The following is a 72089-nucleotide window of genomic DNA, read 5'->3' as shown; positions in this document are numbered from 1 at the left end:
TAATTTAAGAACTATCTCAGAGAGTGAGACTGGCATTTTTTATCTTGTCTTGGACCTAGCAAGAACATCAACTCATCTGCATTTGTCTTACTCTGTATGTAAGTCTAGGGTACAGTAATTTCTCTTAGATATAGATAGGAATATAGTAAAGATTAGTTTAGATGTTTTCTGCATTTATTTGGGACTGTCCTGCAATGTTGTTTTGAAATATTTCCTGTGATTCTAGATGTTTGAAAGGCTGGCAGAGCTTTTGGTGATGGAACAAGTCCTTAGCACTTTGCCTGAGGACATGAGAATCTGGTTAGCTGATAGGCAATGCAATACTGTAGATGAGTTGTTGAAGAGGAAAGACCTATACCTAGCAAGCAGGGTATCACTGCATAAGAAAGGGACACCTGCTGCTGCTTCTAGGTCTAAGGGAACCCATTGTGGGCAGCCCAGACAGCCCCAACAGAGTCTGCCAGTAGCAGGGGAAGCCATTAGTCCAGGAAACTGTCCAGGGCCAAGGGTTAAATGCTTGAAATGCAACCAGTGGGGCCATGTAGCATATATAAGTCCATGGAGGTAAGGTGGGGAACAAAAGGTGGGAGAGCCAGTAAGTGGGAATGACAAAATGCCAAGAGTAGGTTGTCTCAAGGCAACAAGGTACAAAACTACCACAAGAGGTTATGTCCTATCTTAGTGAATGGGAAAGAGGCCATTGATAAGAGAGACACAGCCTCTGATCTAACCATTGTGAAGCCTGCAGTGGTTACATAGGAGTACTACTTGCTTGGGTTGGGCAGTCTACTGTCTCCAGTCAGAGCTTTAGGAAGGACCCAATTTCAAACACCTTTGGCTAGGGTTCACCTTGACTGGGAAGGTGGAAAAAGAAGCCAGCAAGTAGGTGTGTTTGAGGATATCCCTGCAAATGTCATGATAGGGAATGATTTTGATAATGCAGTACTGTGTGTGCATGCAGTTACACACAGTCAGGCTTGGAGAGAAGCATGTGGGTCTGGTAGCCTGGGGGAGACCTAGACAGACTGCACACTTGCAGTTAGGACTGGTGAGGTGCTTACATCAGGGAGGGAGCTACCCCATAGCAGTGAGACTGAATGTGAGCCACAGCTGCTTGTGGGTACTGATGTTCCCTTGGACAGAGTGACTGCAAGGGCAGAGGTGAGTAGTAGTAGTACCCAGGCTGACAGTGAGGCACTGCTGTCAGAGAATACCAGACTTCCTGTGGAAGGTGAGCTGGGAAGGGTTACTAAGAGAGAGTTGAGACATGCTCAGCTCTCAGACCCTACATTACAAGGCTTGAGGGAGGTAGCTAGTGAGACACCTGATTCTTAAGGGAAGGGGGAATCTGTATACTGGGATAAAGGGTTACTGTATAGAGAGTAGACCACTGAGGGAGGGCTAGAGAGTGAGAGAATACAGCAGTTGGTAGTGCCCAGAGCCTACCATCTGGCACTTCTAGCCATAGCCCATGATATTCCATTTGCAGGTCATATGGGCATAAAATGTACAAAGAGACATATTATGCAGAACTTTTATTGGCCTGAGATTTCCAGAAATGTAATGGTACTGCAGGACCTCTGAGCAGTGCCAAAAGGTAGGCAAGGCAGGAGACAAAGAGAAAGCTCCTTTGATGCTTTTGCCTATGATTGAGGAGCCATTTCAGAGGGTAGCTATGGATAGTGTGGGCCTCTGAGTACCCCAAGTTCCACAGGTAAAAAGTATATCCTAGTGGTAGTAGATTATTCTACCAGATACCCTGAGGCAGTGGCTCTGTCCTTCATTGAGACAGAAAAGGTAGAAAATGCTTTGTTAGAGATTTTCAGCAGGGTAGGTTTCCAAAAAGAAATACTGACTGACAGAGATGCCAATTTCATGTCAGACCTGCTGGCTTGTCTGTGGAAGTACTGTGAGGTGAAGCCACCTAAAGACCACCCCTACCATCCCCAGCCTAATAGTCTTGTTGAGAGGTTAAACTCTACACTCAAGACAATGCTACAGGCATTTGCAGACCAGTTCAAGAGGGAGTGGGACAACTATTTGCCCCATCTGTTGTTTGCTTACAGAGAGGTGCCCCAGGAATCCACAGGTTTTCACCCTTTCAGTTGTTGTATGGGCATAGGGTGAGGGGACCTCTAGATTTAATTTGAGAAGAGTGGGAGGGTAAGTGTGAATCCCACAAGGTGATTGTTGTGGTGTACATTCTAAATCTCAGGATAAGGCTCAGGGAACTCATTGGGCTTGGTCCAAGAGACCCTAGCAGATGCCCAACAGCAGAAAAAGGTCTGGTGTGACAGGAATGCTCAAGCTAGAGAGTATGCTGTAGGGCAGCAGCTAATGGTTCTCATTCCTGTCAGATACAACAAGCTGCAGACAGCTTGGGAGGGACCCTACAAGGTGGTAAGGAAGGTCAGTGATGTTAACTACATGGTAGAACTGCTAGGCAGGAGGCATGGGCATAAACTGTACCATGTTAACATGATGAAGCCTTACCATGATACGGAGTCCCTTGCGCTAAGTATTTTCAGTACAAGTCAGGAGGAGTCAGAGGAGGATCTACAGCTACAGGAAGCCAGGAAAAAAATCCAAAATTTCTATGATGGAGCCCAGGGTTGCAGGCATATGATAGGACAGTGCAGCACAGTACTAGGGTCAGCAATGCCAAGGCAGCTGGAATCTCAAGACAGGGAATGGGGTAAGGTATTCCTAGACAGGCTCAACCCTCTCAAGCAATGTTTCTCAAGGGTCACTGGAAAAACTAGGTTGAGTTTTCAGGGAGAGGAGAAATGTGATACCAGGGAAATACTACAAGTCCAGCCATCTGGAATTTTGTAAATAAGTATATGTCACTTGAAAATATTAATATGATTTATGGAAATGTGACACTGCCAGCCCAGCTATCTGACATTTTGTAAATAATCATATGTCATTTGTGAATAGTAATATGAGTCATATGCTTGTCTTACAAATGTAAAAGAACTATATGTTATGTGTATATTAAACTACTGGTGCAGAAGTGTGTGTTGAACTGTATGTTATGTACTGAGCTTCAAGAATGTGTCCACAGTGTACCCTACTGGAAAATAACAGAAATGTATATAAACTATACCTGTACAAATGTATGTTTTATGTGATGCCCCTGTACTAGCCCAGTAATCAAGGAGCCTCAGTCCTCACCAATAGCATCAGTGAGGGATGTACACATTGGGACGATGACAAGTACACACACACAGTAAAGTACAATTTCCCTTAAGAGCACACAGAAATCACGGTCAGTCTGGGGCTGGTTTCTGCCTCTTTGTCCAGATCCCCAATAAAACTCCCTACTGACACAGCTATAGGGTTGAGATCTCAGCTGAGTAGCCAAGCCAAAACCTACAGCACCCTCTCTGTCCAACCAGTGCTTCATGTCCCTGCCCAAGTATCACACACTCACACACACACACACACACACACACACACACACACACACACACACACACACACACACACACACACACACACACACACACTTTGAGATTTGATTTATACACAAACACATACCTGGGAAAGGCTGGCACAGGTTTACTAGCTATGCCCCCTTCTGCCCAGACTATAAGGTAGTACTAGTTGCCACCCACCACTACTTATCAACTACTTTTAAGGCCCTTACCAAATGGTGCCCAGTCCTACTGTGTAATGTTACTATTAATCCAAATGGTAAATGTGACCAAGACTTTCAAGGCTATTTAGGAGTGGCCTGTACAGTGTCACCAAATACATATGCAAGTACACTAAGAGCTTAAATATCTCTAAACAAACCAGCCACAATTAAAATGTTTAAATATATTTAATAATAAATAAAAGAACAAGACAATACTCAAACAACACAGTGACTACAGAGTTTAGAATCACAGGAAATATTGTAAAACAACATTGCAGGACAGTCTCGAATAAGTACAAAAAACATCTAAACTAATATTTACTATATTCCTATCTATATCTAAGAGAAATTACTGTACCCTAGACCCATTTACACAGCAAGGCAAATGCAGATGAGTGGATGTTCTTGCTAGGTCCAAGGCAAGATACAAAATGCCAGTCTCACTCTCTGACATAGTTCTTAAATTAGTAATACACATTATATCTGGGTTAGCCTGGATGACATAATTCTTTGTCACCTGCCTTCAGTTCCAAGGCTAACAGAAACTAACATAATTTTTAACATCTCTGTGTGAGAAGTACATATCTCTCAGATGTTTGCAGAACATGGAAGTTATAAAATAAACACTTTTACATTTGAAACTTAGTAATTATTTCATTTTCAAGACAATAGGAAAACCTCTAGCTCTAGACATTGTGTCTGCTTACTGAGATTTAACACAATCGTAAAACACTTTACTTTTCAACTTATTTTCTTGAAGTTTTGCAAGTTAACTCTGTATGTTCCAGCTTCTACTATTAAAACATACATTTGCACAAGTATATAGTTTATATACAGTTCTGTTCTTTTCCTGTAGGGTACACTGTGGACACATTCTTGAAGCTCAGTACATAACATACAGTTCAACACACACTTTTTGTACCAGTAGTTTAATATACACATATATAGTTCAATTACATTTGTAAGACAAGCATATGAATCATAATACTATTCACAAATGACGTGATTATTTACAGAATTCCAGATAGCTGGACTGGCAGTATTTCCCTGGTGTTACAGTGTCACATACATGCTCCACCCCAGATAAGATTTCCCTTCCTGCATAACCAAAATTGTACACTCCTGGGCTGCATATATGATGTCTGCTTCTGAAGTAACCCTTGTACATGGATGACTGGTCTTACAAGGAAGATGCTGCAAGCTACTTCCTCACTGCAGAGGGATGTGCATCTGTCATAAGAGATACAACTGGATTTCATTCATCCCAAGGAGGGGAAGAGAATGTGGGAGGAATGTAGTGGACAAAAAATTCACACAGTTGGTAAACAGTATTTTTACAAGATAGCCGCACCTTTCCCCATTGTGAATGCTTTGCCCTCACATCCCTGATCTCTGGGTATATTAACTCTGAGATCACACAACTTGGAGAAAAGGAAAAGCTAAGAAAACAGCTCACCTTCTTCTATTTATTCCAAGTCACTTGGCTGGTCTTAGAAACAGTCTTCAATTACTTGTGTGACAAAGCAGCAGTTGATACACTGAAGAGGTGACTATGTAAGAATTTGCATCAACAAACATACACAACACTTCAAATGTCAAGAAAACATCGCTTGATAAATAGCATTTCTGCAAGAATAAATGCACGTGTGTGTGTGCGTGTGTGTGTGTGTGTGTGTGTGTGTGTGTGTGTGTGTGTGTGTGTGTGTGTGATGTATATGGGACCTATAACTGAGCATTATATTTGCCAAATGTAGTAGAAGAAATTACTAAAACTGGTTAATTGACAATGAGTGCTGTTGATTTTAACAGTATTAATAAAAGTATTTTTGCAAGGAGGGCAACCCCCTCTGTATCCTTGCACCCCTATATCTCTAATAGATAACATCGGGGGAAAGAGAAGACTTACTTAACCCCACGGTTCCTTGATGTCAGTGAAATAACTGCCTATTTTTCAAGAAAATATCAGTGAAAAAAGATCAACTGTTCCCATTTTGCTCATACACAGTGCAATGTTCACTATGTATCCCATGTATATGTATTATAACTGTACAGTATTGAAGCTGTGTTCATGATTATACAAGGACTGCAGAGTGAAATTCCTCATGAATATAATTAATGAAGTCAACTAGGGTTGTATTTGTTTCATTGCTGTGCCAAAAACCTTGGAGAGAATTAAATATTATACTAATATTTTGGAGATAATCAGGTATCTGGTGATGCATACATTTTTTGCAAGATTTTTTGACAGAGAACAACAATAAGATTATGGTTTGTTAGATGTTAAGGGAGTTGGAGCTACCGTTGTGCAAGGGTACTAGTGATTGTCTCCAAGAGTGATGCGATCTTCATAAATTTTGATGCAATGTTGTCTATTGCCAAGGAGACAGATTTGGGTTTAATGATTAGTTTGCATGCTAATGAGATTAAGTACTGTTTGAATTGTGAAACACGGGTAATTGTTAGGAGGGACAGAGGACTTACACGAATTAGTGTGTATTGTAATGAGAAATGATTACCAAGAGTAGAAGCTGGTCAGCTGAGATTCAGAATCATTTTGGATCGTTTATCTGTTCTTCCTATTTGTTAAAACGTGTTTTTTTACTTAATAAAACTGCATTTTGTTTGTTTTATTTTTCTCACAGCAAGGATCATCTTGAAGTTGTTAGCCAAGTTTTACAGTATGTTTCCCATTGGTGGTCTCTTTCAGACATTATTTTTTTTTTATATCAAGACTAATAAAAGGCAGAGCATAGGCGTCTATGTGTTTCTTCCATACGGATCAATTCCCAACAGCCTGGGTCAAAGAAGGATGCTAAACAGGCAGTAAAATGACATGCATAGTCTTTATTTCTTCCCAATGTAAATTTCAAAACAAACAGGGAAATGTAGATTTATGGGTTAACATACATTCAAGATTAACTCCACAATATAAAATTAACTGGTAATAATGATAATGTTCAAACAATTTGATAAATCTCTTTTCTTTAAGAACAGAAATAATAAGAACATTTTATTCAAACATAACAGAAAGTGTGCCATTAAAGTATTTACCATTTAGTTTCTAAATATAAAAGATCATTTTGCACATCTCTGTCTAAAAGCTCTCTTTTAAGATACCAGTGTACATGCATTTAAAATAATGTTCTTTACCATATATAGCAATATATTTTGAAATGCATTGTATTCTTTTAATATGATAAAGTTTCATTATCTGTATAGTATATCTTGTTAGATACTGGTGCAGATCCATCTATGTGGACACAACTAAATGAAGTCTGGCAAGAAAGAATTCCAGAAACTCTGTTTTCATATTAAATATTATCATTATTGGACAACCTCAGTTTCATGTAACTGAGTGCCTGGGGTACCTCATGGGTACTACTTTTTTTTTTTTTTTTTTTAGTAAAGACAAGAAAAACAGGCTATAATAATCCCATTCACTCACACTCTTTGATGTAAGGTTCATTTAAAAGTAAAAGGAATGTACCTCAAATCTCCTAGCAAGATTCAAACATCTGGAATAAACTTCCCTGCATTTTTAGCAATGCAACTCCCTTTAAACATAACCTAGATGACTGAATGGGTATCCACAAATTTACTCTGGGATTGACTGCTATGGCCTTACCGCAGAAAGGGGATGTAGGCTGACAGATGGTGTAGGCAAAGTCAGAATGTTCATGAAACTCCGTGGCTGTGGAATCTATGAATCATGACTTAGTAATTTGCACCATAACCGTTTCAGTCAGGTTAAAAGACAGAATGAAGCTCTAATATGTCACTTACAGAATTGCTCAGCCAAAAGCAGATGAACCTTCACAGCTTAAATCTAAACTTGCCCTGCCTGGTGTACACATTTGAAATTTTGAAAGAAATATATTCATAGAGCTGACTCTCCTGTTTCTTACATTTTGTCATTGTATGTTACCTTGTGTCACGCTGGTAGTGTATCCATTCAGCAGGATTTTCCATGTCACAGGGTGCAAATATTTTGTTCTCCCTGTATCTCCAGTCCCAAAATGTTTCCAATCATATAGCTTGGTTATGTGCCACTGTTTGTTCCTTTCAGATATTTAGGCTCAGAGTTCCTGTGTTGCTTTTGACAAAATACACTGTTATGTATTTATTTTAGGTAAATATGTTATATGGTCAGTTATTGCACAAAATGATATCTCAAAACTGTGAAAAATACTTTAAGAAACTTGACACAAATTGCAACTGCTAACTCCTTAAATCGAGTTGTTTCATCTGATGCAGTTTCAGAGAGGTGTGGCACTGGGAAAACTTTGAATGCCTTTGTCACATTTTTACCACAACTTTTACATAGATTCCTTAAAAATCAAGTGAGATACGTTATGAATCATAAATTATGTTTTTTTTTAAATAATATATATTATACCTTCAAAATAAAAATGAAAAGCTGTTCATCAAGTCCAGTGTTAGTTGCTGTTAAACATCTATAAGCTTTTATACTACACATAAGGCTTTATGTCAAATAAAAATAACTGTCTACCATTTTAAACGTATCTCTCATTCAGATCATTTGAAGTAGGTACGGCTAAACACATAGAAGAACCACAAACCGCAATACTAGAACATAAAATCAACACACACAGTTAAAAACGTAACAACTATAATTACATATGTGACACTTACATATAATTATTTCACAAAAACTTAATAAACCCATTCAGGCAACTACTTGCATATGCACAGTATTCACCAACTCTAAATTTATCTGGTGGTTTAGCCTTCAAACATGATTTAATTACGGAAAGTTAGCCCCAAATTCATGTGAGTATGTGACTAACACTGTTGTTTGCTTTCTAGCACTAAGATGCCTTTCCTGTTTCCACCCATTTTAGGTTTATAATCTGTATGCAACACTAAAATATAATGAAAAAGAAAAAAAATGGGTCCCTTTCAGAGTGCATGAATCTTGAGGTGTGCTGCAGTCCGTACATTCCCTTTCCTTTTAATTTCCCCTGTATGGGTGATGGTCCATTGACACAGGAAGTAGGTACCTGCAGGTGACATTGGTTTGACAATGAGCTAAAGGATTAGGCAGGAAGAGGGTCACATCAAGTAGCCACCAGCCCACATAATCATCCTGGGAGGGGAGGGAGTGCCAGTCTTTGCACGGTTGACCCCATGTAGAAGCCAGGGGTACTGCAGTCTATAGGCCCTCTTGCAGTACTGTAGACTGTAGCAGCCATACAGGATTATGTACACATTGGAGCTCCCAATGGACATCAGTATCACCTGAATGTATGGCCCAGATGAAAGAGATAAGCTTATACCCTTCAAAGCTACCATTCATGAGTGATGTTCTTCATCGCCACCACCTAATTCCCAAAGAGTTACTCCTAAAAGTGAGTAATTATGGGGGAGACAGATCATAGAGACAGATGGCTGGTGATGGGCCTGGTGAAGGGGTGAGCCTAAGGAAAAAACAGTGTAAAAATACAGACATTCAGTCTTCCCATATACATATGTAGAACAGCATAGAATATTAGCATCAGGCTATGTATGCCACAGAGACAATATGAAAAGTGAAAAAAATATTAAATTATATTTTCCAGTTCTGGGATGACGTTTCTTTGCTAATCCATAGGCTATTCATAGGCTATTTACATTTTTACATTTCCCTTTCTATTTTTTATACTGTCTTCTACAGGACCCTCTGAATTCTTATTTTTTATACTCTGTGTTATAACTATCTTTGTTGCCTGTGATGATTTCATTTTATTTTTAAATATATATCAGTTATCATTAATAATGTCTCATAGTTGCTGGAGCTATAATATTAAATAAATCCATTATTGGGGTGTTTTTTCTCTTAAAATGTAACATTATCAGTAGAAACTAATTTAACAGATGATATTATTATACAATATATAATATAACAGATGGTATTATATTACATATGAAAATAAAAATTTATGTAAATGCTGCCAGAACCCTCTGACCCTCACCTCTCCCCAGACGTTGTGACTACTTCTGTGCTGCTTCTTCTCCCTCATCAGTGTTTTGCCCTCTGTAAATCAATACTGCATCACAGCTTCTGGCAGTAAATACCAAATCTCTGCCACTCTTGTTGTGTAGTAACATTACCTGATGCTAATCTTAAACCTTCCCTTCTATTTGCCACCCACACTATTGCTTTACACCTGTCCTTTTTCTTTGATTTCATGCCAAAAATATACCACTTGCGAGATATATATTATTTCCCTTCCGTTCTATTCTCGCTATCTACCTTCCCACTACTCTAAGTCTCATATAAGGGAACATGGCCTCTGACATTTCTTCTTAATGTTTCCATAAACTTCTGTTACATATTCTAATGAGTACAGTATTTTAATTCTGGTCATGCCTGTGTAGTGAAAAGATGTATGTAGTTCTGGAGATCATATAAGGAAACATCCATCCCGGGTTTGGCACCTATGTCTCTAATGGATGGCAGGAAGCCTGTACGTTTCATCTCCCCAGCTCCTGCTTACATTTACCAAGGGTACCAGAATTTGTCAGAGATTTGGGATGCATGGCAAGGCTTAAAAAGACCTGAGTGGTCATTAGCCTAGTACACAGCTATGAACCTATGAAAACAGCAATAGCACTTCTAGACAGCATGCAAAGAAAGGCAGCCAAAGTAATTATTTAGATGAGGAGGGAGTTAATCTCTAAATAGGTACTTTTGAATCTGGAATTGTATGCAGTAGAGGAACGTAGGGAGAGATGGAACATGATATGGGTGCACAGAATGACAGGAGGGCATAGTGAGGAGGTGGAATTAAAATGAAAGAAGAATATATTGAAGAAGAATAAAGGAATATGACTGCCAGAACAAAGGAACCAGATTTTAAACTCAACATGAATAATTTATACTGTATAATGAAAGTGATGGATAAGTGATTTTGCCGTACAGTGAAGAGGCATGGGAAAGCAGTGGTGACATTCAGAAGGGATTAGGAAAGTGGGAAAGGGAAAAGGAGGTGCAGTGTGCTAGCTGTAACAAATGGGCAGGCACAGTAGACTTCAGTCTTCCTCTAGGTCTGTCATATGTCTGAAAGATGGGATTTTAATCTACAGAGTTTAAGCTCATAACAATACACTCAGCAATTGTAGGCCTTCACCACTGCCCTGGAATAGATGTCTGCTTTGTCCCATCACTGCATAAGCAAGGTATAGAATGAATCTGTTGAACATTTGCACCTCAGTGACATGGCATGTGGTCATCAGTCTTGGATATCACACTGGATGTGCCCCACTGTGTTGCCTGGGACACCACATTGGACACACCCTACTATGATGCCTTGGGCTCCAGACTAGATGTGCCACACTATGCTGCATGGACACCACACTGGACATGCCCTGCTATGCTGTCTGGGATACCACACTGGATGTGCCCCACTATGCTGCCTGGGGCACCATACTGTACATGCCCACTATGCTGCCTCAGACACCACACTGGATTTGCCCTGCTATGCTGTCTGGGCCACAACACTGGATGTGCCGGGCTATGTTGCCTGGGCCCACACTGGATGTGCCCTGCTATGCTGCCTGGGACACCACACTGGATGTGTTCTGCTATGTTTTCTCTGCTCTTCTTTCTGAAAGCTGCCTTTGTAATCTCCTCTATTTTTTGTTACACGGTGGAGCATCAGTCATCCAGCCTGTAGATCTGCATTCATGAATTACACTCAAAATCAATGTATTAAATACTGATGCTGACACATTCCAGATAATATACTTAATTTGCTTTACTGCCTACCTTTGTATTTGAATTTGAATTTTAAAAGTTTATTCAGCTATCTCTACTTTTCTTTTCCAGTTTCTTTCATTCCTATCCCCTTCCCAAAGTTCTGCATTTATAGTTATACTAAATTATACCATGCATACATTTTCTGTGCAATTTCTTTCAAGAAATATATAGCTTGCACACTACTTTTTATGTATACCAGAATGCATTTCTTTCCTCTGTCTGCCGCTGAATTCTAATACTGTCCTTATAGCCCTTTTCTGCCTTCTACTACAAAAATGAATGTTATCTATTTATGCATGTGTGTTTAATGTCTAATCTTTTTTCAGCAATAGTCTTAATATTCGTATATCCCTTTGTTTCACTTTTAAAGCAGTCAGTGAAGATTAAATATGAGTAAACTCAAGCGGCACCCTGGTCCTCATAGATTCTAGGATGCCTGCACTCTGAACAGCAGGTTGAGCAGGTTGATGAGAGCTCTCCCAGCATGAAAAAGAAAAAGAAAAGAGTTGTAAAAAACGAATTAAAGCTAACCAATCAGATGTCAGCAAAGAACAAATCTGAGAAAATGTAAGAGAAAATCAACTATTAAAGGAGAAAAAACTCCGGTGGGGTAGAGTCTTGCAGCTGTTCAGCAAAATTCAGTTTGGAATTCAGCTTTGATACAGGAGATGGCTTCCAGTTATTTAGAGGAAAAATAAATCGAAGGATTTAGGCAGACTCACAAATAGGTGTTTCTTTACAATCTTCTCAAAGCATTTCATGATGTTTGAGGTTAAAGCGACCTGTCTGAAGTCACTGAGGCAGGTAGGGTTAGGTTTCTTTAGAAGGACAATACCTGTTTCCTTGAAATGTGAGAGAACTTTCTCCATAGCAAGGGATGAGTTGAAGATGTCTGTCAGTGCCAGACATAACTGATCAGCTCATTCATTCAACACCTTGCCAGGTATGTTATCTGGTCCAGCAGCCTTCCTAGGATTCACCTTCTTAAGCTGGAGTCTCACCTCCATTACACCACCATCTACATTAAAAGAACCCAGAGTAAACTTGATGGTGGCCAATAGCAAAGAAAATGCCCAAACCACCTTTGGTTAGGATTCAATATTTTCAACAAAAAGAACAGGTCCGTACTAATACAAATGAACAGTTGAAAGCTTTTGTCGGGTTGTAACAAAAAGACTTCATCATAACAAGAAATCATAAAAGCATTGCAGTTTAAGTAGCCCTCCTGCTCTGCATCACATGACAAAAAATAGTCAACCATAATAAGTAAAAATTCAAAAACCTTAATATTAATTACATACTCAATTTGAGGTTTAAAATAAAAAAACATAGTCATATAAATTCTAAAAAATGAATGTGTATGTGTATGTATATATAGACATATATCCTTACTACCTAAAAATTCTTGTAGGATTAAACTACTAGAGAAAGCAATTTTAAAACACTCATGATAGATAAATTCTCATTAAGACCAGGGTGAACACAGTCATTTAGCCTAATCTGACATTTAAGTTCTCTAAATTCTATGATGTCATTCCATGGGCCAACATTGTCCTACTGCAATGGGAAAAGAAATTTGTGTTTACGTTTTCTAACACACTACCTTGGGATTTTTACATACATTACCCTGATGATGTGTTTCTGATATGACACAAGTTATTAGAAGTGTTGGTTGCTTTTAGTGACTATTTATGCAGTACTACATCCTTTCTTACTTTTACTTTTAATGTTAATGCACTTGACATAACATATTTGGATGTACATATTTACAAGGATATCAGTGGTAGGAGGCTGATTAGTAACATTCATAGAAAACCAACTTATTCTAACAGCCTCCTACACTATGACGGTAGTCCCCCAGGACACCAAAAAAAGAGGGGTAATAAAGGGACAATTTGTATGCCTATCTAGGATAGTTACTGAGGAAGATACTTTTGATTGTGAGATAAAAGATTTAAAAGATAGATTTATATTAGGTGGTTATCCTTTGAATCTAGTGCAAAACATATTGTTGAAGTTAGGCAGAAAAGAAAGGATGGTTATTACCCCCCTAGTCTTAAAACTAATGAAGATTTAGGTGAACTTTTACACCTGAGGGATAGAAGAGGTGATCATAGTAACTTCTCTGCTTCCTGTATTATGACCTTTACAAATAACAGTGTTCAAATTATGGACATTATAAAGAAAAATTGGAACTTGTTTTCCTGTTTTGAGGGCTTAACAGATATTTTTGGAAATATCCCTAAGGTTGTTTATAGAAAAGGGTGGTCGTTTAAACAGATATTAGAAAGGAACACCACTCAGACAGGAACCCGACCCAGAGGAAGAATGGCACTTTTAAATGTGGTTCTTGTAACCTGTGTAAGTACCTTATGAAGAAGAAGGGTGTCAAAGTCAAGGCATGTGGTTAAGAACCAACTTGTTCTGTAATTGTAACACAGGGGGTATTCTTTATTTGGCCCACTGTACACAATGTAACTGCTACTATGTGAGGAAAACCAAAAGGAAGTTTAAAGAATGAATTTAGGAGCATATGCTTGAGGTTAGAAAACAGAACACTAACAATGCACTAGAGAGGCATATTTCAGTTTTTCCCAGTCACTCCTTTGAATTTATGGGTCTGGACATAGTAGCTAAAGATGTAAGAGGTGGCCCATGGAATGACATCATAGAATTTAGAGAACTTAAATGTCAGATTAGGCTAAATACCTGTGTTCACCCTGGTCTTAATGAGAATTTATCTATCATGAGTGTTTTAAAGTTGCTTTATCTAGTAGTTTAATCCTACAAGAATTTTTAGGTAGTAAGGCTATATGTCTATATATACATACACATACACGTATTCATGTTTTAGTATTTATATATTTTTTATTGTAAACCTCAAACTGAGTATGCAATTAATATCAATGTTTTTGAATTTTTACTTATTATGGTTGGCTGTTTTTTATCATGTGATGTAGAGCAGGAGGGCTACTTAAACTGTAATGGTTTTGTGAGTTAATGTTCTGAAGTCTTTTTGTTAGAACCTGATGAAAGCTCTCAGCTGTTCATTTGGATTAAAACTATATTCCACAACATTACTTTTTGTTTCTTGTTCCACTGCTGCATTTTGGTTTTGACACTTTTTTGGTTTTAAGTTTGGATAGGTTCTTACTAATCAGTGGAGACTGGGTATTAAACTAAAAAGTGACCAAAGTCGAGTGCATAAAGAGTGATTACTCTACACTAACACAGCAGTGAAGCAACCAGTTATGCCAGTGATTAAAAATGGAAACAACTTAATATTAAATTCAAACATATGTGTCTAGCCACATCTAAGGTTTTCTACCCTGTGACAGTCAATTTCTACTGGGAAGCTAACATGGCATTAGAAAAACTACAGAAGGTCCAGGAGGAATGAGTGACACTACAAGGGGAAAGGGATGCAACCATCCCGGACACAAGCAGAGAGACAGTGGACTAGACCTCCTATTAAAACCTTTTCTGTTTTTTCCAACAAAAAATGCTAGATAAACAGAAAAGGATGAAAAAATAAATTCATACATACATACATACATTTGGAAATAAGTGCTGTACAGGAGACTATTTTCTGAGGAGGGGGACTAAGGTAGAACATGAAGTGGTGTTGGCTAAGGGATGTTTTATTGAACTTCAGCATAGGTTTTGAATTTCTTTCTTACTGTCATGAGGTAGCCAGCAAACTCCACAAAACAGTGTACTTACAGGCAAATAAAAACAGTAAAATGACGCACAGATGTCACAGTGAATAGTTTCAATCCTGTTTTACTGCTTTCGTTTCAAGTTTTGTTTTTATTATCATGATGTAGTTTAAGATAATTATGTTGACTGCTATAACCCTCGTAATTTAGCAGCACAGAAAACAAACTAATTTAGGAATATTGCAAGTATATTGCCATCATTTTACATATATTTTTTGCCATTGTCATTTGGAAGCGGCCAATGGAGATAGTATGATTGTAACTGACAAAGTCAAGGTTGGACAAAGCAGTAGATGAATTCAACAACAGCAAGGGAGGGAAAGTAAGAAGACAGCATCTCCCAAGACACAGAAATTAGTAGGGGTTTGTGTTAGGGAAGGACAAACAAGTTCAGGGTTTTACACATGATATAGCAAGCCTAGGGTTTTATCAACAAATAAGCACACACCTAGGCTTTTTGTTTGTATCAGGTATAAACTGCACTGCAGTCTCAAATAATTGAAATGATGCTTATAACATAACTAGCTCTAGGACTGAGCAAATATTATACTGTTCATGGTTTTGAAATTCACTCAGGCAAAGGCGTGCCAGTTGAGGAAACACTGGGTGCACTTTTACAAATAACGTGCTCTGTCATAAGAAGTCAGGTAAACACACCTGCTTGACTGGAAGCAATGTCGGGCAACCTCTTGCAACAAGTAGCTGTTTCTTAGAAGGAGCATATTAATTAGTATGATCACAGCAGTGAGGTGACTACTTAGCATATATCATCTTGCTTACCACACAGCAAAAACAAGGACTGTGCAGTCTAAAACTCTAGGAAATTTAAACGTCAGTCAAGGTAATGGGAATGACAAAGGTTTCATTTTATATAGGCATGAATGGCTATTATGACAGGAATAAAAACAGTGGTTTATCTCATGAGGGAGAGAGCTCTCATGTAAGCTTTAAAGAAACTTAAGTCAGGTTCTCTCAGACTGTGAGGTACTTTGTGAGGTACTTTTGTGGCCTCTCCAGCTGTTGTAGGTGTCTGGTCAGGTACATGCCAAACGGGGCATTATAGTCGATGATTGGTCCAATGAGGGATGATGACTGCTTTCTTCCTGGGTGCAAAACTGTTGCTGTAGGTCAGAGGATAGAGCATCAGACTTTAGATTTGAGTGACCAGGGTTGTAACCTGGTTTATACTTTTAAAAGTGAAATAGTATAGTGGTTAGACCTTTCAATTAGCATGCAGTACGTAGTCTGATTTCCCAGTCATCTTAAGGTGTTGGGCCTATGTTCAAATCACTTAAACCCTCCCCTCCTTAACTTCTAAAGATAAACAACAAACTATATACAAAAGTGATTTAACACATATCCTATTAAATGTTGAGCCTTACATAGCTCGCGTATCCTTTATAAGTTGAGCCTTACATAGCTCATGCTAGGCAGTACTGCTTACAATGCCAGTAAAGAACAACACAAGCAATCAAGATGGGCTTCTAGTAAAAGACTAACAACAAAGGCATAACTTGATGAACAATTGTTTGGGAATGCTGTGAGTTAGCTCTGACTACATTAGATTTCTGTCATAGGAAAAATAAACTTTAAAAATGATCAATACACGGTAGGTTCAGGTTAAGGCACTTTAATCCTTCTGCAAGGAGACAAAAACGTGTTAATACAGAGTTTGTCTAACTAATATCAGGAAGTACATTCATCTTTATACACTTTCTAACAAGACATTGCCTACCAAGCTGACGTAACAGATCACAAGTTTTAACATCATCATTTCATAGCAGCTGTTTGTTTATGATTTTCTGCTTGCACTATCAATTTTATGAAAAAACTTCCTAAGAAAAACAATGTGGCCTTGGTGACCACCAGTTAGATACAGCTTCCCACTATGTTATGTTACCATTCAAGGTACTATAGCTAATTTGAGCACAAAGCAAGTACAGATTCTTCAAGCAGTCTTTTGTTTCATGTATCTCTTCTTTTCCGCAGCTGTGCATGTTCTCATAACATGAACAGAGCTGATTGTTCATATTCAATCATATTATAGAAAACAGTATTGTTCTATTCATACACTATTCATACATTTTCCTGACCGAGCAGATAATCACCTGCTTCTCAGTACATTTCCAAAAGGCATAAACATGAATTTTGCTGTGCTAGTAAATACTAGGTCAGGGTGCATCTTGCAGTTTCAGAAAGCATACTGTGGTTTGAAAAATCATCTTATAATTTCATATAGAATTAAGCTTGTACATAAAATAGAATGAAAATGTGTTAACCCTTTTAGCTTCTAATAAACATTAGACATATACAAAATGAATATTTTTCTGACATTTCCCCCGTTAATACTTTTTATTCTATTTTCAAAAGCTTAAACAGTTTGCTTCTTCTCCTAACCTTTTCAATTCCAGATTTGCAGTTAAGAGAGTCATTTAGTTTAGACTTATGAAAGCATTTCAGTTTTCAACAACTCTTCAATTTCAGTACTTTGATACAAAGTCTCAGAAACTGATATGTCTATAAAATCTTTGATTAACTTTTTCATGCAGGAAATACCCCAACAAATGCATGCTCCTAATAGGAGTAATCCCACACAAATGGCAATCAGGATTTTCATTAGGATGGAACCCTCACCCCCCCCAAACAAATTCTGGAAAAAGTCCATCAGAGGGTTTGGGCCTGGTTTGGTCATGGGTGACACTTGCTGGATCACCTCAAGATGGTCGTTTATCTCATGCTGGTTGTCAGGATATATCAACACAGCATTTCTTTGATTAAAGTGCATGTACCACCTCTCACCACTAGGGTGAAGTCAAGAGCCATGCGATTTTGAAGCACCACAGTTCTCATAGCATTTAGTTCATCAGTCACTAATTCGAGAGCAGAAAAAGTTGCATTGCTCATAACTTTGAGAAGTTTGGACAGTTTTCTCAGCTCCCAAATCGATTTCACTGTGCCATATGCAGGGGCTATGCTTGCCCATGATATAATAGTGTCACTCAAGTCCATATGTGTCAGTTTATCTTTGTTTTTCACGGAGTTATGGTTTCTCCACCCTGCTTCGATTTGTCCCACTGGATTCTCGGGTCTCTTGATTGGACTTCTAGGTTTACTGCTGACCTTTCTGATGTTTCAAATTTTCCCCTGAGGCAAAGCTGCAGTGTGTCGTATGGCCAGAACCAGGTAACCCAAAAAACAACTGCTTGACCAATTCTCAGGTAGCCATTTGTATGCCTTTTTCCCACAAACAAAATAACAATTCTCTACTTTAGTATTGATATATGCTCACCCTGCATGAAACATTTTCTTGTCAATAATAGAAAGTTGCTTAAAAAGAACAGGATTATGCTGTATTTCACTAACAGTCTTTTTCATTATCTCAAGCTATGAGTCATAGTTTGCATCACAGATAGTTTCTGCCTTATTGGCCTTAATATAACATTTATAAGAAACAGTCACATTGCAATTGCTCCAACCCACCTGAATAGTGTCATTTTTATAAAAACATACAATTCCTTTTTGTGTAACAGGTAGGTACAATGCTATTTTGTCTTGTGATTTCACAGGTGTAGTATCAAAAATCAAGTTTTCCCAGGTCTCATTGACCCCTAGGGGGACAGCAGTCATTAATAATCCCCTGTATGCTGTCGGTATAGCTGTGCAAATCCAGCAGTTTGAAACATTAAAAGTCTCAGCATACACATATTTAATTGCTTGCTAAGTGTTAAAGTTTGGATGCCAGTCTATGAGTAATGCATCACGTTTGTTCAGTTCAACTTGTGTGGCTGGAAAAAGGAAAGGCCACAGCAAAAAGATCATTGTTATCAGTATAGCTAACAGGATGATCATTCAATTTTTCTGAGGTTGTTCTGCATCCCCGTTTACTCTATACCTGGTCATTTTGTTCTCATGGTATAACAGTAACAAGCTTTTTGTCCATTTCAAAGTTCTTAACCAATTTACAGTGTGTCAGATGAATCCAGGATGCTCGTTCTGCAATCTTGACTGCAGTAGGTGTTGACAGTAGCACTTGGTACGGTCCTTCTCACTTTGGAGAACTCCAATTCCTTTTCTTCACGACCTTCATCCAGACCCATGTGCCTGGGACTACTGCTGCTTCCAATGGTCTGGCTTGTTCTTTATCTGAAACAGAATTTAACTGCAGAAGTTTGTTATTCAAAAATCGCCTCATATACTCTGCAAGTGAACTGTCAGCCTCCTGGTCTCCAGGCATGAGAGGTTTCCACTGAGGTGTATAATATGCCCTCCCAAACAGTATTTCAAAAGGAGTTAACCCTTTTACATTTGGAACAGTTCTCATACTCAACAGTGTCAGAGGCAGACAGTGCACCCAGTTCTTTTGTGTCTCACTAATCAATTTCCTAAGCTTATTTTTCAGAACTCCATTATGCCTCTCTACTAATCCTGCAGATTGGGGGTGGTATGCACAATGGTTTTTCAGAGAAATCCCAAAATAACGGCTCAATTGTTGTATGGTTTGATTTACAAAGTGTGTGCCATTGTCACTATAAATCTTTTCCGGTATGCCAAATCTAGGAATAATTTCTTTAACGAGGACTTTTGCAACAGTAGCTGCATCTGGATTTTTAGTCGGAAAGGCTTCCATCCATTTGGAAAACATATTTATAATGACAAGACATTACTTTTTATTTTTACATTTGTTTAGCTCTATAAAATCCATACAGATAGTATGGAACGGATATGGTGGTGTAGGGAAACTCCCTTGCTTAGGCTTCAGTGCCCCCTGTGCATGATGCTTGTTACAATCATTGCATGCTGCACAAAAATTTTTTGTGTAGTTTGTAAATCCATACGTTGTAAACACTCGATTCACTAACTGTACCATCCCCCCTGTTGAGACATGGCACTGCCCATGGCTCAACAAAGCTGCATATCTAAACAAGTTAGATGGTAAAATTGGTTTTCTTTCTTTGGAGATGTACAGCCCTTTCTCAAGAATTGCTCCTCGTTTTATCCATTTTTGTTTTTCTACATTTGTAGTAAGTGTCTGCATTGTTTTTAACATTTCTAAATCTAAAATCTCAGATGGTTGTAATTCATCACTCAAAAGAAATACTTCTGAAGCTGAAGCTGCTTGCTTTGCAGCTGTATCAGCTCTCGCATTACCTTTTGAAATCCTATCCTGTTGTTTGGTATGAGCTACGCATTTACAAATAGCTACTTTCTGAGGTAACTGAATAGATTCTAACAAATCTAAAATAAATTGCGCATGATTAATTGGTTTTCCAGTAGATGTTATCATTCCTCTATTTTTCCACTGCTGCGCAAAAACATGTACAGTAGAAAAAGCGTACTGGCTGTCAGTAAAAATATTCACACGTTTATCCTTTGCCAAGGTACATGTCCTTGTTAAAGCAATCAATTCTGCTGCTTGTGCAGATAAGTTGTGTGGTAAAGACTTTGCTTCTAAAATCTCAGTATCAGAAACTGCTGCATACCCCACTAGATTCTGTCCTGTAAGACCCCTCCTACACGAGCCGTCCACATAGTATGTCACCTCGGCATCATCCAAGGGAACATCTGTGAGATCTTTTCTAGGCAGTGTCTTTTGCTCAATCTCCTGCAGACAGCAGTGTGGCTTGCCATCTGCAGGGGTTGGGAGCAAGGTTGACGGATTCAAAGTTGTGCATCGTTCAATTGTCATATGAGGTTGGCTCAACAGTATAGTCATACAGGAAAGATATCTAGCAGGAGAAAGATATGCTACTTTTTCTTGCAGTAAAATAATCGCGACTGCATGAAGCACTCTCAATGTGAGAGGGTGGAATAACACTACTGAGGCTGAAGCCTGCACTGCCATTGCAGCTGTGACTACTGCTTGTACACAGTGGGACAAGGATCGTGTCACTGGGACTAGCTGTGATGAATAGTAAGCTATGGGGCATTGTTTGTCCCCATGTTGCTGTGTCAACACTGATGTCATATAACCCTGCTTACAATCTACAGTTTGGAAAAATCATTTATGATAGTTCGGTAATCCTAAAACTAATGAGGATGCTATCAGTTGTTTTAATTTGCAGAAAGCTGATTCTGCTTCTGGTGTCCATTGTAATAAATCTTGTGCTGCCATAGGCTTCTTGAATATCAAGTTGGTCAGTGGAGCAGATTCCAAGGCATAGTTTGGAATCCAACTCCGACAAAAATTAGTCGTACCTCGGAAGGACATCATTTCCTTCTTGGTAGTTGGTTTGGGTGCTTTTAATATTGCTGTTTTTCTGTCTTCATCTAATATTCTGCCTTCTTTGGATATTACATATCCCAGGTATTTAACCTGTTTTTTCCAAAGTTGCAGTTTGTTTTTGTTTACTTTGTGTCCTTGAGTGGCTAGAAATTGTAGTAATGCTATGGTATCTTCTCTGCATTCTTGCTGGGTGGGGGCTGCTAGTAGGATGTCATCTACATAAAGTAAAATCTGGCTGCCTTTCGGTGGGATAAATCCCGCCAGGTTACTTGCCATTTCCTGTGCGAATATTGTTGGACTCTCACAATATCCCTGTGGTAGTCGCGTGTATGTATACCTTTTCCCCTGAAATGTAAATGCAAACCAATGTTGGCTGTCAGGGTATATCGGTATTGAGAAAAATGCATTGCTAATATCTACCACAGAAAAGTACTTCTGTTGAGGTTTCAAATCATTTAATAAGGTGTGTGGATCTGGCACCATAGGTGCTCTAGGTATAACTGCGTCATTTACAGCTTGTAAATCTTGGACCATACGCCATTCTCCATTTACTTTCCTAACAGGAAATAAAGGTGTATTACATGGTGAATCGGGAGATTCTATCAATACTCCTTCCTTAAGTAAGGCTGCTATTATAGGTTTGATTCCTACTTCTGCATCCTTTCTTAAGGGATACTGTCTCTTTTGAGGTCTAAATGCTGACTTTGGCATGATAGTGACTGGTCCTGCTGTACGAATAAGTCCTACATCTGATTTCCCTCTTGACCAGAGAGTCTCTGGTATGTCTCATAAGGCTTTTTCCTCTTCCTCAGGTAAGAGTGCTACTCAGCTGTCCTCACTTGCCTGCATGTGCACAGCTGGGTGTGGCTGTGTTATCCAATTCAACTTCTGCTTTTGTACTCCCTGTTCTGAAAGTTCTAATTCTGTCTGTTTTTCCCACCTTGTGACTTTTTCTCCTAGGTCTGCCCACTTCACATTCTTATCTTTAGTTAAACTAACATGTGGTAATCGATTAGATTTGTAAAGGGCTAGGAATTCCTGGGGCAATGAACAGCTAACTACACTGTTTCCTTCTGTGTCCCATTACAGATTACGTAATACTAATCTGTTAGCATGGTTTCTAAACAGTTCTTGCTCATATTCTTTATCAGGTCCTGGTTTGCTACAGTAATATAGAGTACAATGCAACAAATGCTGTTTATCAGTGTCAAGGGAGGGGGATTTACTGATGGCTACATTCATCAGTTCTTCGGTTACTGACCCTGGACCAGTCGTAACCAAGTCCTGGCTGTACCAATAAAATGTTTCACCCTCCAGTCGCACCACAAAAGTATCCATTTGTCGCTGTGCTTCCATACCCTGCATAGTTGGAACTACTGCTATGCCAAATATCTGCATAAGGTCTCTGCCCAAAAGATTTACTGGGCATTTTGCAGAAACAACAATTTTGCTTTTCTGGGTCATCCCTGAAACAGGGTCAGTTATTGCTATGTTGTGGGAGAGTGGCTCTCGATACAGCTGTCCATTAGCTGCTTTCACTAATATGTAATCAAGTGATTCTGAACTTTCTGGTAGTTTGGAAGGATGTATCAGGGTCCGTGAAGCCCCTGAGTCACACAGGAATTTAACTTCCCTCCCCTCTACCAGAAGTGTAACTTCCGGTTTTGTGTCTGCTAAGTAGAGCTCTAGGCTCAATAATGCCAAGTCTAAAATTTCATTTTCTTCACCATCAGTGATTTCTTGTACTTCCTCTATTTCTTCTATCACATTCTCTACTCCTTCTATCACATTTGTATTTGTCTTTTCTTGATTATTCCCTTCTAGTGATTCTTGACTATCATATAGTCAGTCCTCACCCTCCTTGTCTTCCGTGGTTACCTTTTTATTTTGCCTGCAATCCCTTGCTAAATGTCCCTTTTTTCCGCATTTAAAACATTCACCCCTTTTCTTTATCTCTTCAAACTCCTCTGATCGTTTATCAGATTGTTTGTTTCCCTGGGCATTTTTCTTACCCTTCTTCCCGGTCTGTACTACAAAAACTTTTGATCCGTCTTCTACTGCAAATACTTGAGTTTTCTTTTTCTTTTTGCTATTAAAATGCCTTTCGGCATGTCTTGCATATTCAAGTAATGACTGTAATCTACACATATGATGATCTACCATGTGCTTTGTAATAAAGCTGCTAATGGGTGCAATACTGCCTTTCAAAAATGCATTCTTTAATTGCTGTTCATATGGGGAATCATGTGTTTGGTCTTTAGGTACCTGCATTCCACAATGGTTATTAAAACACTCTAATAATCTGGCATAATAACTATCAACAGTTTCACCTTCTTGTTGGATGCATTGATTAATGCAAGTCCAGTCAGCCCTAGGCTTCCATTTCTCAGAGATTCGGTCTGTCAGACCTTTCACTCTGTTATCCAGTTCTGCATTACTATGTGGGAGTGGCTTATGTTCTGCGTCACGGGGATTCCAGTTGCCACTGATCATGTGCCAATCTGGACCTACGATTTGTCTGACTACTTTCTCTACTTCTTCTCCATTTAAATGGTAACTTAACCTCATGCCCTGTAAGTCTTCTAAGAATTTTCTAAAATTAACTTTTGGATGGGGAATTCCCTCTGTGGCTTTCCGGATGTCTTCCGGTGTCCACGGTCTATATACTAAAAGAGTTGGGTCCTGTCCTGCCTGTCCTGCCTGTGGATTTGGTACTTCTATGAGTGGACATATCTCTTCTTCACTCATAGCTTGTGAATTTTTATTTATTTCATACAATTCAATATCCCCTCTTAAGTTGCGTGTTAGAGACCTAGTCTCGACAGGATCTCTGACAAACGGTTTTGATTTCGCAGGGACAGCTGGATATAGCAGAGGTGGATCAGCTTGTCCACTCGCTTCATATTCTGGTAAGGGAAGCGGAGGGGGCGGAGGGGCCGATGCTATTACCAAGTTATTGTCTTCTTTATCTAAAAACATTGCTTTTGAATTTTTATTCTTTTGTTCCCTGCGGTTTGCTTCCTCAAGCCACCTGTGTGCCTGAGGAACTCCCAATTGACGTTGCTTTTTTACCTGTCCTTTTGCGTCTGTTTTAAGTTGTTTGACAAGTTTGATAAGTGAAGGTTAATCTAATTTGCCATCAAATTTGTATTTATTAACCCATTTTGTATAGTGCCTAACTTTGTTGGCATGCTGTAATTGCATATATTTTGCGTCTTCAGTTAAAGGCGGATCTCGGGAACTTTTTGTGCACTTATTTCCCATATTGTCTTAACTTAGTTAGAAATTGTTACATAACCCTTTTTATCACGTGGTACCACGATTTTCTCTTTTTCACAGTTTATCAAGAATAACTGCCTACCTATCCTGTTTCCCTGATCTATGACAAGACAGCAATCTTTTTTGTCCCTGATTTATATAAAATCTCCCTGACAAAAACAAATACTGTAATAAGTCCCTGATCTGAAACAAAGAAAAGGTAAAATCCTCCTTACCTGAGCCTCCATGATTGATCGTCTCACCGGAACTGTTGACTCGTCCTCCAATCACAGATCAGAAACAGTGGCTGGCTTCTTTTGAACGACAATTCAGTCGGAGGTCTTTCAGAGCAGAAGAACCAATGTGGCCTCTTCCCCGTACGGTTTCATGCCACCAGGCCCATCTGACCCGAGCTACAGCAAGAGTTTTCCGGTCCAAAGGACCAATCTGTCATAGAAAAAATAAACTTTAAAAATGATGAATACACGGTAGGTTCAGGTTAAGGCACTTTAATCTTGCAGCAAGGAGACAAAAACGTGCTAATACAGAGTTTGTCTAACTAAAATCAGGAAGTGCGTTCATCTTTATACACTTTCTAACAAGACATTGCCTACCAAGCTGACGTAACAGATCACAAGTTTTAACATCATCATTTCATAGCAGCTGTTTGTTTATGATTTTCTGATTGCACTATCAATTTTATGAAAAACTTCCTAAGAAAAACAACGTGGCCTTGGTGACCACTGGTTAGATACAGCTTCCCACTATGTTATGTTACCATTCAAGATACTATAGCTAATTTGAGCACAAAGCAAGTACTGATTCTTAAAGCAGTCTTTTGTTTCATGTATCTCTTCTTTTCCGCAGCTGTGCATGTTCTCATAACACGAACAGAGCTGATTGATCATATTCAATCATATTATAGAAAACAGTATTGTTCTATTCATACAGTATTCATACATTTTCCTGACCTAGCAGATAATCACCTGCTTCTCAGTACATTTCCAAAAGGCATAAACATGAATTTTGCTGTGCTAGCAAATACTAGGTCAGGGTGCATCTTGCAGTTTCAGAAAGCATACTATGGTTTGAAAAATCATCTTATAATTTCATATAGAATTAAGCTTGTACATAAAATAGAATGAAAATGTGTTAACCCTTTTAGCTTCTAATAAGCATTAGACATAGGTTCATAGGTTCATAGGTTCATACTAGGCTATCTGCCCTAGGGCATTTATAAGCCTAGCCAGAATGTGTTTGGCTTTCGCCACCCATTTTAAATTTATTTTACTATGCCCTTTTTCGAGGTTAGTATACTATGCCTCTATCTAACAGTGACACAGAAGTGATACCCGGGGTAAACCTACGATCTCCCATCCACTCATCAAGATTCCTCTTGAAGAGAGTCAATGAGGGACTCTGCCTAACCTGGACTGGGATTTTATTCCAGAGTGAAGGGAGCCTCTGGGTTATTAATCTGTCCCTCCAGCATGTCCTATTTATTTCAGTGCTGAGATTCAAGTCTCTCGAGCCGCGGCTTTCGATGGGATTTGGATTTTCTGAGGTGCAGCATGTCCATTAATTCCGGTTGGACATGGCTTTATCGTCAGGCACAGATCTCCTCTGAACAGGCGGTATGCCACTGAGTAGAGCTGGAGTTTCTTTAACCGGGCAGCATATGGCATCTGTTTGAGCCCTTTGATCCTCTTGGTGAGGTACTTTTGGGGTCTTTCCAGTTGCTGCAGGTGTCTGGTAAGGTACATCCCAAAAGGGGCATTGTACTCAATTATGGGCCTGATGAGGGATGAGTAAAGAGGCACGATGACCTCCCCTGATCTAGATGTGAATCCCTTCATGATTAGGTGGGCTATATAAAATGTTTTTCTAACCACTTTGGCCACGTGGTTGTCAAATGAGAGATTGCTATACAAAATGAATATTTTTCTGACAATTTTGTATTATGAACTGTTAATGGGCTCATGGGTAAGAAGAAAAAAGATCAGGTTAAAGGTTTTTTAGTAAAATCTAAGGTCCAGATTATACTACTCCAGGATACACATTTAACACACCAGGAGTATGAGGGTTTTATCAGATCTGTTAAGAGAGAGGCCTACTATTCTGAGTTGAATGGTGAAAGAAAACAAGAGGTGCTTATATTAACCCAAGTGATAAGGGCCTGAAAGCAAAACAGTAAAACAAAGAGCGAGGAGCTTTTTCCTCATTAGACGACTTTGGCAAGGAACATGAGCGACAATTGCATCAATATACTTTCCCCCCTCAAAAATTCAAGACATTAAGCAAGTCATGAGGGGAATAGTTATCTTCCAAAAGAGACTGATGATAATTATGGGAGACTGGAATTTAATTGGAGATCAGAAAGATGCCACAGGAGGATCTAGCAGATAGGTGCTTCCCAAGGAGGGGACATTTTTAGAAAAGCTGCATGCAGAAATTTGGCCTCCGGGATATAGCCAATAAATATGCCCAATATAACACTTGAAAGAGAATAGATGGAGGGTGCATAACTAAAGAACATGTGCACTGAATTGCTGTCTGTGACATTTGTCCAGTACTTCTATCAGATCATGCCCCATTGCAAATTAGCCTTAATAGACACCCCAGGATATACTGCAAGAGGCACTGGCATTTCCAGACCTATTTTATTAAGAAAGACCTCTTTAAAGTATAGATAGAGAAGGTACTTATGGAGAAAATAGCCCAGGCAGATCAACCAGAAGAGAGAGGTTTAGGTTGTGATGATTGCAAAATCTGAATTGAATTCTGGTCAGGAAAACAGTAGATAAAATTTAGGGAAAGATCTCTATGCAAAAAAGAGAAGCTCAACAGCAATTAAAAACTCTACAAAAGCAACAGATTGGGATGTATTAGAGTGAGTATCTGAAGTTCAGACTTCAACTTCAAACCTTGACTCAAAGCACTTTTACTATACTTGGTATTCTACAGACTGCTAAGAGGTGACCTGTGAGTGTAATACAAGACATCCTCTGACCCAGTACTGATGGATTTACTGCAAATCAGCAAGTCCAATGACATCAAAAATACTCAAGTCCAGGGATCTAAATCTCTTCTGCAACATCAACAAAACAGTTTGGAGAAACAGGTGTATCTTGCAGAGGGTACCACTTTATGAAACAGACTCCCCCATCCATATTAAACAAAGTTCATCCCTGTTCATATTCAAAAGCAACTTAGATCTATGGATAGGAAACAGAAAATTTACCCCATGACTGCTCCCTGTCCTACTAATGGACAGAGGCAGCTCCTAAATGCTTTATCCCATGCATGAGTCCCTTCAAATTATCTATGGTATGACCATAGTTATTCTCATTAGTGGTAATATATAACTATCAACCATGGGGCAGGTTAATTTGTGCACAAAAAAGGGAAATGGGGGGAGGTAAAGTACTGCATTCATGATATGAAGCAATAATGGTGATTTTATCTAAATACAGTACATATGGGACAGTTCTGGGTTGTTATACACTGATTTGAAGTTTAAACCATGACAATAAAATGTTCATGACAATCACAATAATCATGGCAAATAAGATGACAAGAATACCATGAGGTCCGATAGATGTAAATCAGTGTGATTTCATAAAAGGAATGCAGACATTTGACAGCATTCATAAGATATCAATGATATGAAAAGATGCTGAATATAATACGTGCAGTTTGATGTTAATTGGTTTGAATTGCCAAATACGCATTCAACAGGTTAAGTTAGAAATTTCTGGAATAAACTCTGAGGGCATTCAACTTTAACATTTATATAGGAGTTTTTCGTGAATAAAATGCAGATGCACAGTGTTTAGTACTTTCTCTCTGACTTGAGACACCAGATAAGGCTGCCCGGTTTTGCACTCTCCTTTTTGCTTTATATCTGGAGCCACTGTCAGAGAATTTAAGAGGCTTTGTTATGATGTGTTATGAGTGGGAACAGTTTTGCGAAACAATATCTCTCTTTGCTGATGACGTTATTCTCTACATTACCAACCCTGAGCGGGATCCGGACAAAATTGGGAAAGTTGTAAAAGTCCAGTAGATTGAAAGGCTATAAAATTAATGACATAAAAACAAAAACTATTATTCCTCTTGTATATGAATGGGGGGGGGTGTGGAATAATGATTAAGGTGCTTACCTCACAAAAACAGTGTACTGGGTTTGATCATAGGATCTTAGAAAGTTACTAGACTAATGGCCTTAGGGGCCTTACAAGTCAAAAGTTTATACCCAAAAAGAAACCTCAGTCAGCAGAAGAAAACTGAATGGACTTGCAATGGAAGCTACCTAGTAATTACCTGTGAACCTACGAACCTATGAATTAGTCTTTCATCATGGTACATATTTTTGCCTGGGGAGTGAGTCACAGACATAACAGAATAAACGGATCACCAGGGGACATAAGATTGAGCTTACCCCATTACCATCCCTGAGTGTTCATGCAGAGATTTTACAACAGTGCATTACCCTAGCCTCAGCTTACCAGGTATCCATTTCTTCAGAAAGTGAATGACAGGACTTGGGAGGGATATTGCAGAGACCCACCACCATGTTGAGTGCAGAAAAAGCGATAGTGTGTCAACCAAATTAATCAGATGCTCCTGACTGTCACACCTGCAATACGCACACACACACACACACACACACACACACACACACACACACACACACACACACACACACACACACACACACACACACACACACACACTCATACAGATAAATAAAGAAATCCACTGTCTTCACATAACACTTTTCTATTCCTTTATTTTTCCACCAAGTCCACCATTGATGACAGTAGCGTTTTCACATAAATCCATGACTACCTGGCTTTCCCCACTGCAAGAATTTGCAAGTATCCCTTGTTCCATGGCCATATTTTACCTAGTATTTTTTTATTTTATTTTGAAATACACCATTCTTCTCTACTCATTGGGTCTCCAGCTTCCACAACTAGTGCATTATTATAATTAGGATTTTTTTCTAATGTACCAAAGTATAGTACAGCCAGCATTGTATAATAAATAAAAACGTACAGTGATTGCCTTGTCATGTGACTGAGCTGGTTCCCTCCCTGGTAGTTTAGCTTATAGTGGAAAAACATTTTCTCTGGAAGGTCTGCCACTGCAACACCAGGACATTAACATGCTCGTTCATATTAGTCAGATATGAGATTTTATTTTTAGTTTTTGCTTGATACTTGGATGCTAACCCTCACACTGCTGTGTCTTCATTCATTCATTTCTAAAACCTGCTTTATCTTGTTCATAGTTATGGAGAAATGGAGCGCCAGAGCCTATCCGGCAAATGATTGATGGAAATAACGGATCAGATCCTTGATGGAACATCATTCAATCTCAAAGGTATATGCACACTCACAGAGACAATTTTGAGGAATGCTGTCTGCCTGCATATCTTTGGTATCTAGAAGGAAACCAAGGTCTCTTCGACAACCGACACAGGCACAGGGAGAAAATACAGAGACCATGCATAAGGCACCCCAGCTGGGAATCAAACTGGAAAACCCAGTGCTGTAACCATTACACCACTGTGACATGCAGTGCTGTGTTTTTTTTTTTTGTAGCCTTATTACTTCTCAGCATTTGATGTGCAGTATACATGCCTTGTGGGAAATGGGCACATTTGTTTCAACTTTCATAATTCCACTCAGATAAACTTTTGGCATCACTGCCACAGCAAGTCATTTGTTGTGTCTCCCAGTTTCCACCAGCTGGTAGTTAAGCACGAACTGTACCCAAGCCAGAAGAACAACTGTTCAGTCCTGTGCCTCAGATCAGATCATCCTTGATCAAGGAAGCCTGAACCAAAGAATTAATCCAAAGTACTCCTAGTTATGCTATTCTTGAAACATGGGATGTATGAGTTAAATAAGCACTGATTTGTTCACGAGGATTTAGTGGATTTCTTTAGTGGAATCCCTTTGTAGTTTTCTTATCTCAGCTTCAATTTGTCGACATCATACAACTACAGGGGTAAGAATGTTTTTCTCTTCCCCAAAAGGTTGAATGACCTCAAAACCTAATATACTTATATAATAATATAATAATAATAATATTGGGGAAGTATGTGCTTGTGATGTTCTCACATGGGAGGTATAAAGTTAGCCTGACGCCAGCAAAATTAATTTTGTTTGTGTTGGTTGTTAAGCTACGTATTCGCTATAGTAACTTCAGTTAGTTACTATGACTACCATAGATGATTATGGGCTCTGTGATCCTCCTAGTCATAAACAAAATGTAGGCTAGCCACTCAAACAAACAAGCATATTTTCCTCGCTGGGAGCCTTACATTGTATTTGAATCCATCACTCTCTAGAGTTTCCCTATTTTGCTCAACTTCCTTCTCTTTACCCTGGATATCTCGTAGTCTACTCTTAGAAGACAGAGATTCACAAGAACAGCAGCTCGTCTTCTCTTTGTCAACTTTTTAATTTTGTTTGTGGGTCTATCATTATCTCCCTTTTCCTGTATCCTGTAACAATTTGTATATGTCCACATCCTCCGTTCTGTAGCTTCATCACACTTTCCTTCTTGCCATCACAATCCTTAACTTGTACACTCCTTCCCATCTCCCATTTTCCACGTATTTCCTCAATATCTTGAACCCAGGCAGCACCATATTTGTGTTTTCCTCCTATCACCTTTATTTCCATAAGTGATACAGTGTCATTCCCTCCATTAATCCATTAATGAACAGTGCATGCAGATAGCAAATTTATTTTATCCGCTTCTGAAAATTTACAACACTAACATTCACACACTCATCTTTCTTCCTCCTTCTGATGTCCCACATTTTTATTAATTCACCTTCCTTCTCCTTCAATGATAGTTTGCTTTTCTTTCTCAATATTTAGTTTAAAGGACCTGAGTTTTAATACATATTTCTAGTTTTCCTTTCAGCAGTGTTTTATCTTCCAAACCTTGATGCAGGTGATAATAGAGTATAACCCTGAGCGCCTTTTTTCTCCATCCAACCTCTGTCATGATGAGGCCTTACTTTCCATACTTACCCTTAAAAAAACACTGGAAGGTTTTAGTCTTTCTTAAACTTAACTGCCTTTGACTCTGTCAGAATCTCACAGAATACAATCTAGCTTGCAGTTTCCACTACAAATCCCCCCAAACACCTATATCCTCTGTGTTACTTCATGTCCAGTGTTCCTTGTGAAGTACCTCAGTACCACATGCACAGTCATGTCTGGGATCTTCATCCACGTAATTGCTACTATAGTGGGCACTGAAACATTTTATTTATGGGTCAACCTTGATATTATCTCTAGCTTCACCAAATGCCTCTATCCTGTCCCTTAGAACCTCCTGTACCGACACTCCACCTGGACTATCACATCTCCTTCAGCAAAACCCTGACTGACCGTATTCTCCTTAAATTTCTTCTCTCCAAAATTTCTTCGGCATGACACAAACATCATAACATATAACACAATACATACAAAAAAACCCCACAAAGCACCACAAAATGTAACACAAAACACAACACATGCAAAATTCCCCACAAAACACCACAGAATGCAGTATAAAACACAAAATCATATCATAGGCTGCAATATAGAAAATAGCTATTAAACTATTTGCCTAATCATTTGCATCTACAGTTAGTTAGTTCCCATAGCACCTGCCCTTAATCTACGGATTTCCATAGCTCTTCATATTATGTATGACATTTCATCTTAAAGACCTTCTCCTTTTCCACATCTAAAATATTCTTATGAGGTGAATTCTATGGATTTACAACATTTTCACCTTGACATCTTCCTTAACACTTTGTGTCAGACTCTCTTTGTCCTTCTCTGTAAAAAAACGGCACTTCCATTAAATGCAAGGCATTCATATTGCATTAGCCATCTACCTTATTTCTTCTATTTAAAAATATTTAGTTTAATATGTATTTATGTATAAAAAGCGCTTCCCACCCATATTCAGCTTAGTTACTCTGCTCGGACCCTCTGTGGTGATTGTCTGCTTTACTGCAAATGATTTCCAAAACTGTACACTGATGGTCCATAAGATGACACACTCACATTATTCCCCTATAAGGAGTTTTTAGGGAGATAGTTAAAAGACCCTACTTGTCTTGGTTATTGCTTTAACACAATGATATTCACAAGTAAATGCTGGAATAATCAAGTCGCACAACTACTTTTTTGTGTTAAATCTAAATTTTCTCTTTTAATCTATCCCAGCTGTTATAATTTCCAGATCCCAAGGTATTTCACTTGCACGTCTGATGGTTAAAACTTTGTTTCTATCTTAGGGGGTAACTTTAATTTCTTAAAGTTTCTTTGCAGACAGAATTTTCTATACAAAACCATTGAACCTCCTTTCAAACTACCCACAAGCAATGAAATCAAATTATCTTCACTTTTAGGTTTACAATGTAAGTAAGTATGAAATAACATTGCTTCAAAAGTGAATCTTGAAAAAACTACTCAACACCTTCCTTTATCTGGTAATTTTCTCTAGCATCGTACACTTGATGACTGTCCTTCAGATGTTTCTTTATATAGCTCACCATTCTCACACTGACCTGTGTACCTACCATCTTAGCCAAACTGACTGAATTTTTAAAGTTTAAAATATGTCAGCTATTGTTGCATTCCTGTTATCTCCTTATTAATATTGTCTTAAAAATTATGTATTTTCAAGTTCCACCTCCACTAAACATGTGCTTTCATCTTACAAATTACTGTCTTTTAGAAAGTCCACATTTAAAAAAAAAACTCTGTCCATAATTGTATAAACAACCAGTGTAAGTCTCCCAGAATTATTCTAATAGTGAGGTCCCATTTTATTCCAGTTTATAAATGTATTTGTTTATTTATTTTATTTGACATCTGTTAACCAGGAGTATCCGATTGAGCAAAAGCCCTTTTTCAGCGGAGGCCCTGGGAGAAAAGCTCTACAAAATAGGTAATAACAGATAAACAATAACAAAGAGCACATATAAGTGAATATAAGTCAAACAGTAATAAGTCTTATGTACATTTATCAGTAAGAAGTCATTAAGGAAATGATGGGACCATAAAATTATTAAACAATCTTTGTCACAGAGCAGTTGCTTGAGACAGTGGATCAGTTATTATTGACAAGTTATAGAATAACAAATTAGTGTGAAAACTGTAGTGGAACAGTTAGCAATACAGAGTTATTTAAAAGTTTCATAGTAGAGAGCATCAAACAGTAAAACAATTGTCAATATACAGTCTCAGTGTAGTGAAGCACAGAGTGACAGAGATTAGCTAGGAGATACAGTTACAAGTCAAGCTATTGAGCAGATGTTCTTTGAAAGCTTTTTTTTAATTAATGTGTAGTTTTTATTTTTTTCTGATGGCAAGGGGGATCTTGTTCCAGTTTAGGTCAAGGGAGTAACTATATAGGTTTTGGACAAAGTTTTTTTTTTTTGTGCTTGAATAGATGGCATTTGCATCCATCTGGACTTTTGGTATGATATGTATCATAATGGATGAAATGAACAACTGTACTGCAGGTTCTAATCTCACTTATACTGACTGCAAATTATGCTGGCATTGAACTGTCCATCTTATCCATTTTTAAACTCCTAAGCTCTCCTGCCCCAAACTCTGCCTCCACCCTGTCCATTAGGACAGGGATGCCTCATGCCACTAAACTGACATGCAGAGATGCAGAGATAAAGGCACCTGGGGACCTTCCCCCCATGGCTTGGAACAATGAAGGGTTTCTTCCTTTGCCTAAACACCCTGATAGCAGTTAAGCAACACTGTGCATGGAAGTGACTTGCAAATGCTTCTCTGTGGGAGCATGTCAGGTTACTGCATCTCGACTGTTCTGCCTCAGGTGTCTGCTTTATCAGTGTTAGAAATTTGGGCAAAACTTGATATAATGGGGGGACAGAGGGCCAAAAATAGGGACAGGTTTTAAATGCTGCTCTTATAAACTTAGAAAGTTACTAGAATAACAGGTTTGTGTTAAGATACATTTTCTGAAGGATTTGAATTCTGAAACTCAAATGTATATAATTTTTTGGTGACTTCAATCCTTAGATCATCCCAGTGATTTGACAGAAAAACAGAAATTTTATGAGGAACAGACCACAAATATGAGGCAAAAATCTGGACGTTCTGCAAAAATCTGGACAGTTGTGAGGTATGTAGCAATTGTAACCTACTACTCTACTCCCCAAGATGAGCAAGCAAGCCATTACCCACTCAATGTAATTTTTTCCTTAAATGTGACATGTTAAAAGAGATCTGTACTATGAGCTACATACTGAGCAAAAATATTCATGTTTGTATGCACATTTGTATTTCAACATGTTAACCAGAATCTACATGGACCATTTTCAGACCAGTCCAGCATATAAACAAAAGCAAAGAGAACAGTAACAACATAACACACTGAAGTTAACACAATAATCCTATCTACTTAATTTAGGTAAGAAAGTAACCAAAAGTTTGTTAGATTTAAAGATGGCAGTAAGTCTCAGAACAAAAGATGGGATAAGTTTTAATGTACTTTGGCTTGGAGAGTAAGGACTCTCAGATTTTGGGTTCCATGACTGAAAAGGTGTGATCAGTACAAAACAACGTATTTGGGGGGGGGGGCTATCCAGAGGAAGGTAGCGATAACAGATTATATCTTGCGGATGGGGCTTTTAGAGGACCACGTCCTTAATGCTCTCTCTAAAGCTTAGAACACTGCATCAATGGGCCCCAACAATACACCAGAATGCCTTCTAAATAGCATGAAACATGACCTATCAGGCCCTCTGGAGTTGCTATTTAACTGTAGCCTCCAAACAGGCTTTGTGCCTCATGAATGGAGAACAGCAACAGCCATCCCTCTGCACAAAGGTGGGCCATTTACAGACCCTGGAAACTGCAGACCCATAAGTCTCACTAGTCTCATATGTAAAGCCATAGAAATAATTATTATGGACATGATCAGTAATGACATAGGAAACCTCCAGACACTGGACCCAATCCAGTTTGGTTTCATCAAGGGCAGGTCATGCTTATTTAACCTGGTGGACTTCTTTAAGAAGGTAATCAAAGAAATGGATGAGGGTAAACTGACGGTAAAATGGTTCACACTCTGTGCATTGACCTGGCCAAGGCATTTGATACAATACCCCATATGGGCATTGCTGACAAACCATTAAGTCACCTGGTGGATAGCTAACTGGCTCACAGACAGGACCCAGGAAGTTAGAATTGGAGAGTTCACCTCTACAAAGAGGCCAGTCCCTCAGAGATCAGTCAAGAAACTTCTCTGAAATCAAAGCCAGTGACCTCTGGCTGACTACATTTGCAGATGACTGCAGATTAGGAGCTGTCATTGAATCACCTACCAACGCCAATGTTCTGTAGGAAGGGCTGACAGACAAACGACTGGTGTCAGAGCCATGCACTAAAACTAAATGCCAAGAAATCCATAATAGTTTCCTTTGGTCATCCACCCCAGGTAACTATCATATTGACAACACACCCCTAAGAGCTGACCCAGTAGTCAAGACTTGGGGACAGACACAGACAGTAATCTAGCCTTTGATCATTGTGTGTCTATAGTGGTGAGGAAATCATTCTTCTGCAACCTATAAACAAAGGTGTGGCATCTAGGTCCAAGGAAGTCATTGTTCCACTGTATTCGGCATTCATCAGACCTATCATTGAGTACATTGTCCCCTTTAGTATGTACCTAACCAGGCATATCCAGCAGTTGGAGTGTCCACACAAGTTCCTCACTTAAAGAATACAAGGCATAAGTTGCATAACCTATGCAGATCGCCTCAAGGCCCTTCCATGTATTCTGTCTCCTACAAGCTGTTGAGGGGAGATCTACGCCTGTCATACAAGGCATTATCAGACCTCACTCTGATGGTCCTCCTGCATAACAGCAAAACCAACAGCACCAAAATTACCCATTCTAAAGACTTAAACCTTGCCTGTGATATAAACAGAGTGACACATATGTATCCCAGAGACTACCCCTTATCTGGAACAGGCTCCATATCCATGTGAAGCAGAGTTCCTCCTTAACCCAATTCAAGTGTGACTTGGACAGTTGGATGGGCAACAAGAAATTCATTTGGCACCTATGTCTCTAATGGACACAGGCAACCTGTAAATGGTTCATCTCCTAGACCCTTGCTTGTAAATGTCTCACCTCCTAAGCACCTACTTACACTTATCAAGGGTACCGGTACTTGTCAGAGATTTGAGATCTATGGCTAGGATTAAAAAGGCCCTTGGGGTTGTTAGCTTAGTAAAGAACTATGAACCTATGAACCTATATTCAAATTGTCTTTTCAAAATGCCTTCACCTGTAATGTTTTTAATTTCTGATAAAATAAAGAAGAAAATTATCTGGCCTAGAAAGTAGTTTTAGAGGTTTTGGCTTCGGCTATGCAGAAGTGGTATTAGAAGTTTAACTGAGTATCAAGTTGGTTACCAAGGTAGCAAAACTCGTTGTAAGAGTTCAGAGGTGAAATTGACATCATGGAGGATTTGCCAGTTTGAGGGAAGGTCTTTATTTACTTATTTTTTTTAAGTTTGTGAAGGCGATTTGTTGACTTAAGCCTGCTAGAGAGAAGATTTAGATAATTTTCTAGTTCAGATTTAATAGCAGATGTAGATAACCTAGATGTATAGGTTGCTGTATCATCAGCATAAAATATGATAGAGTGGGAGATGAGGTTAGAGGGAAGCTTGTTTATGAAGACAAAAAGGTAAGGGGAATAATACAGAATCCTTAGGTACTCCTTTCAATAGATGACCAAATATGGAAGTAGAGGAGCATGTTATAACTTCAAAAGTTCCTTGTGAAAGGAAGTTGTGAAAGCAATTTAGGGCCTTGGAGCAAAGTCCATACCAGTTAAAGAATATAGGAGAAGATTATGGTTAAAAAGATAAAAGGCCTTAGTAAGAACTATAAATATATTACCTGCTGAGTGTCCTTGGTCCATGTGGGTTAAGATGTCATCTGTGAAGGTATATAAAGTAGTCATGGTAATACAGCAAGAACAAAAAACAAGATGGTTAAAAAAATGCTGGTTTCTGGGTAGCATGGAGTATTTTTGCAGGTATGTAGATAATTGGTTGTAAATTCATTTCTGAGCTATTTGCTTTATGTAGAAGCATGGAAATAGGCTTTAAGTCCTGAGATGAGGAATCTGGCCATATCTGTCTCTAGTTTTAAATAGGTCTTTATGTTCCTTTGTAACCTAGGGTTTTCAGTTTGCTTTGTACAATCTGGAGGTTGTTGGAAGTATTTTTGTTTCAGGAAATAAAGTTTTTCTGTAAGAAGTGAGGTAGCTACAGAGGGGGTCTGAACATAGAAGGATAACAGGTAAATCAGTTAAATATAAGTCTTGTTGTAGAGCTACAATGTTTTGTGTTGATAATATAAAATGTGACACATCTAGATGGTAATTTAGAGAGGAGAATCTTGAAAGTAAAAGCTATTTAGTGAGTGATCATTGAAAGATGGTGGAAGTATTTTAATTGATGATATTTTGTTAGGGCTGCTGGTATTAACAAGACCAGGTAATGTGTGCTTGTTAGTTTTGAAGCTGGGTCTGGTGAGACTTACAAGAACCTTCATGATATCCTGCTTAATAAGAAAGAAGTTGGTATTCTTGTGGACAGTCTCTAGGAAGTTGATGTTGAAATCACCTAGAATAAGTAAGTTATTTTATGGTTGGGCAGCTTACCAAAGTTGTAAGATAAGTTTTCTTTTTTTAAATTTGTCAGAGCAGGGGGGTGGTGGTTAGTAGGCAACTGCTAGAACAAGAGAAAAAGTAGTTTTGGATGAAAATTTTTATAATGATCCAGTTGGGTCAGGGTCAACTAGCTTGTAAAATGGCTTGTGTGTGTGTGTGTGTGTGTGTGTGTGTGTGTGTGTGTGTGTGTGTGTGTGTGTGTGTGTGTGTGTGTGTGTGTGTATGTGTGTGTGTGTGTGTGTGTGTGTGTGTGTGTGTGTGTGTATATATATATATATATATATATATATATATATATATATATATATAAATACATGGGTCTAGGACACATGCTCGACTAGCATATGTCCAAATCATAAAACATCGAACACACATACACGAAAGCGCTTAACATTGAAAAGCGCTTCCGTGTATGTGTAGTTCAAAAAAAAAATCTGCGTTTCTGCAGAGGGGCTTCGCCCCCCTGCACCCCCCACCCTCCCTACTTTATTATTCTCACTCCGAGATCATACTACAGTGGGGAAAAGGGAATTTTCCCTTACCCGCACTGTAGCCTGATCTACGAAACAGGCACACATACACTGAAGCGCTTGTCAGTGTTAAGCTCTTTCGTGTATGTGTGTTCGATGTTTTGTGATTCGGACATATGCTATAGATATATATATATATATATATATATATATATATATATATATATATATATATTTTTTTTTTTTTTTTTTTTTTTAATGCAGGATGAGGGTGCAGCAAAGTATTTTACCTAAACGGGTATTAAATTCATAAGAGTATCCTGGGAAGTGGTGATTAAGATTTGGTGTTTCATCTTGAACCCATCTTTCAGTGATAGCAATGATGTCGGGAGAAGGAGTAAACAGGAAGGCATGCATTTTCTCAAGTTTGTTGTTTGAGGTTGCCAGCATTAGCTATGGCAAAGTGTAGCTAGTTGTGGAGCATATGCACAAAATTGCAGCAGGTGTGGTCTGCTTAGCTAGCGCTTATAAGTAAGGAATGCATGCCCTATATGGCATACAAACAACTATGATTGTATCCCTAAAAGATGAGACCTGAGCCTGCAAAAGGAGAAAGGCAGGGCATAATCACTGTTACAGATGGAAAGTTCCAAGATTTACCTGCTGGTTACAATGTAATCACTGTTACAGATGGAAAGTTCCAAGATTTACCTGCTGGTTACAACACAATCACTGTCACAGATGGAAAGTTCCAAGATTTACCTGCTGGTTACAAAAGCATCCCTCATGTTTCTGAGGGTGCTGGAAGAAAACTAGTTCCTATAAATCAAAATCTTTCCCGAATCAAGTATTTAGCTTTCATTTGTAGAACTTGGGTATTAGTGCCGGGGATATAAATACTGCTTGAAGTATAACTGGCTTTATGTGCCAGCAAAAAACGCACTTGCTTAGGGCTTCCTACTTTTGAGGAATTCCAACCAGAACACAATACCTCAATTTTTTTCACTCAACAGGCAACAGATTAAAAATAACTAATAAGATAGGAATACAGTAAACTCTCAGTTAACCGGCATCCATGGGGATTGGTAGATGCCAGATAACTTTACTTTCTGGTTGCTTGAGAGTTACTATGTACCCTATACTATCAGTTTGGTTTGACTTGTTCTCAAGTAGGGGAGAGAGGGAATTTATTACTATCTTCCTTTTTAGAAGTCTAAAACTCTAAAAAGATAAGGTATGTTTCTACTGGGGGTTGGGGGGGGGGGAGGTGACAGGAAGTGCAATACATGAAAATTGTACTGTATTTCTTCAATTTTTTTTCTGGTTGCTTGAGGGCCTTGGTTGCTTGAATTCCAGTTAATTGAGAGTTTACTGTATCTAGGCTATAGTTAACACCGTGTTTACTTCCTTCCAGATATGAGACACATCTGTACTGAAAATAAAATAATAACTCGACTAGTTGGCATAATGGCAGTTACATAGGTAGAGAGTTAGCCATGAAGAAGAATTGCATGACATTAAGCAACATTGATCCGTCCAGTCTTGCTGGGGTCCCAATTCCCCAGTAGTCCTGCTGAATGTCCCCAAAACTCTAAAACTGGTCTATATTCCTGTGAACTATCACAAAACAACTCTACAAGTTGCAGTATTACCTTTGTTTCACCCAAGTCACCTCATTTCCATATCTTTGTTGTTGAATATGCATTTGCTGAGATGGTCCTAGAACTAAATTTCTACCTGACAAACATCAGTTACCTTGAAATTTACTTTTAAGAAATATCAGCAGTTTTATTCTTATGTCTATTTCTCAATTTTGAGTTCATTGTAAGAACATTTCTTCCTAGATTTCATATTGAATGGCCATAGTTTACTGGGATTTAACATTAAATGAGCATGTCAGAGAAGTGCAGAACATTCATTTTTTTAAAGGTTCATAGGTTTATACTATACTAGTGACCATCAGACTCTTTACAAGCCTAGCAATGCAACCCAACCCAGTTTTGTCCCACAGTTCCTTGGACTCCTAAATGGTGGGTTATATTAGCAAATATGTAAGGGTTGTGTGTGTATGTTGGTGGGGGTTGTTAGTTGGGGATTAATTAACTTACTGTCATCTTTTGTCTATAAAAGACATGGGAGCCAGACCAGGGATGAATTTATGACTTCCCACCCAGGGATCAAGGTTTATTTTGAATAGGGTCAAGGATGAACTCGGCTTCACATAGCTGGGGAGCTTATCCCATAGTGTGGAGATACTTTGAGACTCATATTGGCCCCACCAGTAGGATCTATTTAAATTGCAGACAAAGTTCATGTCTTTGGATCTAGTGTTTTTGGGGTTGTTTGTCTTGTGGGTGTGCAAGAGATCCATCAAAGCTGGATCTGAGGATGCTTTATATTTCTCCTTCTTTTTTTTTTTTTTTTTGGAAAAAAATTAGAATATATATCCAGTTCCATGCAATAACTGCGATGGTGGTGCTGCGGTAGCGTTGCCGCTTCACAGTTAGACGTTGCCCGTTCGATTCTCAGAGCGTCTTCTGTGTGTCGACATGCATAAATGGGCGTTCCTTCGTTGAAGGTTGTACGTTAGGCCCGGCAAGCCAGCACGTAAAAATCTACTGCCAATCATTAGCGGACCGGAGTTCCGCTGTGGCGACCCCTAAACGGGAAAAGCCGAAAGACACAATCCAGTTCCATGCAATAAGATACAGAATCCCTCTGTGGTCACAAAAAAGGAAAAAAAAATCTCATTTCATTCTAGTTCCGTAGTTATCTATTTCAGAATTATTTTCTTATACATGAAGGACAAAATTGCAACATTCAAAGTGACCCTGACATCTTCATCTACTGATATCTTATTTGTTATAAAATATTCACAAACCTTATATGATTTCATCAACATCAACTCGTATTTCCCATTTTTTTTTTATATCAGACCAGGGTGTTATGTCAACTGTCACATCTCTCAAGTCAGATCCACTCTCCTCCCTTTCTCAATAGTCATGTCTGACTGTCACAGGCCTCTCACAGAATCTGTCCATCTCTTAACAGGATGTCCCGATGTCATCTTGCCTTTTTCCTTTTCCCCCCAAAAAATCTTCTTTATCAAAAGATTTAGCATCTTTAATAAGTAACCCAAGACAGCATATATTATCTCAACAGCTGAGAAACTTCTAGATTCACTGCCAGTACAGCAGAAGGAGCAATGATGGGAAAAACACAGAACCATCTTGAAATGCAAGCTGAATTTTTTAATATAAGAAAATAGTTGGTTCAGTAGTACATATTTTTAATATTTAGATCTTTATATATTGAACCAAATATTCTAAAGGAAAGTATTTAGGTCAAGGGTTGACAAAGCTTTTCTAGACTCAAGTATTTAATTATATTCAAAAGTCCCATTTGCTATTAAAACTGCATTTATAAATGCTAGACAATGCAGATCAGTGCACTGCCTGCAGTTTGTGTGTAAATTGCTGTTTTGCTACATTTATTTGTTGCTTTGGTAGGTGTCTCCTCCTGCACCCCTTGATTTATCCATCTCTGGTAGATGTGGTATCACATATGGGGACCTGTTGGGTGTTTTTCTGCACAGTATACTGGCATTTCCTGTTTCTTTTTTTCATTGGCTGTTGAATTTTATATTTCAAAGACAGAAAATAAGATCATAATAATATCAGATTATTATTGTTTTAATGGGCTGGTGTTCTGGAAGTTAGATAACTTCTTGTAGGCAAGTAAAAAGGGTTGTATTTTGCTGGGAGGGTATAATTAGACTGTTTGCTAGAAGTAAGTAAAAAAGATGAGTGTTTGGAGTGCACAGTAGTATTGTCTATAGTATAAAAATAAATTAACTGAAGTCAGTTATTACAGACAAAGGATGTATGTACATGTTCTTCCCTGTACAGCCTTTGTCCATAATTCACAACAGTTACGGAAGCAAAAAGTTGCGTTACGTTGCAGTGATGCCATGTAAATTAGCATTCAACTTAAAATAAATCATTAGAATTGCAACCCTATTTTAAGAAAGATGTTACTTTACCTGCCTCCCCTGAATTTATAAGAGTTTGTTGTTGTTGTTGTTGTTTTTTTTTGTTTGTTTTTTGACAGAGAGTTGATAGTATCCCTAAAGTAAGAAAATGAGGATAAACTGGAATCAGTTGTTCAAATATTGATGAGATTTGCAGGTGTCTGGGTTGGGAGACATTGCCTAAGAGGTTTGCACTATTTCAAATTCTTGTTCATAGATTCATAGGTGTATACTAGGCTAATGGTCCTGGAACCTTTACGAGCCTAGCTCAAAAAAACTGCCCAGGCACCATGCCAACCGATGTAAGTTCACAGTGCCCCTATCCAGTAGGGCAACTGGAATGATCCCTGGAGTTAACCTTCTGTTACCCATCCACTCATAAAGATTTCTCCTGAAGAGGGCCAGTGAGGTGCTCTGCTTGGTATGAATGGAAACTTATTCCAGAGTATGGGTAGACTTTGGGAGATGAACCTGTCCCTCCAGCATGTTCTGTTAAGTGTGGTAATGAGGTTGTGATCTGCGGAGTGTGTGGCATGGGGGGGATTAGGACTTCTTTAGGTGTACCATTTCAAGTAGGACTGGGTCAGACATGTAAGTCAAGTAGAGATCACCTCTAAGTAGACTCCCTACCCTACAATGGTTCAACAGCTATCTCTCCAATAGGCAGAAATCCACCAAACGGCAACAATCTTACTCTCCCTTCCTCAGTACTTCCACAGGGGTACCCCAAGGCTCCATACTTGGTCCTCTCTTATTTAGAATCTTTATTAACAACTTTCACACCACTCTTCCACAATGCTCAGTAATCCAGTATGCTGATGACTCTGCAATAATATGCACTGCAAATTCCAGCTCTGAACTCCAGCAAATTACCCAGAATGCCCTCACATCTACTGAATCATGGATGCTTAACAATCATCTTGCCCTAAATCCAAAAAAAACTAAACTAGTAATTTTTACTCCTAGGAAAACCACTCCATTTGATAAAAAACTCCGCACTATACAAGCCCAAGACAATACCACTATAGATGTTGTCCCACACACTAAATTACTAGGCATTATTATAGGTGAAAACCTTAACTTTGACCTACACATAAACAGCAACATCAAAAAAACACACCAAGAGCTTGATATGCTCTACAGGCACCAACACTTTCTTAGTCTCTCTACTAGACAAACCCTTGCAACTACCTATTTATTACCCACTCTCCTTTATGGTGCCCCTCTCCTCACCAATATCCAAAATTCTACAAAATCCAAACTTGCTATGTGTTACAACAGAATAGCAAAATTTGCCACCAAGACCAAATTCTCATCCCACCACTGTAAGTCACTGAAACAATTAGGGTGGCTGGAACTCCCCCACCATCTCTCATTCACCCAACTAACTACTGTGCACAAAATAATCTATCGACCCACAAACTGTCCTGCTCTCTCAACTCTACTTGCCAAATACCATCCCAGCAGGCATCTAAGATCTGAAAATCATCTACTTCTAAAAGTAGATAAGCCCACCTTACCTGCTGGTCAACTCCTCTATTCCTTCACTGTTGCCAAACTATGGAACTCACTTCTGCCTTCTATAAGAAACACAGGCAGCACCACCACCTTCAAACAAATACTGAAAAATCATCTCAACCCTTCCTGGCTATGTTCCTGCTCTATAACCTAACCTCTTCACTTTCCTTATATGATTACTAAACTCCTATGTCTTTTGCTAATAGTGAGTGTTGATACTTTCTCCATATTTATTTTTATCTTCACTTGTTGATACTGGTACAATAATACTGATTAATATATCTCTGTTTATACCACTTTGATTGAATTTATTGAATTCTGCTTTAATGTATATTTTCTGTATATATTACTGTAATCAAACAAACTAGATTCCTGCTTGTATGTATATATTCTGTATATGTTACTATATTTACCATCTGTAACACTGTTTCTACTTTTGTACTAATTAATGTTTACATTTTTCTGTATCTCGTTGGAGCTTTTCTCCCCAGGCCTCCACTGAAAATGGGCTCCTTTAGGCCCAGTGGACTTTCCCGGTAAACAAATGCAATAAATAAATAAATAAGAGACTGAGAACAGCTGACGTTTCTTGAGTCTGTCCATGTAGGATGTGTTTAAGGTCTAGGATCCTTTTTGTCAGGTACTTTTGTGGCCTCTCTAACTGTTGTAGGTGTCTTTTCAGGTACATGCCAAATGGGGCGTTATATTTGAAGATTGCTCTAATGAGGGATGAGTAGAGAGGGATGATGACCTCTTTCTTCCTGGATGTGAAACCTTTGGTTATAAGATGTGCCACGTAGAAGGACTTTCTGACCACAGTGGCAATGTGGTGGTCGAAGGTGAGGTGGCTATTGACCAGGGTGCCCAGATCTCTTATGGCCCCTTCAGTGTTCAGTGGGCTCTCATCAATGCGGTAATTCATGGGAACTGAGTTTTTTCCAAAGGCGATGAAAACGCATTTTTTGGCTTTAAGCTTCAGGCCATGGTTCTGACACCAGTCATTGGCCTTAGAGAGGCCCTTTTGTAGGATGTCTGCATCCTTTGGGGAGTTGATAATGACTAGCTTGCAGTCATCACCGAACTTGGTCAGCCAGAGTCCTTCTGTGTTTGCATGGACTTCTGAGAAGTAGAAGCCAAACAGGAGAGGGCCCAGAACTGAGCCCTGTGGGACTCTACTCATAATTGGTTGACAGTCTGATTTGGAATCTGCAACTTTCCCTCTGTGGGTCCTGTCTGTGAGCCAGTTTGCAACCCACCTAGTGATGTAAGGATTGATGCCTAGTTTGGTGAGTTTATCAATGATACGTGAGTGGGGAATGGTATCAAAGTCTTTGGCCAGGTCAAGGTAGGCTGTATGCACTGCCTTACCCTCATCCACAGCCATGGTGAGTGCCTCGAAGAAGTCAACCAGGTTCAGCAGGCAGGATCTCCCCTTGACAAAGCCAAACTGTGTGGGGTCAAGAGTTTGGAGATTGCCTATATCTTTGTTAAGCAGGTCCATGATGATGTGCTCCATAGCTTTGCATACCAGACTTGTCAGACTAATGGCGCGATAGTTCCCAGGGTCTGTAGTTGCTCCCCCTTTATGGAGCGGAATGACTGAAGCAGTGCAACATTCATTTGGGACATAGCCTGAGGTAAGGCTGTGATTGAACAGGGCACACAGATGTGGTGCCAGTTCATTTTGTAGCTCATGTAGGACACAGCCAGGGATATTATCAGGTCCCATGGATGCTGTATTCTTCGCTTTGGACAATGCAGCTTTTATCTGTGCCGTAGAAATGGTGGGTACTAGGCTTTCTTCTGATATTGTGATAGGGCCCTTGGGGGGGGTAAAGTTGGCACTGAATCTGTCGGCCAGTATGTAGGCTATATCTGTTGGCTCAGTATAGGAGGCGCCATTGTGCAATAACAGAGCAAATCTGGGTATTGTCTTTGAGGTTTTTGATATAGCTATAGAAGGCTTTGTGGATGCTTTTGGTGTCAGTTGGAATTCTGACTTCATAGCTGGCTTTAGAGGATTTGATAAGGGATCACAGCTTTTTGTTGAGACTGATAAGGGAGGTTTTCCAGTCTTGTGACATCATTTTTTTCTGCAACAGTTTCCTCCTTCTGTTGTAGAGTTTATTGATGGCTGGGGACCACCAGATTGGCTTCCTTTTTTTGGAGGAGAGTGTCTTAGTTCTATTTGGTATGGCAATATGCTCATTATATGCTTTATTTACAATTGTTTGTATATCACTGCACTGTAACATTTTTCAGCCAGAACAACCCAAGTCAGTAATGTCCTTTAAAAGTGATTTTGCTGACTGGCATTCATTGTGCAACTGGGAGCTGGTTATTGTGGCACTGAAAATCCCCTCACAGTGTAATTTTGCTGCGAGATGAACATCTATGTAGCTTACTTTTAAGCAGGAAATGAATGAACAAGCATAGAATCTGCCTAGTTCCAACCTCACCACCACGAGTGTTGAGAAAAAAATAAAAACAGAGAAAACTAGTAGTCTTAAAACTTTGTTGATGAGCTCAGTCACAATAATTCCCAAAAATCATGAAAACCAGGTAGTGTTCCAAAGCTCCAAGCCTTTATTCATCACAGACAAGCGATCCTCACTAACAAAAATCAGAAACATTTCACAATGTTAGACATACAAGCTTTTACACTTAGAATTAGGTGTGGAAAACTGTGTATTCTTTTATTTTAAACCAGCCTATTCAAGGCAAATAATATAAAAGAACTGTAAAAATGTACCATTCTGTGTTTAAAATGATTGTTTCTTGGGTGGTTTGTGTGACTCGCTGGATTTGGGTGCTTGTCTTGTGCAATTGAAAGTTTGTTTTTGCTGCCAAATGCATAGTTATATAGGTTTTGTGTATCACCTAGACAAGCGATAGTTAAGAAGCACAAAAGTTATCCTTGGAGAACTTGTCTGAAGGACTTATCCTTTGCAGTAATTAAAACTGTTGTTTATTTTGTTTTCTGCAACATTCCAGTTGTTTAGTGTAATTCGACAAGCAGGCATTTGTTACTTGGAGTCTGATAAATGCTGGCACTGTAAAGATGAGCGTCATACTGATTTAGGCCTTCTATTTCTGCTTTTCAGTAGGGCGGCACCTCCAATGCAGGGCATTTTGCTGATCTCATGGTGTTTGCTGATGTGAAGTTGAACAATGTCCTCTAACAAAGGCTAACTGAGAAGGAATGGAGAGTATTTAGGGTGTGGTCTCTCAATGTCCTTTCTGTAGGTGAACAATTCATCATGAAAATCCCCTCCAAAGGGCAGACTCAAAGTGCACAATGGTCAAATCTGCAATCCATTGAGTCCATTCCCAACTGCATGCATGTCCATCCTATTGACAGGTTGCTTTTGATGAATGGGTCATTGACAGGACAGACTGTGGGAAAAGGACCTCACCCAGTATAATGAAAAGCGGGAGGCTTTATATTTCTTACAGAAGTGAAAAGTAGAAACACAATAAGTCATTTGTCAGATGACCATTACAGTGTTAACTGACTGGAATACGTACAGGGATTCTGATGTTATGCATCTTGACTTATTACCTGGAAGATAACACAGGATAAGTGTTGCTTCTTAAAGCTGTATTTATAAAACAAAAGCATTTATCCATAATGCTAATAAACATAGAGCAGAATCTGTGAGAGTTAATTCTGTGATTTATGATATTATTAGTGAAATGATGCCAAATGTCCTTCACCAGAAGGACTTTTAAAGGACATCTCTTCAAGGCACAGAAATTTTATGTCCTGATAAGAAAAAAATATGTGAGCTGATAAGCTTGTCTGATACACAGTTGCCTCCAGAAGCACTGAATTAGCTGATTGCGTAAATAAATATTTGGTAATAAAAGTGGCAGAGTTTGATGCACACGAGAGTGCAGATGTGTCAGACTGTGTGATGAGCAGTGTTAATAACAGCAGTGGAGAGACAGCTAAATATAACTGAAGATCTGCTGGGCTTGATACCTCTGAAAGGGATTACAACAGAACTTGACAGACTGGACTACCATGGAACAACCTTGCATTTATGGCTAAGAATGGTGCTACATCCATGTGTTCAGTAAAAGTCACTGTGGCTTAAATACTCAAAAAACAGAAAACAGAAAGTCTCAATATACAAGCAAGCTTAACTAGTGTAGACTGAACTTTGCACCTGTTAGTTCTTGTGTACTAAAAGTCTACAGATGAAGTAATTAATAGATGTAGTTGTTAAAACTGTCAGTGTTGAATGTGCTTGAGCCCTGAGTTGCAAACTACAAGCAGTTTAATTCTTTCTTAGTAAGTCCTGACAGAATATGGCAAACTCCTGTTACAATCAAATTAGGTTGTTTAGTCAAGGTTTTCTTCTGAAGCAGTTTTTTATTGATCATCATCATCATCATCATCATCTTCTTTCGGCTGTTCCCGTTAGGGGTTGCCACAGCAGATCATCTGTTTCCATTTCTTCCTGTCCTCTGCATCATGCTCTTTCACACCAACCACCTGCATGTCCTCTCTCACCACATCCATAAACCTCATCTTAGGCCTTCCTCTTTTCCTCTTACCTGGCAGCTCCATCCTTAGCATCCTTTTCCCAATATACCCAGCATCCCTCCTCAGCACATGTCCAAACCAACGCAATCTCACCTCTCTTGCTTTGTCTCCAAACTGTCCAACCTGAGCTGACCCTCTGATATACTGATACCTAATCCTGTCCATCCTAGTCACACCCAGTGCAAATCTTAACATCTTTAACTCTGCCACATCTAGCTGTGACTCCTGCCTTTTCGACAATGCTACCGTCTCCAACCCATATAACATAGCTGGTCTCACTACCCTCTTGTAGACCTTCCCTTTCACTCTTATTGGTACCTGTCTGTCACAAATCACTCCTGACACTCTTCTCCACCCATTCCACCCTGCCTGTACTCTCTTCTTCACCTCTCTTCTACACTCACCATTACTCTGAACTGTTGATCCCAAGTACTTAAACTCATCCACCTTTACCAACTCTACTCCCTACATCCTCATCATTCCTGTACCCTCCCTCTCATTTACACACATATATTCTGTTTTAGCCCTGCTGGCCTTCATTCCTCTCTTTTCTAAAGCATATCTCCACCTCCCCAGGGTCTCCTCAACCTGATCCCTACTCTCACTACATATCACAATGTCATCTGCAAACATCATAGTCCACGGGGCCTCCTGTCTAATCTCATATGTCAACCTGCCCATCACCACTGCAAATAAGAATGCATCATAAAAATGAAACACATGCAGATTCCTCAGGCTATGGGTTATACTTTTACCTACAACCTTGCCTTTAAACAAATCTTACTGAACACCTGAATACAGTGAACCTGAAGCTTCAAGGTGCAAAAAAAAAAGATAACACAGATGTATGACTGTAATAAGATATTCAAATGAAGCTCACTTTGTGGAATAAAAAGCTAAATGCTGGTGGCTTGGTATACTTTACATGTCTGAAATCCTTAAAAAACATTAAAGCTAACTCTTTGAAAGAAAATGCTGATATAAAGTTGGACTTGCAAAAGCTATTTAATTCACAATTCTAAACAAACCAAGCAGAAACTTTGCAGTGTGTAGGGTGAGAAGTTCACTCCTTAAAATATGTTATGCACCTAGTTCACTAACAAAATTGAAACTTTAAAATATGTACTACAAAATAATAAAATAGTAGGTAGTCCACAGCTGAGTTAAAAATGGAATATTCTTTATTGAAACAATGTTTCATTAGACACATATGTGCCGAACCAGAGGCAGCCCAGCAGCAATGACTGGTTTAGTGAATTTCTCAAGGACACGCAATAGATAAATACGGACTGAGAGAATCAAACTACGTACCACAGACAGGAAGTACAGTTCATAGCCTACGTACCACAGACAGGAAGTACAGTTCATAGCCTTAACCTACTGTGTGAGCTGCCATTTCACAAAATGCCAGTCCTGAACAGCCCTATTTCTGTGTGGCCATTCTGAATGACAACAGAAGCACACAAAGATGGTTTTCTCATCATTTTCTCTGAATCCTGTTTGCCCCCTTTACCTACCAGCCATTACATTTCCCCCATTAGACATGAGAATATTTGTTGCCCCATACTTAGCATCTGCAACACAGAGGTAAAAGCAAACTGGAAGGTCACAATCTGTACAAGTAAGAAGGCAATTTGAACTTTCCCTGGTATCCTGGCAATAAGGGCTTTTTCATTTTATTTTATATGATTTTTTTTAGAGCAAATCTTTATTATTTACCCAATTTTTATTTTTTTACATAGTCTGGAATCCTTGCATGGTGTATTTGTTATTTCGGCATGGATTGTTGATACAACCATTTTGTCATTATATGTTTATATAATACTAATGGATTACCACATGACAGATAACCAGTGCTTACATTTAACTTTTAATAACTTGACATTGTTAAGCATGGAAATCCAAATATCACAATTCACTAGTCTCTCTTCTCTTAATCCCAGGTTTGATTTAGAGTTACACCTTAAACAAAAACACTTAAATACACGTTAACTATTTACAGTATAATATGAGGTCAGAAATTAACTAGTGACCATATTGGTTTCTTTTTACTATATTATAAATTATAACAATTGGATCAGTAACTTCACAACTTGTATTGCAGTCTACTTTATTAAATAGATATACATCTTAGGTACTTTATTCCATGTCAGACTCCTCCTTCTCCATTACAGAATCTCATACAGCACATTTTTACTTTGGAGTTCTGTTAATGATTTCTAATTTTATTTATTTTTATTTATTTTACATTTGTTTACCAGGAATATCCGACTGGGCTTTTGGCCCATTTTCAGCAGAGTCCCGGGGAGAAAAGCTCCACTACATATATCAGTTATTACAAGACAAATACAACGTAAAAAAAAACAAATAGCAATACCATTGTAAGAGAATTACAGTGAAAATCAGATGTAACAAACAAATATAACAATGTAATTGTAAGAAAATGATGGTGAAAGTAAATCAGTGTAAATATTTAATAATTGTGGCATAGACAGTTTGGTGCACAGCAGGGAAACTGATTGGAAGTAGTTGGGCAGCGTGCCATTTAGTGAACCATTTTGGAGCAACAGAGTGTAGCATTTGCTTAGCATAATATGGATAGTAACTGTTGGGCTGTACTCAAATAGTGTAATATGAAGTAGGTTGTTGAGATTGGGTCTCTCTGGTATAAAAAAAATAGATGGAGTTGTTGGAAGGAAGTAAAAGGATTTAGAAATAGAGGTAGATGGGTTGTTAAGGATAAGGCAGGACTACTTGCTAAGGGTATAGAGGGGTAGTCTGTTTATCCAGGTTTGGTACAGGAGCAGAGCCAGGTGTTGGTTAAGTGTTCCCTAAATTGTTGTTTGAATACGGCTGTATTGGAGGTGTTGTATATGTTCTGAGACATGGAATTCCAGGATGTAGATATTTTGTTGGCGTATAGGGAATCACCATAGCTATTGTTGGATTTATTTACTTTCAGAAGAGTTTGTTGGAGGATGTTAGTGATTGACAGTTAGTGTGGGGCTGAATTAAGTCCATGAGAGCTGGGCAGTTGTTTGGGGTGGTGGAGGGTGGAATGTGCTAGAGTGAGTTGGTTAAGGGTTAGTAGATTGGGGAGTGCCAACCATTTTAGTTGCTGTAGGACTGTACAGTGGTGGTTTTTAGAGGGTAAGTTGTAGGCAAATCTGGCTATTTTATTATAGCAGGTCCCCAGTTTGTTTAAGTCTGTTTTTCTTAGATTTGTCAGTATTGGTGAGGCATATAAGAGGACTGAGGGTAGGAGAGTTCTAGAGATGGATTGTCTCATACTATCTGTTAGGTAGGGCTTAATTCTATAGAGTAAATCTAACTTGATATGGACTTTTTTGTAGCTACTGTCAAATTTAAGATTGTTGTCAATTGTAACTCCAAGGAGTTTAGTGGATTCAACTGGTTCATTTCTTGTTTTGTTTCATGAGTAGATGGTGAAGGGTAGATGGTGATCATTTTTTTTTCTTGCTACTGGTGAAGAGCATGAGTTTTGTTTTTTTTTTGAAGAAAAAAAATTTAGTTTGAGAGAGGTATTTTTTTCAACAAGGGAAGGATTTTTTTTTTTTTTGCAGGAGTTCTGGTAGAGAGGGGGCAGATCAGATGAGGGAGGAGTCATCTGCATATTGAACTATGGATGCTTGTTGCATTGCTGTGCAGAGATTACTTGTGAATATGGTAAATAGTTATGGACCTAGGACTGAGCCTTGAGGTATACCCACTGAGATGGGTAGTAGGGAAGAGAGTTCTTGTTGCCACTTTACTGCCTGTTGACAATTGGATAGGCAGCTGGTAAACCAGGAGATGGTGGATGGAGATAGGTTTAGGGAGGCTAGCTTGTTGAGAAGTTTTTGATGGGAGACTGTGCCAAAAGGCTTTCACACATCTAGAAAAATAGAAATAGACAAAATGGCCACTGTTTCTGTGCTGGTTCATGGAATTGGTAAAACTGATCAAATGTTGTTGTGCTATGTTTTGGTCAGAAAACATGCTGGGGCGAGGTTGTTGGTTAGGAGATAATCAAGTAATTGTGTATGTATGCATTTTTCAAGAATCTTAGCTATGGGCGGGAGGATAGCGATAGGCCTATAGTTTGTAAATTCAGAACAGATGCACCTTTATGTAGAGGGATGATGTAGAAGACGTTCCGGAGTTTGGCTATGTATTGTTCTGTTATGGTCTGGTTAATTAGGAGTTCTAATCTAATAGTTCTCACTTCCATATTTTATCTTATGTAATCATAATTTTCACTTCTCTTATTGATGGTTTGTCTTTAGTTTTCCAGTTTTCAATTTTCTATTTACAACTCTCTTAGCCTCTATCAACACTAAAGATAGCAAAGCTTTTTCCAATTTGCTACATGTTATTCTACACCAAGTGGGAAAAAAACATCTCTGTACTAAGGATAAATTATCTTTTAGCTATAACACTTAACATATTATTCAAGTTATTTTTGTACTGAAGCAACTCTGTATGTTCCCAAAAATATATGCTGCCAAGAACCTCTTTCTAAACCATCACATTGCCAATAGATGCCACTTGTCTATGAGGACATTTTTTTGAAGTCTCATACAGGTTTAAAAATACTTGCACAAACACCTGCATGCAAAAATTCTAAATGTTCTCAATTTAGTTGCATATCTAGGGATGGGATATATTTCCCTCCACTGATCATCTGTAATATCTTTATTTAATCATTTACTACACGCTGTTTTTATCTTTATACTGTATTGTCTTCTTAAATCCAATATTGTCTTATATGATTTATGTATTATTCTCTTCCAGTCTGCTATTTCTCTTCTAGCCTCAACTATAAAATCTACAATTTGTGGTTTACCAAAATTACTATCCACCTTACTCATATATTTTTGAACTCTAACATTAATCCTGTGAATGTAAGTTGATTTGAATTCAATAACCCAAACGTTTGTCTAGCTTCATCCCATTTTATTATCTCATTTCCTTTTATGAGCTATTCCAAAATATTGACTCTTTGTTTTCCAAATGTTCATTACATTTTCTTCTGTATGTTTCTTATGTAGTATCACCTATTGGTGTCGTCCTATTTTTCCATGATCTTTCTTTAAAAAAATACTTGTACAATAATTTTATGCATATAAAGCTGTAACAAATGTTCTTTATATTCATTTCTTGTATTTGCCCAAATGCTCATGTGTGATCCTGTTATTACATTAATGGACAATATGCTTCTCATGAGCTTCTATCTGGACATATATCCCGAGTTCTGAATAAAATATAATGCATAGCCTTATAGTATGACTCTGCATTGGAAAATTCCAAACTACCCCGTTCCTTTGTCAGTATTACTTTTTCATTTCCACTTCAACCAAATCGAATCAAATTCAAAAATGTGTCATTTTGTCTTAAACACACAAAAAAAGAATAGTTCTGCACCAAATCATGCACAGTGAGACATAATGTATTACTATAGCCTTTGATTTTGCTTCATTTACTTTGTATCCTGTCAAAATATTTCAGTTTATCAAATATCGTTTCTATATCACGTTTAAGACTGGTAATATATGATATTATGTTGTCTGCAAACATGGCTTCTTCTTTCATTAGTATTTTCTCAGTGTATATCCAATTATATTTGATAGTCTTATGTCCCTGGCTAATGACTCTAAATATATGGCAAAGATTAGTGGTGAAAGTCGACACCCTTGCCTAGGTCCTTCTGTAAGGTTAAATGTTTTAGACAGCTCACTACTACACTTCACCCAGGCTTGAACTCATCTACAGGTGTTAAATATTAATGCTCTCCCGTGTTTGTGGGAGCTCTACAGATGTTAAATATTAATGCTCTCCATGTTTGTAGGAGCTCTACAGATGTTAAATATTAATACTCTCCATGTTTGTGGGAGCTCTACAGATGTTAAATATTAATGCTCTCCATGTTTGTGGGAGCTCTACAGATGTTAAATATTAATGCTCTCCTGTGTTTGTGGGAGCTCTACAGATGCTAAATGTTAATGCTCTCCATGTTTGTAGGAGCTCTACAGATGTTAAATATTAATGCTCTCCATGTTTGTGGGAGCTCTACAGATTTTAAATATTAATGCTCTCCATGTTTGTGGGAGCTCTACAGTTGTTAAATATTAATGCTCTCCATGTTTGTAGGAGCTCTACAGATGTTAAATATTAATGCTCTCCATGTTTTGTGGGAGCTCTACAGTTGTTAAATATTAATGCTCTCCCATGTTTGTGGGAGCTCTACAGATGTTAAATATTAATGCTCTCCATGTTTGTGGGAGCTCTACAGATGTTAAATATTAATGCTCTCCCATGTTTGTGGGAGTTCTACAGATGTTAAATATTAATGCTCTCCATGTTTGTGGGAGCTCTACAGATGTTAAATATTAATGCTCTCCTGTGTTTGTGGGAGCTCTACAGATGTTAAATGTTAATACTCTCCATGTTTGTAGGAGCTCTACAGATGTTAAATATTAATGCTCTCCATGTTTTGTGGGAGCTCTACAGATGTTAAATATTAATGTTCTCCATGTTTGTGGGAGCTCTACAGATGTTAAATATTAATGCTCTCCATGTTTGTGGGAGCTCTACAGATGTTAAATATTAATGCTGTCCATGTTTGTGGGAGCTCTACAGATGTTAAATATTAATGCTGTCCATGTTTGTGAGAGCTCTACAGATGTTAAATATCAAATGCTCTCCATGTTTGTGGGAGCTCCACAGATGTTTAATATTAATACTCTCCCTGTTTGTAGGAGCTCTACAGATGTTGAATATTAATGCTTTTCATGTTTGTGGAAACCCAAATGCCTCAAAAGTTTTCTTTGTTATTGTCCAGTGCATCCTTTTTGAATCCTAAGGTTTGTAGTCATGATTCAGAATCAAATATGTCTGTATGTCCTTGGATCAAGAAGTTCTTTCTCCTCCTTTGGTATAACTACTACTACTACTTCTTCTTAAGTCAAGGGCACATCCTCACCCAAAAACTAGTGTTAAACAATACTATCTAGACTTTTATTGTCTTCTTTTTCCAGATTTCAGTACCAGGGTTTTCTCTGTATGCTGGTTTCTCATTTCTTGTTTAATTTCAGATTATTTTATTTTTGATGTTAATGCTCCTCTTTTTATCAGTACCAGGGTTTTCTCTGTATTCTGGTTTTTCATTGCTTGTTTTAATTTCAGATTATTTTATTTTTGATATTATTGCTCCTCTTTTTATTAGTACCAGGGTTTTCTATGTATGCTGGTTTCTCATTGCTTGTTTAATTTCAGTTTCCTTTATTTTTGATGTTAATGCTCCTCTTTTTATCAGTACCAGGGTTTTCTCTGTATTCTGGTTTCTCATTGCTTCTTTAATTTCAGTTTCCTTTATTTTTGATGTTAATACTCATCTTTCTACTTCTTTTAACTGAGGAAGTTGCAGTTGTCTGAATTGTGTTCCAATTTTCTGTGTGTTGCTGTCATCTTCTACATTGTGCCCATATAGTATATGTAATAATCTACCATTGCAGTCATAGTTTCATAGTTGAGTACTAGGCTAACAACCCAAGAGAGCCTTTTTAAGCCTAACCATGCTTACCTAGGTGAGAATCAAAACTTGTACTTTGTTTCAGTGAGGTAAACACCTTAACCATTAAGCTAAACTTGATCCCTGTCATACTTTTTCCTGGGTCCATTTCTCTGCCATTCTCATAATTACTGATCTTAGTTGTCATCCTTTCTTTCTTGGGTTGCCTCACATGTTGAGCCAACAATTTGGTTGCTCTGGGGTTATAGTCAAAAAACAGTTGTCTAGGTTAATATTTTCTAGGTACTCTTGCATGGGCATTTAGCTTATTTCAATTATTCTTCAGTCTGTTGAATTCCATGTATCATTGTTCAGTTTTATATATCCCTTACTTTTTTAAGCCATCTAGATATCTACTGTGACTATTATTCCTTATCTCATTTGCTCTCATTGTGTCCACATTTCTAATCTTCAGTTTACTGCAAGCTGCTTACTGTTTAGGTTAAAATCTAATAGGCCTACCTAATTATTAAATGGCTATGGATTCCTTTTTCAAAAAAATTTACTGTAAAATGTCATTTTTGTCACAATAGACTTTTCCTTGCTTAGAAACTTAATTTGTAAATGTGCATGATCTGACAATATTACTGGATATGTTTTATAGTTCAGACCATGTTGTATTCTTGTGATAAGTGACATCACTCTAATCTTGTTCAAGAACCACATTTCACTGAAGAAAATGTGTTTATTCCACTTCTCCATGTCTTATTTTCATAACTTCAGAAAGCCCAAAATACTTAAATATATTTCACTATGTGTCTACCCTCAGCCAGTATTCTATGATATCTTGCTTCTCAGGAGTCATCTCTTTTATTTTGCATAGTGTTCCAATTTCCAGATAACAAAATACTCCCTTGATGAAAGGCTATAACATCTGCCATAATATTCTTTATATCCTGTCTCACTGCTCACAATGGAATATATATACACTGCAATCATCATATTTATACCGTACTGCCAACAACCTCTCACCACTATTAATCTCTGTCTGTCCTTCATTTGTTCTTTAATTTTTATTCCAATACCCTTTTTAATTTCTATTAAGACCTATTGCTTCCAGTCTCCTCCTACTGCAGCAAAAAAAAAAAAAAAAAAAAACTCCTTCCCACTTTTCTTTACAATGATTTTATGTTCTTTATGATTCAGGTCTTTTCCTGTTCATAGGTTGGTACTAGACCCGAGGACCTATATAAGCCTAGCCATAACAATTCCCTGGCTATTTCTTCCCACAGTATTTACTTCCCTGGACCCTTGTCTAGCAGGGATAAACAGTCTCTGCAAGTCTCGAACCCAGGACCCTGCACACCACAGACAAAGTGATTTACCTCTAAGCCATGTCAGACATTAACATATAGAGATGTGTACACCTATATGTATATGTTGCAGTACATTTTCCAGTGCAGCAACTGCTCTGACACAATCCTGCACTATGCTCTAACACAAGGATGTGCAGCACCAGGTAGGATTAGCTCCACAGTCATGCTGAATGCTAATGAGGCAGTCCGGGGGGAGCATATACTAATTAACCATGGGATCTCTCTCCTGAAACCACCTCCAGGAGGGCATCTGTATGCTGAGTGATTCAAGAAATCACTTGGCACTGTAGGTCATCATGGCCATTCCAGCCCTGTCATGTTCATAGGCTCATAGGTGTTTACTAGGCTAACAACCACAAGGGCCTTTTTAAGCCTAGCCATGCATCCCAAATCTCTGACAAGTTCTAGTATCCTTGATAAGTGTAAGCAGAGGCTTGGGAGATGAAACATTTATAACCAGGGACCTGGAAGATGAATCATTTACAGGTTGCTTGTGTCCATTAGGGACACAGGTGCCAAACCAGGGATGAATTCCCTGCTCCCCATCCAGTTGTCCAAGTTACACCTGAACTGGGTTAGAGAGGAACTCTATTTCACATGGATAGGGAGCCTGTTCTAGAGACTGAGTAGTCTCTAGGGCACATACCTGTCTCTTTAGCAGGTCCTATTTATATCACAGGCAAGGTTTAAGACTTTAGAATAGGTAATTCTGGTGCTGTTTGTTTTGCAGATATGCAGGAGGTCCATCAGACTGGGGTCTGACAATGCCCTGTATACCAGGTGTAGATCTCCCCTTAACAGCCCATAGGAGACAGAATACAGGGACAGGGCCTTGAGGTGGCCTGCATAGGACATGTTACATATGCCTTGTAGTCTTTTAGTGCGGAAACTCTGTGGACATTCCATTTGTTGTACATACCTAGTTAAGTACATACTAAAGGGGGCACTGTACTCAATGACAGGTCTGATGAATGCTGAATAAAGTGGATCAATGACTTCCTTGGACCTAGATGCCATAATTTTGTTTTTAAGTTGCACACCATAGAATGATTTCCTCACTACTGTAGACACATGATGGTCAAAGGTTAGATTACTGTCTATATGTGTCCCCAGGTCCCTGACTACTGGGTTATCTCTAAGGGGTGTGTTGTCAACATGATAGTTACCAGGAGTTAATGATTTCCCAATAGATACTATTATGCATTTCTTGTCATTTAGTTTCAGTCCATGGCTCTGACACCAGTTATTTGTCTGTGTCATCTCTTCCTGGAGAACTTATGTGTCGGTGTGCGATTCAATGACAGTTCCTAATTTGCAATCATTTGCAAATTTAGTCAGCCAGAGACCACTGACATTGGCCTTGACTTTAGAGAAGTAAATGCCAAAAATGAGCGGTCCAAGTACCGATCCCTGAGGGACTCTGCTTGTGACTGGCCTCTTTCTAGAGGTGGACTCTCTAATTCTAACTTCCTGGGTCCTGTCTGTGAGCCAGTTGGCTATTCACCAGGTGACATATGTGTTTCTACCTAACCTCTTTAGTTTGTCAACAATGCCTGAGTGGGGTGTTGTGTGAAATGCCTTGGCCAGGTCAAGGTAGGCAGTGTGAACCATTTTGCTTTCATCCATTGCTTTGGAGACTTTCTCAAAGAAGTCCACCAGGATGAGTAGGCATGACCTGTCCTTGATGATACCAAAGTGGGTTGGGACCAGTGACTGGAGGTTTACTATATCATTATTGATCATTTCCATGATAATTCTTTCCATGGCTTTGCATATAAGACTAGTGAGATGTATTGCTCTGTAGATTGCCCACCTTTGTACAGAGGGATGACTGTTGCTTTTTCCATTCATAATGCACAAAGCGTGTATGGAGGCTACAGTTAAATAGTAATTCTAGAAGGCCTGATAGGTCATGTTCCATGCTATTCAGAAGGCATCCTTGGATCTTCTCTGGGACCACTGATGCAGTGTTATTGGTCTTACAGAGAACATTAAAGACCTGTTCACTAGTGATAGCAGGGGGAGTTATATTTGATGGTATTTCCTAAGGTAACATTGAGGAGGAGAGAGGGGTAAAGTTGGAGCTGAATTTGTCAGCCAGTAAGTTTGCTATATCTTTCTGGCTCATATAGCTGGCTCCATTTACAATGAGCTCTGCACACAATTCTGTATTGCCTTTGAGCTTGGAAACATAGCTAAATAATGCCTTTTGATTGTCCTTGGCCTGGGAGGCCAAATTTACCTGAAACTTGGCTTTGGTAAACTTTATTTGTCCACTGAGTTGTTTGTTTAGTTTGATGAGAGCGCATTTATCCTGCTGGGTGCTGCACCTCCTAATTTTTTACATGATTTTCTTCACCCTGTTAAACAACTTATTGATGTTGTGATTCCTCCAGGGTGGCTTGTTTTTTAGTTAGTTCTGCACTTCTTCCTGATGGGTACAGCTGCCTCTATGCAGCTATTAACATGCTTGTATAGGGTTTCTCTGAACAGTTCTGCATAGGTAGAAGTGTTCTCAGGGTTTATGGGGGTTTGAAATTTTGCCAGGTTATCATTTAATAGCAGTAAGTTAACCTTAGAGTAGTTCCTGAATATTCCAAGGTTAGATGGGGTTTATTTTTACTTCAAATGAGACCGCTTTGTGGTCTTACCTTACCAGGGAAGATATTACCCTAGGGGGTGTGCAGCATTCTCCCATATTAGTAAAGACCACATCCAGTATGACTGCCCGCCTGGTTGGTGCATTAACAATCTGGTCTAGGGAGTTTGTGTTTACAAAATCCAGGAATCTCTGTGCCTGTATATTTGGTGTCGTATAGGATTCACAGTTAATAGTGGAGTAATTAAAGTCACCCATGAATGTGGTATTGGGTTGGATGGTGAGTGTTTCCAGTAAGTTTAAATACATGGTATAGGTTTCCTGGGTCATAGAGGGGGACGTAGAGTTTGCAAGAAAGTGGTAGCTCAAGTGCATTGTTCTGTTTGACCAGCCTTGATGTATATTTTATTTTGATGAACATTGAGACACTTCCACCAAGTGCCTGTCTGTGTAGTAGTTGGTCTAAATGTGTGGAAGGCATTATAACCATGTCTCAGTGACCGCACAGACATCAGCATTCTCTAGGGTGAAAAGAGCTTCTAAGGAGTGGAGTTTTTTGTTTAGACTTCTAGCGTTGAGTAGTAATACCTTTAGAGTTTCTTGGTTTTCAATTGCTATGTTGGAAGTACTTTCAGTCTGGCATTGCCTAAAAAGTCACTATGGGAGAAGACAGTGTTTTAGCTAATATTCAAAAGCCTAGAGGGGAGAGGTGCATAGCATCCCTGGCAAAACAGTCTCCTTCCATGCTGACGAATATTGCACCCCCTTAGAATGACACCAGAAACTAAGCCGATTATTAAAGTCAGTCATCCTTTGTTCGTATTGTGGCATCATCCTTGGAGAAATAAAATGTTGCTCAATGTTAGGCTCATACCAGGCTGAGACACACATTCCAAGAGCTCCATGCACACAAAATTACCAACATGAAAAAGTCTTCTAAATGAAATTTAAAGGTCATGCTGCTAAACGCATGGAGTCTTAGCATGAAACTGCACTCATTGCAAGCATTCCTTGCCCTGGAGGATGCTGACATTTGTGCAGTCACTGAAACCTGTTTCAAAGCTGCAGAGAGCACCACAGCCTTACCAGGTTACTCATTCTACCATACTTTCAGACCCCAAATGGAAGGCTACAAAGCCAAAGGAGGTGGAGTTTCAATATTTATCAAAGACGTACACACCTCCAGGCTTGTCAAACGATATGATGCACAGGAGACACTCCAAGTGCAATTAACTGTTGACAAAACACCCATTCAAATCATAGCTAGCTACAGACCCCCAACTATGACTCAGAACCCCACCTCAACTATCTGGATTTACTTGAATCCATCAAGATTCAACCCTCTACCCTGATCCTGGGTGACTTTAACGACCCAACCATAGAGTGGAAGACGTATTCTAGCCCAAACACGAATGCTCAGAGATTCATTGACTTCGTCAATGCCAGTGCATTGGATCAGCTGCTTGACACCCCAGGAGAGGTGAAAATATCCTGGACCTGGTCCTAACCAACATGAGTAGGCACTGTAGCACCCCTACAGTGTCACCCTCCTTGGTAAGATCCGACCATAAAGCGATAATTTTCAATGTCACCATCTCCCCTGACAACCTCCTTGTCAGAGTCAAACAAAAAAACTTTTCCAAAGCTGACTACAATCTCCTGAGAGCAAGTATAAGCAGCTTCACAGCCACCATCCCTTCAGTTGGAACAAGCACTAATGTCCAGGACTACAACAAAAAACTATATGAGCACCTACATAGCTATATGGACTCAGCAATACTTGACAGAACCAAATCACCTTCCTCAAGGAAGAGTAAACCTGTCTGGTAGACATAAGCAATAAACAAACTCTATAATAAAAGGAAAAAAATTGCTATCCAGAACCAAGAAAGAGCAGGTGCTAAGTCAGAAGCAGTGCCTCCTATGTCTGAACAAGCAAATAAGATTACTGGTGAAATCCTCTAAGTAGTTTAAGAAACTATACCAGATTGCAAGGCAAAGACAGAAAGATAAAGAAGATAGTCAGACACCCTTCATAAGGGATTCCAGCAACAACCTGCTTACCAGCCCACAGAACATCAAAGGCAGATGGAAGGAGTATTTCCAGCAGCTTCTGAATGAAGAAAACCCCACAGAAGCGGTACTGCCCCAGAAACAGCCTACAATGAGAGTAGAAGAGGAGCCCAGCTTAGAAGAAGTAAGAGCAGCACTAAGGAAAATGAAGTCAGGGAAGGCAGCAGGCTCAGATGAGGTCACAGCAGATATGATAAAGATGCTGGGTAAGCTAGGGGAGAAATGGCTCCTGAGGGTACTAATTGCAGTGTGGAGAGAAAGGCGTATCCCAGATAACTGGAGAATAAGTATACTTGTGCCAGTGTACAAGAACAAAGGGGACATCCACAACTGTGGACAGTACAGAGGCATCAAACTCCTACCACATTGCATGAAAGTTCTGGAGAGGGTGACTGATAAAAGGATACGCAGAATAGTAGAATGTAAGATGGGAGAGGAACTGTTCGGATTCAGATCAGGATGCAGCACAACTGACCCGATGTTTGCATTGAGACAGATACTTGAGAAGAAACTAGAGAAGAGGAGAGAGTCAAACTGGGCTTTCCTAGACTTGGAGAAAGCATATGACAAGGTACCAAGAAATCTGATCTGGGCAGTACTGCGGTGGTTTGAAGTCCCAGAAACACTGGTAGAATTAGTACAGGCTATGTACAAGGACCTAGTGACTCAAGTGTGAACAGTGTTTGGCCTCACTGAGGGGTTCCCAGTGGGAGTGGGTGTACACCAGGGTTCAGCTCTGAGCCCACTGCTGTTCATACTGGTAATGGACTACATCAGCAAACAGGTTGGAGGGGTCAGAGCAACAAAGCTGCTGTATGCAGACGATGTGGCAGTACAGGCAGACTCTGATCTAGAACTTCAGCAAAGGATAGGAGAATGGAATGCAAATCTGAAGACACATGGGATGAAACTAAGCACAGATAAGACAGTGGTAATGGCAGCAGATTGGGGAAATCAGAAGAAGCTGAGAATAGAGATAGATGGGAAGATAGTAGAACAGGTAAACAGCTTCAAGTATCTGGGAGAGGTGGTTGAGGAGAAGGGTAGTCTGAATGAAGAGGTCAAAGCTAGAATCAGAGGGGCTGCAGCCAACTGGCATAGAGTATCAGGTGTAGTATATGACAGAAGAATGCCAAAGAAGCTGAAAAGTAAGATGTACAAGACAGTGGTGCGACCAGTACTACTGTATGGTACAGAAACCTAGGCAGTAAATGCAGAACAGTTGAATAAGCTAGAGGTGATGGAAATGAAGTGCCTGAGAAAGGTGGTAGGATGCACACTGCGGGACAGGTGAAGAAATGAGAACATAAGAGCAGAGGCCAAAGTAGCTCCGATTGCAGAAAAGATCAAAGAGAACAGATTATGATGGTATGGGCACATGTGTAGAAAAGCAGAAGACAATCTGGTGAGGGAGATTTGGGACAGACAGGAAGAAGGTAAGAGGAAGCGAGGGCGTCCAGCAAAGAGGTGGATGGACTGTGTGAAAGAAGATCTGCGACAGTCAGGCATGAGTGTTGAAGAAGGCAGGAGAGTGGCACTGAATTGAGAGAGTTGGCGACAGTTAATACGATACCCCGACCCCATGTAAATGGGAAAAAGGGGATGGTGATGATGATGATGAAATCCTCTAAGGCTAACTTTGAGTCCAAATTGGCCATATCCACTTAGGACAATCACAAGACCTTCTTCACATACGTCCACAATCTGAGAGGTAACACCCAAATCTGCTTTGAACTGGTGGTCAAGAATACCACATACAGAAATGCCGTAGATATAGCCAACCTGCTGGCAGACAGGTTCAGTGAACACTTCACCCCCCCTGTCCCACCATCAGTAAACCAGGACATCCCCAGCACCTGCCCCCCTCCTCTCATCACCAGAAAGCAGGTCTTTAATGCCCTCTCAAAGTAAAAAATACAGTCTCCATGGGACGCGACAACATCCCTGGGTGCATCCTACATGAACTCAGGCATGAGTTCTCAACTTCATCAGGCACCCTAATCAACCAAAGACTGAGAACTGGCTTCATCCCAACCAAATGGATGACAGCCACTGTCATCCCTCTACATAAAGGTGGAGTGTCCACTGACCCAGGTAATTATAGGCCTATCAGCCTAACTAGCCTGATCTGCAAGGCCATGAAACTCATTATCATGGACCTTATAAACAAGGACATTGCAATCTCCAAATGCTTGACCCCACACAGTTTGGTTTTGTCAAAGGGAGATCATGCTTATTAAACGTGGTCAACTTCTTTTTATTTTATTTTATTTTTTTATTTTTATTTTTGTTAAACAACTTATTGATGTTGTGATTCCTCCAGGGTGGCTTGTTTTTTAGTTAGTTCTGTACTTCTTCCTGATGGGTACAGCTGCCTCTATGCAGCTATTAACATGCTTGTATAGGGTTTCCCTGAACAGTTCTGCATAGGTAGAAGTGTTCTCAGGGTTTATGGGGGCTTGTAATTTTGCCAGGTTATCATTTAATAGCAGTAAGTTAACCTTAGAGTAGTTCCTGAATATTCCAAGGTTAGTTAGGGTTTATTTTTACTTCAAATGAGACCGCTTTGTGGTCTTACCTTACCAGGGAAGATATTACCCTAGGGGGTGTGCAGCATTCTCCCATATTAGTGAAGACCACCTCCAGTATGACTGCACCCCTGGTTGGTGCATTGACAATCTGGTCTAGGGAGTTTGTGTTTACAAAATCCAGGAATCTTTTTGCCTGTATGTTTGGTGTCGTATAGGATTCACAGTTAATAGTGGAGTAATTAAAGTCACCCATGAATGTGGTAGTTTCCAGTAAGTTTAAATACATGGTATAGGTTTCCTGGTCATAGAGGTTTGCAAGCATTGTCCTGTTTGACCAGCCTTGATGTATATTTTATTTTGATGAACATTGAGACACTTCCAAGTGCCTGTTTATGTAGTAGTTGGTCTAAATGTGTGGAAAGCATTATAACCATGTCTCAGTGACCGCATTGGACATCAGCATTCTCTAGGGTGAAAAGAGGAGTTTTGTTTAGACTTCTAGCGTTGATTAGTAATACCTTTAGAGTTTCTTGGTTTTCAATTGCAATGTTGGAAGTACTTTCAGTCTGGCATTGCCTAAAAAGTCACTATGGGAGAAGACAGTGTTTTAGCTAATATTCAAAAGCCTAGAGGGGCGAGGTGCATAGCATCACTGGCAAAATAGTCTCCTTCCATGCTGACGAATATTGCACCCCCTTAGAATGACGCCATAAACTAAGCCAATTATTAAAGTCATTCATCTTTTGTTCATATTGTGGCATCATCCTTGGAGTAGATAAAATGATGCTCAATATTAGGCCGGGACACATATTCCAAGAGCTCCATGCACACAAAATTACCAACATGAAAAAGTCTTCTAAATTAAATTTAAAGGTCGTGCTGTTAAACGCATGGATTCTTAGCATTAAACTGCACTCATTGCAAGCATTCCTTGCCCTGGAGGATGCTGACATTTGTGCAGTCACGGAAACCTGGTTCAAAGCTGCGGAGAGCACCGTGGCCTTACCAGGTTACTCATTCTACCATACTTTCAGACCCCAAATGGAAGGCTACAAAGCCAAAGGAGGTGGAGTTTCAATATTTATCAAAGACGTACACACCTCCAGGCTTGTCAAATGGTATGATGCACAGGAGACACTCCAAGTACAATTAACTGTTGACAAAACACCCATTCAAATCATAGCTAGCTACAGACCCCCAACCATGACTCAGAACCCCACCTCAACTATCTGGAATTACTTGAATCCATCAAGATTCAACCCTTTACCCTGATCCTGGGTGACTTTAACTACCCAGTCATAGAGTGGAAGATGTATTCTAGCCCAAACACGAATGCTCAGAGATTCATTGACTTCATCAATGCCAGTGCATTGGATCAGCTGGTTGACACCCCCAGGAGAGGTGAAAATATCCTGGACCTGGTCCTAACCAACATAAGTAGGCACTGTAGCACCCCTACAGTGTCACCCTCCTTGGTAAGATCCGACCATAAAGCGATCATTATCAATGTCACCATCTCCCCTGACAACCTCCTTGTCAGGGTCAAACAAAAAAACTTTTCCAAAGCTGACTACAATCTCCTGAGAGCAAGTATAAGCAGCTTCACAGCCACCATCCCTTCAGTTGGAACAAGCACTAATGTCCAGGACTACAACAAAAAAACTATATGAGCACCTTCATAGCTATATGGACTCAGCAATACTTGACAGAACCAAATCACCTTCCTCAAGGAAGAGTAAACCTGTCTGGTGGAAATCAGCAATAAACAAACTCTATAATATAAGGAAAAAAATTGCTATCCAGAACCAAGAAAGAGCAGGTGCTAAGTCAGAAGCAATGCCTCCTATGTCTGAACAAGCAAATAAGATTACTGGTGAAATCCTCTAAGGCTAACTTTGAGTCAAAATTGGCCATATCCACTTAGGACAATCACAAGACCTTCTTCACATACGTCCACAATGTGAGAGGTAGCACCCAAATCTGTTTTGAACTGGTGGTCAAGAATACCACATACAGAAATGCCATAGCTATAGCCAACCTGCTGGCAGACAGGTTCAGTGAACACTTCACCCCTCTGTCCCCCCATCAGTAAACCAGGACATCCCCAGCACCTGCCCCCCTCCTCTCATCACCAGAAAGCAGGTCTTTAATGCCCTCTCAAAGTAAAAAAATACAGTCTCCATAGGACGCGACAACATCCCTGGCTGCATCCTACATGAACTCAGGCATGAGTTCTCAGCTCCATTAGGCACCCTAATCAGCTAAAGACTGAGAACTGGCTTCATCCCAACCAAATGGAGGACAGCCACTGTCATCCCTCTACATAAAGGTGGAGTGTCCACTGACCCAGGTAATTATAGGCCTATCAGCCTAACTAGCCTGATCTGCAAATCCATGAAACTCATTATCATGGACCTTATAAACAAGGACATTGCAATCTCCAAATGCTCGACCCCACACAGTTTGGTTTTGTCAAAGGGAGATCATGCCTATTAAATGTGGTCAACTTCTTTGAAACAGTTACTAAATCCATGGACGAGGGGAAGACGGTGCACACTGCCTACTTTGACCTAGCCAAAGCCTTTGACACTATTCCCCACTTGGGCATAATAGATAAACTCTCCCAGCTAGGCATCAACCCATATGTTACCAGATGGACAGGTAACTGGCTCACCGACACAGCCCACTTAGTCAAAATAGGGGAAGCCACCTCTACTAGTAGACTCGTAATGAGCGGTGTACCCCAAGGATCAGTTTGGGGCCTCTACTGTTTGGGATATACTTGTCTGAGGTGCAAGCCAAAACCAGTGGTCTGTGGCTGACCAAGTTTGCAGATGGCTGCAAGCTGGGCACTGTCTTAAATTCTCCTGGTGATGTGAACATCCTCCAAGAGGGCCTTACCCAAACTAATGACTGGTGCCAGGAGCATGGCCTCAAACTGAATGCCAAGAAATGCATCATTATCCCCTTTGTGTAAAATGGGGTCTCAACTAATTATCACATTAATAACAATGTACAAAGCACGCAATCAGTCGTGAGGGACTTGGGCACCCAGGTTGATAACAACCTGACTTTTGACCATTAAGTTGCCTCTGTTGTACGGAAAGCTTTCTACATGGCTCACCTCATAAGTAAGGGTATTTCATCCAGGAACAAGGAGGTCATAACATCCCTGTACTCCTCCTCTATCAGATCCATTATCGAGGACAATGCCCCCTTCAACATGTACCTTGCCAAGCACATGCAGAAGCTGGAGAGACTACAGAGGTTCCTGACCAGGAAAATCCAGGGTCTCAAACACCTGTCCTATACAGATAGGCTAAAAGCCCTGTCCCTTTACTCAGTCTCATACAGACTGCTCAGAGGTGACCTGTGTCTGGCATACAAGCCATCTCAGACCGAGTCTTGATGGACTTGCTGCATATCCATAAGTCAAAATCCACTTGGACAACCCGCATACAAGGCCTCAAACTGTTCTGTGACACTAATAGAACTTGTTGGTGGGATAGATTTATGTCCCAGAGAAAACTGTCTGTGGAATAGACTTCCTCTCCATGTTAAACAGAGTACCTCTCTAGCCTTCTTTAAGAGGAACATGGATGACTGGATGGGAAACAGAAAATACACCCCTGGGATCCCACCTGTGTCCCTGCTGGACAGGGGAAACAGGTGCTGACTTTGTGGGAACATGGGCAAAATTCTTGGCTAGGCTTATAAGGGCCTCCAGGCCAATAGCCTAGTATCATCCTATGAACCTATGAATCCATGATGTGTCTCTTTATATAGTCTAGGGAGGTATGTCTCAGGTCATTAACATCCACATAGACTATGACTGAGTCATACTGGTACTAAAAATGTTAAACAGTGGTCCAAGGAAGCAAAAAAAAGAAAATAAAATAAAAACAATGTCCAAAAATAGGCCAAGGCAACTGAAATAACTGTAAAAAGTACAAACAAAATAATTTATTTAAAACTGGTAAGCGCTTTCACAGTTCACCCGCTTCTTCAGACCATAGACAACCAACACATAGAATCAACAATATTTAAAAGAACAAAAAACAATCAGGTCACACCAATCAAAAAAGAACCAATAAAAACTAATTAAACAAAGGTCTGGTCCTGAGAACTGGTTTTAAAAATACATGATCATTGAGGCCAGGAACAAAGTTAGCCTTAAAGTCATTAATCATCATAACTCAGTATATTCAGTCCTGTTACTGATATCACCCTCCCTGATGTCAATTTTAGACAGACTTAAAACCAGAAATTTAAAGGTATGTTCAGCGCCCTTATCTCAATTTGTGATTAACTAGTGCACTAGTAGGTTTCTGATTTTTGATATCATTACAGTGTTCTAGAATTCTCTCTTTAAATGAGCGATTTGTTTTATCTACATAGAACCCTGCACATTTCCTACACTGTGCTAAATAAACTAAATTACTGGATTTACAGTCTGCATAAAAGTTTTGCCTATTCTAGGATGTACAATAAAAAATGTACTCCAAATACAGTTACAAGCCTTACAAGTACGATGATGGAAGGTACCTAAATGCTCTAATCTAAGACTGTCCTTACTAATTAATCATTTATAACAGAGATGCTGTTTCCAAGTCCTATTACTTTTAAAAAAAACTTGGGTGAGGAACCTAATATACCCTTGAGCTCATGACTGGTCATAATAATAGGCCAATTCCTTCTTATAACATCACATATTAGATTTTTATAACTCAAATACATCAAAGAAATCTTAGGTACTGTATTTTGATAAGTGATATCAGTTCACTGAACTACATGGCTAATATCTGAAAAGTAGGGCTTCACTACAGATTGCCTAGTGTGACACACAGCTTCAGTAGTAGGATTAATTTCAGATAATGAATAACCCCGGCTATAAAATCACATCTAATTGAATCTAGTGCTTTAACCAAGATCTTTTCACTGTCATGCACCCTCATAGCTCTAATAACTTGATCTTTCAATACATTCCTGGACACATGTCGAGGATGCATGCTAGTCTTATGCAACAAGTTGTTCTTCTTGCATGGCTTCCTATAAATACTAGTATGCAACTGTCCTAGCATGCCTTTATGTACAGTAACATCAAGGAAGTCAATACTGTCATAGGCATGTTGTAAGATAAATCTAAGGAAGGTGGTAGAATCGTGAAGAAAACTAACAAACTCCATTAACTGTTGATGCGCACCTTCCCAAATAAGAAATACATCATCAACAAAACATTTACAGTAGTAAACGTGTATTGAAGATGTCATTCACAAACAACTTATCATATTCCCATTGAGCGAAAACTATATTGGCATATGAGTTTGCATAGGTTGTGCCCATAGCAACTCCAGTCTTTTGTAAGTAATAGTTTCCATTAAAGGTGAAAAAATTATTTTCCAGAATGAGTTCTAGCAAAGAGAAAATGAGAATAACTTTATTATTCGAGAAATCAGTGTGCATTGTCAGAAATGTTCGAACACTTTCTATACCTATATCATTGGGTGTAACAGGACCACTTCATGACTAATGTGTACACCCCCCCCTCGACCAAACATACAGGTCTTCAAGAAATTGTTTTGTATCTCTAATCACAGTACCAATATTGTCCAAAACAGGTCTTGACTGCTTTTTTACATAAATCGAAAGAGGCTCTGTAAGCCACCTGCAACCAGAAACAATCGGTCACATCGGTGGATCAGTGCCATTCTTATGCACCTTAGGCAGATCATAAATAATGGAAACAACAGGGAATTTAACTGAAAAATAATTAAACAAATCTAAACTAATGAGATTAGTAATATGCATATCAAACAAATAAAACTTAACTCTGTCAATAAGTCCATTGACCTGAAATTTACAAAGACATAAATATGTATCATTGTCATCAAGCAAAGCTAACATTTTATCAATGTACATGGTCTTGTCCATGACTACTATCCCACCACTCTTGTGCTCTGGGTGTATAACTATACAAGAAGTTTCACCAAGTTGTAACAGTGCTTCACATTCCTCAGCTGATAAATTAAAGAAGGAAAGACCTTGCTTCTCAGTCAGAACATTCCTAATATATTCTTCACAAATGTTTATAAAAGCCTCTAATGTGGGATCTACAATAGGTGAAAACACACTAGGTTTTTTGAAAACATGGTCAAAGGAAGCAGCATCTTTGAACAGTATTTTGAGCATAACATTCCTTGCAAAGACACATAAGTCAATAAAAGCCTCTAATGTGGGATCTACAATAGGTGAAAACACACTAGGTTTTTTTGAAAACACGGTCAAAGGAAGCAGCATCTTTGAACAGTATTTTGAGCATAACATTCCTTGCAAAGACACATAAGTCAAAAAGTACATTAGTTAAATCCGCTCACCTGGACAGCACAAAAGACAGGCCCTTATTAAGTAAACTTATTTGTCCTTCACTCAAGGAAAAAGAGAGAATGCTAAAAATTAATTCACCTGGCTCTGACTTCTTGCAACCACTTGTACCTTCCTCTGATTAGTGTTGGTGTTTTCTCCTCGCTCATTTCTTCTCCTGCTCCTTGGCTGTCTTTCTTTAATTCCTTGTTGATCGGTAGAGGCTCGGCTAAAAAAAGAGGTCTGTTTGTCTGAACCACAACAGTAGAAGATCGCTCAGTAGAAAACAGAACAACAGAAGTAAGAACATTATCAATTATAGCGCCATTAATTTGTACTGAATCTAAGTTAGAGCTGCTATCACTCTTATGCAGCTCCATACTATTCACAGAACGCACATTAACAGCATTAGGAGCCAGCCCAGGAATGGAAACATCTATTTCCCTCCACGGGAGTGGAGATAAGGAAGCAGTGTAACTAGAGGAACCAATAGGAGGATCACTAACAGCAGGAAGCTCTTGTGAAATTGGATTATCAGCTGTAGACTCCTTTCGCACAGGCTGAACACATTTTAATAATGCACTGGCTTCCTGGTTACGAGGAAAAACATTATGGGGCCATGAAAAAATGGGTCTATATTATAAGCACAAAAGACCTTTTCAGCGAATATGAAAACAGTGACACATATTGAGCAAACCGCAAAAAC

This window comes from Protopterus annectens, chromosome 4.part0 (assembly GCF_019279795.1).
Source record: "Protopterus annectens isolate FY-2018-M chromosome 4.part0, PAN1.0, whole genome shotgun sequence".
Classification (NCBI taxonomy): Eukaryota; Metazoa; Chordata; order Ceratodontiformes; family Protopteridae; genus Protopterus; species Protopterus annectens.
Note: the sequence above shows the minus strand (reverse complement) of the source record.